At 37.8% G+C, this 60,948-nt stretch overlaps 1 pseudogene; it reads left to right on the forward strand.

Annotated features, from left to right (window-relative positions):
- Positions 1–40,423: 40,423 nt before the first annotated feature.
- On the forward strand, positions 40,424–40,835 carry LOC109460028 (large ribosomal subunit protein eL28; annotated as a pseudogene).
- Positions 40,836–60,948: the final 20,113 nt, after the last annotated feature.

Genomic DNA, 60,948 nt, shown 5'->3' on the forward strand with positions numbered 1-60,948 from the left:
TAATAATGATTGTAAAACGACGTCAAACATTTTACTGAGCACGTAATATGTGCCAGGCACTCATTTAATTCTCCCAGTGCTCTATGAAGTAAATACTCCCATGTTACAGATGACAGAGCTCAGACAGAGTTACATACCTTTCCCAAAGTGATACAAAGTATCAGAGCCCCGATGGAAGACAGACATCATCCATCACTGGAATCTGTGCTTGAGGTCACTCTGTGGCATGACCTCTCCTTCTGCACATGCTACTATATTTACATAGTAAGCATACTATATGTTGCTATTATGTTTAAACACTTATTTTCTGCAGGTGCTTTCCACGGTGACCAACATTCATAACGCTAGCTTAAATTTCTTTAACTGTCCAATCAATTCAGTAGCATTTTCAGTTTTTATTTCATTCAGGACAGAATGATCATGATGTTATACTTTTCCAGGTCATTCATTAAATTACTCAGTCAATAAATATTTATTCAGCACGTACTGCAAGTATTACCTATAACCCACTTTGCTAGGCATTTGGGGAGTAACAGACTCTACAACAGATCCTAGAACCCACAACTTAAAGGAAGGTTGGTGTAATGGGGTAAGGCTGACTCAAGTAACATAGCTAACTTGACTACAATTCAGGATAAAATAGTGGAGAAACACTGTAGAAGTTGCAAGAAGGGATTCATTTTTATCAGGACAGAGATCAAGAAAGATTTGTGAAGACTATAGAATTGAGATGGAATTAAGGCTGTCCTAAAGAATGAATATTTGCTATCAGTGATATTACTTCAGAAGGGCCCTTAGAGACATTGTACCGAATTCTCTCATCTTGAGAGTACACTGAGAACGAGAAAGGTTAATTGATTTCCCAAGGTCATCTGTAACTTCTGCTTCAATTCCATACCCAAATGCTTGCTTAGTTCTTTTTTCAAATAGTTTTGACAGATTCTCCTGAATTCTAGGCTACCTTGCTCAAATCTTAGATACTCTCAAGAGGCGAGTAAAACAAAACAGATCTTTAGTAATTAGTAAAAACCATTAAGGAAAAGTAATGCTGACTAAACAAATCTAAGGTAAAGTCTGACAGATTTAGTGCCAAGCCAGGCTTGGAAGAGAAGAGAAAGTAGCAGATGGAGTTTTATGCTAGTAATGACAGCAGGTGGGAAACAGGTAATAGCAAGCAGATGGACCCCATAATATAGAAAGACCACCAACATCATATTTTCCACTGCTTTGTTTTCATAGTCATAAGATTCAATACAGTTCACTGCAAAAATCTTACTAAGCACAAACTCTTATAAAGGTATAATGCCAGGTGTCATAAAGGGAAAGTATAAAAATAAGGGTGTTTCTATGCTCAAGCTCTGTACTGAAGCTCAAGAAAAGTAGGAAATATAAAACAAGTACAAAAAGAGCGCAATATAATGCAAAATAGGATACATAAATGCTACAAGAGAAATACATATAAAGCATTAGTGAAGAAGGCGACACTCAGGATGAGTGTAGTCTGTCTACAAGCGTGAAGGTGCCAGAAAAGCAAAGGAAATGCTCGAGATAAGCAGAAGTTCAGAGGCAGGTAAATACTGGAGAGTATTTGCTTAATTGCAGATGGCACTATAAAATTATAGACAGGAAAATTCATGTCATGGGGAGATATATAATAAAGTGTCAGGGGCCCTTTATCACCATCACTATGTGGCTGAAAACAAGTCACTTAAACCTTTCTCAGCTTCCATTTCTGCATTGCTAAAGTGAGATCGTTTCTACAATACTTTTTAAGTTTAGGAGTTAGTAACCTCTATTCTAGAAGCTTTTTAACTTTCTTAGATTAATATTTCCCAAAATATGGGGCAGTATGTGCTACCAGTGAAATGCAGGTTTTAAGGGTATATATGTAGTATTTATGTAATGTTCATAATTACATAATTTTGTAGAGTTTTCTATTTAGAGCATGTGATACTGATTTTTATTTTTTGTAGTGTTAGAATTATTTCTATAAAATTTTTATTTAAGTGAAAAATATATACCAAGTTGTAGGAAAAACTTAAGTGTTTTATTGATGTGTTACATTTCAGTTCACACAAGGTTTGCCATTCACATAATAATATAGCTATGCTTTTGCTATAAAATTCATTCATGGAGTCCTTCATTTATTAAACAAATATCTATAGAGTGCCAACTGTGTGACCTACTCTAGGTCCAGTGGTGATAATTTGGTAAATAAAACAAACAAAATCTTCACCCTCGCGGAGTTGATATTCTTGTGAGGTGAGACTGACTACAACAATAAGCCTGATAAATAAGTAACTTATATAAGGTGTCAGTAGCCATTAAGTGATAGAGAAAACAAGTAGAGCAGGATAAGGGAAACCAGGGGAGCAGAAGGGTATGTGTGAGATGAGATGGTCAGGTAGGCCCATTAGAAAGCTGACATTTTATCAAAAATTTCAAAGAGGTGGGGAAGTGAGCCCTGCGAATATCTAGGGAGAGGAATAATATTATGTTTTACTCACCATTGGGTAAAATTGATGTTCTGAGAAAGTGTGTCCTAAGGTTCCCCTGGATTCCTGCACCCTGGGCTGTGCACCTCACGGTAACCTCACAACACACGGACCAAGAAACTAGATTATTTTTTTGTGGGGGGAGGAGAGGACAAGAAGAGGTGTATTTTACGTGGAACACAGTTTGAAACGCTGGATAAACATCCCATGGAGCAACCCAACAAGTCGTTGGAAATGTGGGTATAAAATTTGGAGGTGAATTTGGATTTGAGGAGGTACATTTTGGAGTCATTCCTGTAACTCTATTTAAAACTGCAACATTGCCTAGAGAAGAGACATAAACAGAAGCCCCATTTCTGTAAGGGATTGGTGGTGGGTAGGGAAGACTGAGAGAACTAATATGTACTCAATGCTCTTGTGAGCCAGGCCCCAGCTGATGGCAGGGCAGTTTGCATACATTATACATGTATTGATTGCAAAGGAGGTAAGCAGTGACGATCTAATAAGCTTCTCTCTCAAGGGTTTTTGTAGAAGAAGCTATAAAGTACAGTGGTGGTGATATGTGTGGTCTTTAAAGTTAAGGAGACCTGAGTTCAAATATCCGTAGTGTGACTGTAGGTAACTTACTTAACTCTTTCTCCTAGAGCAGACGGCCAGCGACAACTACATCATGGAGTTGTTAGTGAGGCTTCGATGAGACAATGTATGTAAAGGTGCCTGCTGCATAGTAAGTCGTTGGTAAGTGTTGGCTATTTAAGTAAATAAAGAGATAATACCATAGCTTAAAATAATAACAAAAGATCAAATTTTACGGCTGTGTTTTAATTTATGAGAAATTTAAGCTTTTGGGTAGGGAATTATTAGCAATGGGAGGAGAAAATTCAACTAAATAAGAGCTTCCAGAATTAAACAGGTTCTTCCTAATTTTGCAACTATTACACAATTTGAATAAGTTATATTTTGCTCTTTTAGTTTACTGCCTCTTACTCTCTTTTCTTAAAAAAAAAAAAAGCAATTCCCTTTAATGTAGACAATAGCTGTTCTCTGCAGAAAAAAAAATGCATACAAAAAATGTATCCAAAATTTGGAAATAAAGCAAAAGGAGAACTGTGTCATTTCAACGTTTGCTAGAGCAGTGTCTAACAAATCTGACTTTGAGGGATGTAGCTTTGTCTGGTTTGCTATTTACTATTGATTAGGGCCTAATTGCTATAACGTTACATCTTAGCTTGTAGAAAATTGATAAACGCAAATGATTTTTGTCCAGTTGAGGTGCAAATGATATTCTCTCCAAAAAAGAAGAAAATCCTAAAGGTCATGCTCTGATTGTCATGTGGCACATTCACCAGTTTTGAATCTACTTTTGCCAAACATATTCTGGCTTTCTTTTACTGACATTGATCTCTTGTATCTTTCTTTGAATTATCTTTGCCACCTTGTTATTTCCCTAATTAATATGATAAGAAAATCTTTCCCATGCTGACTATGTATTTGTATGGAGTTACATTTGTAGCTTTTTAAAAATTATGCCTTATATATAGTTAATTATAAGGATTTGCCCTTATTGTACTGGGCGAAGTTGTTACTGGGAGCTGGTTAAAAGGTCTAAGTAAGGATATAAGGTTGTTTCTGTGTCTGGTGCTGGCACACGAAGTCCACAGGCAGTTGGGAAAAGAAAAGTGGATATGAAAAACAGCAAGCAAAGACAAGCAGAATACAGAAGAAGCTGGTGTTTTCTATCATGGAGCTAAATACGCAACTGGTCCAGGAGTCAGGGACGCTGACCCAGCAGCAGGATCTGCCAGAGGCCCCGCTGCTGCCCCAGGCCAGCAAGGCGGCCTGCAAATAAATAACAACATGCCTGATTCCAGGAGGGCTTGGTGCCTTGCATCTACCTTTCAAGCATCAAAAAAATCAAGATGGCCACTGCACCTCTTACACTTTTTCAATCTTGTGCAAAATGTCTCTTGAGGCCCACACTAACCTGGAAATCAGCAGAGAAGGGAATTCTGGAAAACATAGTTCCAACGTAGCCAAACTGATACAATACAAATTCGACACACAACTACTCATAAGATTTGATGGGGTGGGGGATTCACAGAACCCTGAAAGCCCCTTGATGGATAGCCTAGGGGTTATGAATCCTGGGTTATGACAAATCTTTTTATTAGTTGGACATCATAATAGGAATGGTATGAATGACTCAATTAAGGAAACACTGCCTTCCAAGTTTAGGTTTATCACTGTCAATGGTTGTTTTTTTCCTTCCTTAGAAGTTTCTTCCTCATGCCTGACATATCTGGCTTCACTGGAGTTCTCTCTGCTTGCTTTTCTTTTTTTAAAAAAGATTTTTATTGAAATATAGCTAACATGCAATATTATATTAGTTTCAGGTGTACATCATAGTTATTCAACATTTACATACCTCAGGAAGTGATCATCATGGTCGGTCTAGGAACCATCTGACACCGTAGCACACTATTACAATATCATTAACTATTGGTGGTGCCAAAAAAATGTACACATTTTAAGAAATCTTAGCTATGTATTACTTTTTGAAGTTGAATTGAATTATGGTAGCAATGTGAAGTATGATTATCGCTCAAAAGATGGCATTAATCAAATGAATACTAGCATCATTCATTGTATTACCATTTTAATGCAGTTTTTTCCTTTCTTAAAATATGCATACATTTTTTGGCACCCTCTATGTATTCCACATGTTGTATGTTACACCCCCAAGACTTATTTGTTTTATACGTAGAACTTTGAACCTCTTATTCTCCTTTATCTTCCCCCCTTTTTAAATTTTTCAGTTACAGTTGACATTCAATATTATTTTATATTAATTTCAGGTGTGTAGCATAGTGGTTAGACATTTATATAACTTACAAAGTGATCCCCTGACTAGTATCCATCTGGCACTATACATAGTTATTGCCATATTATTGCTTATATTCCCTATGCCTTACTTTACATCCCCATGGCTATTTTATAACTACCAATTTGTATTTCTTAACCCCTTCTCCTTTTTCGCCCTGCCCCCAAACACTTTCCCATCTATCACCCCAATAGATCTAGTACCCATCTGACACCCTACATAGTTATTACAATATTATGGACTGTGTTCCTTGTGCGGTACCCTATATCTGCATGACTACTGTATAAAACACAATTTGTACTTCTTAATCCCTTCCCCTTTTTCATCTACCCCACCACCCTCCTGTCTGGCAACCATCAAAATGTTCTCTGTATCTATGAGTGTGTTTCTGTTTTTTTGTTTGTTAATTTTGTTCTTTAGATACCACTTATAAGTGAAATCATATGACATTTGTCTTTCACTGTCTGACTTACTACACTCAACACAATATCCTCTAGGTCCATCCATGCTGTTGCAGATGGCAAGATTTCATTCTTTTTCTTTTATGGCTGTATATTTGTATATTTGAACCACCTCTTCTTTATCCATTCAGGGACACCCATATTGCCTTCATAGCTTGGCTGTTGTAAATAATGCTGCAATGAACATATGGATGAGCACGTCCCCTCGAAGTAGCATTTTGGGTTTCTTCAGATAAATACCCAGAAATAGAATTACTGGGTCCTTCTGTGTCCTTTGTTATAGTCTTTGTTTTAAAGTCTATTTTGTCTGGTACAAGTATTGCTACCCCAGCTTTTTGGGGGGTATTTTTCTCATTTCCATTTTCATGAAATATCTTTTCCCATCCTTTACTTTCAGTCTCTGTGTGTCTTTCGATCTGAAGTGAGTCTCTTGTAAGCTTATGTAAGGGTTTTGTCTTTTTATCCATTTAGCCACCCTATCTTTTGATTAGAACATTTAATTTATTTACATCAAAAGAAATTGTTGATAGGTATAGTTATTGCCATTTTCTTCTTTTTTTTCTTTTTTTCTTTTCATTTTAAAGAAGTCTGTCTAAGATTCCTTGTAATACTGGTTTGGTGGTGATGAACACCTTTAGCTTTTTTTTTGTCTGGGAAGCTCTTTATCTCTGATTCTAAATGATAGCTTTGCTGGGTAGAGTAATCTTGGTTGTAGGTCTTTGCTTTTCATCACTTTGCTTGTTTCCTGCCCATCCCTGGCCTGCAAAGTTTCTGTTGAGATATTCAGCTGATTCTCTTATGGGAGCTCCCTTTTAGGTAATTAACTGTTTTTAGATTCTCTCTTTGTCTTTAACCTTTGGCATTTTAATTATGATGTGTCTTGCTGTCGGCATCTTTGGGTTCATCTTCTTTGGGACTCTCTGTACTTTCTGGGCTTGTATATCTATTTCCTTCACCAGGTTAGGGAAGTTTCCTGTCATTTTTTCTTCAAAAAGATTTTCAATTCCTGGCTCTCTCTTTTCTCCTTCTGGTACTCCTATTATGTGAATGTTTAGTACCCTTCATGTTGCCTCAGAGGCACCTTAAGCTATCCTCATTTTTTTTTTTTTTTTGGATTCTGTTTTCTTTTTGCTGTTCTGATTGGGTGTTTTCTGCTACCTTATCTTCTACATTGCTGATTTGATCTTCTGCTTCATCTAATATACTGTTAATTCTCTGTAATGTTTTCTTCATTTCAGTTGTATTCTTTATTTCTGACTGGTTCTTTTTTATGTTTTCTATCTCCATTTTTATGTTTCCTATTTCTTTGTTGAAGTTTTCCCTGAAATCATTGAGCATTCTTATAACCAGTGTTTGGAACTCTGTTTTTGGTAGATCGCTTGTCTTTATTTTTTTAGTTCTGTTCAGGAGCTTTGTTCTGTTCTTTTATCTGGGACACGTTTCTTTGTCTCTCCATTTTGGCTGCCTCCCTGTGTTTATTTCTATGTATTAGGTAGGGTCTTAGTAGTATGATATAGTAGGTGTGCTGGGGGCTCAGTGGCACAGTTTTCCTGGTCACCTGAGCTGTGTACTCCAGGTATGTCCCTTGTGTGGCTTGTGTGTGCCCTTCTGTTGTAGTTGAGCCTTGGTTGCTGTTTGCACATCAATGGTAGGGATTGACCCTCAGGCTCATTGGTTGTGAGGACTGGCTGTGACTACAGTGGAGGAGTTATCGTGCAGAGGCTGACCCTACCGAGAAGGATCTGACTCAGCAGATCTCTGGTGCCTGCCCAATCTGCCTCTTAGGTGTGTCATCCTTGAAGGCACCTGGGTGATGCTCAAACTTGTTTTGAAGCTGGCCACTGGATGTGCCAGCCCCAGGGCTACCTGAGAGGGGAAGTGCTGCAGGTCAAGTTCAGCTGTAACCCTGGTGCCACCCAGGGCCACTGAGCAGGGCAGGAACCACAAAGCAATCCCCAGATGGCTGCCACCCAAGCCGGTGCTTGGAAGTGCCTCAAGAGGCCAAGCTGTGAACCAAGGCTGGATGTCACTAGTGCCAGTCTTAGAGCTGTTCAGCCAGAGGTACAGGACATGCTCAAGCCAGCTGCTGCTTGTGTGGGTTCTGCAAACCTTTGAGAGTCTAGGAAAGTCTGCAGCATAAGCCAAGGCAGGAGGTTTTTATGAAAAACTCACTGGAAGTGGCTTGGGTATGCCTGAAAGTTGGGTGGGATGGGGTCTCAGAATCACCAGGGTGTGGTCAATGAATGGTGTCAGTTAGCTTGGTGAAGACTCAGATATGGCAGGTGCCAGTGTCTGCATGCTGGGAAGGGGCAAGGCTCAACAAAGAAACAATGGCTTCTGCCAGCAACTGTGTCTGGGACAAAGCTGCCCCTCCAGCCTTTGTCCTAAAGCCAGACAATTCTGTTCCACTCCACTCTGTATGTTCCTGTCACCTCTCCAATTGCTAGCTCAATGCTGGAGCTCAGAGCCAGTGATTTCATTGCTGAGTAAGTCCCTTTAAGAGGAGTGCCTGGGACTCCAGCTGCCCTCTGTCTCACTCAGCTGCAATCTCTACTGGTTTTCACAAGCAGAAATTATGGGGAATTCTTTCCCTGGCCCTGGAACCCTGGGCTGGGGAGCCTGGTGTGGTACTGGGACCTCTTGCTTCTTTGTGTGGGGGGGTGACATCAACAGTGGAGATATCCCTTCTGATTTTTAATGGCCACATGTGGGTGTGGGAACAGCCTGTTCCACATCTCTGCCCCTTCTACCAGTCTTGAGGTGGCTGCTTCTGTGTGTCTTTAGTTGTAAGACTTTGATTTAGCAATATTTCACGCAATTCTCAATGGTGGTGGTTTTGTAGTTTAGTTGTAATTTTGATGTGGTCATGAGAGAATGTAAGCCAGTATTTTCCTATCTGCCATCTTCACCACCATCTTTGTTATTCCCAGTACCAATGAGTTTTAAAGCTGGAAGAATCTGTATGGTATTTGCTGCCTTTCTGATGTTCTCTTTACCCCAGAGCAAACATTTTGAGAAGATTGTCAGTCTTCCGTAGGTCCTAAGGAGTCACATTCTTGACAATGGCTTTTTTGTTTTTAGTGTAAGTTTTGTTTTCCAATTTTTCAAGCAAATGCACCTGTTATTAGAGATTTATTACATGTGCCACTGACTTCAGTCACAATTAATTATATTAAAAAATGAATATTTTTCTTTAATGTTTCAGATGTTTTTAAGCCATAGAATTGTGTTGAAAATATTGCTATTTATTTTAGATTTTAAAACTTCTTTAACACTGGTTATCCCTACATTCCTACTGTGACTACTTGGTTTTGAATCAATAGGAAACATTTTAATTAGATTCTCTTGATCTTTTGACCAATCTTCAACTCCATAGAAAGGAGACAGCCCATGCTGTCTGTCACTGTCACAGTGGAAAGGCTTTCTATTACAGAGCTAGATTATAACAGTCAAGATATCGGCAATTTTTATGTCATGCTACTTTATTGCAGTGGGAATGTGGACAACTTTCCTTTCTGAGAACTGTTTACATGGAGAAATTGCTTCATGAGATTTCACTGAACATTTACTTTTCCATTGTCAGATGGTTCTGAAAGTTTTGCATCTTACAGTGGATGTGATGACACAAGTGTACATATACATAAATAAAAAACAAAAAGAAATCTTTATCTTCTTACCCATTTTCAAATTTTTACCTGAGATTTCCGTACTTCCTGGTATTATAAAAACATATCATTGGGAGCAAAAAATAACAATTGATGGAAATATGACTTCACTAAAAAATTATTATTTTTTTTTATTTATTTATTCAAAAACTCTGTCCACTGAAAGAAAAGAATTCTTATGTTTTGTAAGAAAGCAAACAAAAGTGCCTAGGTTCTAGCCTTGCGATCTATATAGAAAGTTTCTTTTATGCATGTTATCTGCCAAATTGTATTTGTAATTTCTTAGTTTTTCTGTAAGTTGACCTAATTTTAGTTATTAGTTGTGAGTTTATGCACAGCATAGCATATAGGCACAACTCAATAAATACTTGCTGAATGAAAAAGAAAAGGACAGTTGAATGAATACATACCTTTATAATACTGTTTTTGCCTGTTTAGAAACCCTCTAGTTTCTAACATCAGGTAGCACATTTACCCCTAAAGTACCTTCGCAAACTGAGAGATAACCTAATTTCAACCCCGATGCAGCACACACTGTTGGTCCTGAGACATGCGATGCAAACAGTTCCTGTGGCCAGTCCTTAGCATCCCAGATGATCTGGAGTCCAGCAGTTCTGGTCCACCTTCAAGAGACCTCCCTAACTATGGAAAACTGAAATCACATTGTTGCCATCATTGACAATGCCAACCTCACCTGTGGCCTGCTCTTCACTGCCTCACCCTGAAGAACTATAAACCTCTATATTGACCAATAAGACCCCCTCATTGTAAAAAAAATCCCATGAAATGTCAGCTAATTTTCTCTTCTGCTTTCCCTGTGGCTGTTAGACAATTATTCCTCATTTTTTCTTAGCCCCAGACCCTAGCCACCACTAATCTGATTTCTGTTTCTATGAATTTGCCTATTAGGGATAGTTCATATAACTGGAATCATGTAATATATGGCCTTGTGTGCCTGACTTATCTCACTTGGCATATTGCTTTTAAGGTTAATCTATGTTGTAGCATGTATTATGTATTAGTGGCCTTCATTCCTTTTTGTGGCCGAATAATACTCCATTTTGTGCGTATTGAATTACTGTTATTTTGCCCAGAATGATTTTCCATCCTTCTCTGGACTTAGTTGTCTCCTGTTCAGCCTTCAGCAGGCAGCTCAATGAACACTTCCTCAGAGAACTTCCCCTCAACTCCAGCCTAGATGAAGTCATATGCATTTTTCGGCCCAGCTTTCTCCTCTGCATAGCTCTTACCTCTGCCTGTAATTAGACACTCATATAGGAGCTATTTGATGAATGGCCTTCTCCCCGACTAGCATCTAAGATTCATGATACAAGGAATCATATCTGTATTATCTGTATTAGTTCCAGAGTCTATCCCGTAGTACCTTTTACAGAGTCTGGTTCATAAACAAACTTTTGTGAGATAAATGTGAAATTATTTCCACTAAAAAGTATATAATTGGCAGCTGCTTAATGTTCTTTTATTCCCATTGGCATTTTTGAATCAGAACAGAAATAACACGGTCATGGAGAAATTCCACAGAGGAATTTCCCTGGCAGGGAGTAAGGGGCAGTATTTGTTCTGGGGGAGGGACTCCTTCCTGCTCCTTGAATTGCAATACCCAGTGCCTACTCCACCTGTGAGTCCAGCTCTCTGAGTCACCATTCTGTTCACTCTGAAGCTACTTTGCTTTCATCTGAATTGAAAAACGGGCATATTTATTTCCAGTAACAGCCTCATCTTGTCACGAGAAAAGTAGCGATCTGCTACAAGTAATTATCTTTCATCCCCCTTTCTCTCCAAGATTTAAGCCTGATTGAAATTTGATGGGTTTCTGTGATATCTGCAACTGAAGCATGCTTTTCTCTGTAAATGGGATTGTAATTATGTGTTGGAATATACTCTTCATTACCTCAGTGGTGCTGTCTCTTCCCAGTCTTTTCCTGCTATTTATAATGGGCTTAAAAGTAGTATTTCTTCTTTCATGCCCTTACTTTAGCTCATACATAAACCATATCCTTTGTGCAAGTTTTTGCAGCCTACACAATACTGTCCTCTCTTTGGGTAATTACATCTGGAAAACTGCCAGTCATTATCTTCTTAAAGTGATGGCAAATTCTTCTCTAGTATTTACAGACAGATGACAATTAAATTGAGGCCCTGATATAGTAAGAGTACAATTTAACAAATTTACTTGGTGACAGCATTTTTATTTAATTTTTGTATAATTACTCATGAGAAAAATTTTCTCCAGAATGATAGTTTTATGCTGCAAATGAGCTGCTTGAAATCTTCCTCAATGAAGCATCAGATTAAGGGACAGTTGTGCCAAATAAACTGTTACATTTGCATGTAGAATCAGCGTTATTTTAATTTTTGTTTATTATCTGATTTATTATGTCAACCCAAAGAAAACTGAATTTTTTGTTGTCTCAGACACAGCTAAAACCTGCAAATTTTTTTTTTTTTTCCCTAGGTGGGGATGAGGGCTAGATTTGGATAAAGTTAATGACTGCTTTCTGAAAGTTTAGCCATACTTGTCTCATGGCTAAACACAAATGTATTTCAAGAAATTAAAAAAAAAAGAAGAAGAAGAAATCAAAATGGTCCCTGGCCTCAAAGACTGTCAATAGCCTAATTAACGCAGTAAGTTAAAGAGGAGTTACTTAGCCATGGAAGCACTGGGAAAAGGAGAGCACCATAAACATTAGCAATTCGTATCTAAAAATTCAAGACTGATTGAGATCTTGGTCCAGTCATCAAGACCAATTGATTATTTGGCCTAAGTAATCAATTCCCAATTGTCTGGATTGCTGTTAGAGTCTGATGTGGTATATTTTTGAATAATATACAAAATCTTGCTTGTTCTAATTATAATTTGGCATCTCATAAAGGTTATCTGTGGAAAGAATATGTGTTGGTCCGGTTAATTGTGCATTCAACTTGGATGTTATATTTCCCATGTTATACATTTAAAGATTGTTTTGGCTTTATGCACATATTTGTGATGTCTGAGAGAGTGAGAAGGATGTATTCTAGATGGATCAACTTTGGAATACAGACCATATTAACTTTTGAGCTTGCAAGGTTGAGAGCCAGGCCCTCAGCTGTGGTGAATTCACCGAGGCAGAAGCCAACCCTTGGGCACTTTCTGCTCCTGAAGGTGGTTGGTCCGTCTCCCCAGGCAACACTCCTCTTTCTTGCTATAGCTCTTCTTTTATCTTCTTCTCTCTTAGGTTTCTCTGAGGAGATGGAGCAACCTAATAGGAAAATAAAAAGTCTTTGATAACTATGCTCATCTCTGTACCAGTTAAAATCACCTAGACACTTCTACTTTGTGAAACTAGTCGTAACTTTTTTAAAGCTAAAAGTTGTGTTTATAAATGCTCAGCAAATGATTCAAAAGTAAGTCATGACATCCAAGTAGTGCTTAACTTTAATAGCATGAAGGGAGTTGAGTGAAAGAGGGACATGAGGGGTTTCTAGGGTGCTAGCATGTTCTGTCTTGACCCACATGGTGGTTATGTGGGTATGTGCCTTATAATAACAATTCATTAAACTGCACATTTATTTTATGTACTTTTCAGTATGTGGATTATATCCCACAATAAAAAGCCTTCTAAAACAGAACAAAACAAAATAAAAAAGTCATTGCTGTTAAAGGATCCCAAGGTAGAATATTCTTCCTGCCAGTGTTCAGTGACATTAGGCAAATGACAATTTTTCTCAAGTTCAATCTCATTATGTCTTTAAACTGGAAATGCTATGTTGTTGTTGCTGTTGAATATTAAATTAAATTTGTTTTTAAAGTGTCAGCCTCATGTGGCACTGACACATAGTAGCTCTCAATAATTCATCTGACTGGGTATCAGCTGATGCTTTAGAAAAAAGTTGACAAATACATACAGTTCTTTGTTTTGAAAAGGTGTAATTATAGAATTGCATTCATGGAATCCCACTGATTTATTTTTTCCCTGGAAAAAGACTACAAATGGGCACACATATTGGTCATTGGATATCCCGTCATGTCTGGGCTTAGAAAATTAGGGGCTTTTTGGTGTCTGTAGCACTACACCCTAGACGAGTATAGAAATAGCCTCAGAGCCATGGGCATGTGCCAGGAATCTCCTGACACTGAGCATGTGGAAAAAGAAAATGCAGAAAAACAAGAATGGTCACATGCTCACATCCAGTTCTGAAGTATGACTTTAGGGTAAGCGTACGCTATCTATTTCATATCCTGGTCTCTTAACAGCCAATCCTTCTAGTTCTAGTCCCTGAGTAACCAATTACCAGATTAACACCATCAACATCCTCCTAAAATGTCAGTCTTTCAGGTTTTAACCACCACACTATGGTTTTTAAGTTCACTCTTAATATGTAACCCTATGACTGGTAAAGGATCATTCATTTCCATCTACTGTAATACGATAACCCGTGAAAAGATCTATTTAAGGCTGAACATCAGAAACGAAACTTTTATTTATTCAAAGTGTCCTTTCATACGGGCACTTTCTTTTTTTTTTCCTTTTCTTGAAGGTGGGGCGTTTTTTAATGTTATTGTTGGAAGACTCCATGAGTGAAGTTTGTTGCTTTCATAATTATGAAAGATTTCAGCATAAACCAGCAGGCACTTTCCTAGTCTAATCTGCTTCACAGGAAACCATGTCCAGCCAAACGACCAATTGAATGGTCAATGTAAATGCTAACATTATTAAGCAATAGCGGTTGAAGAAAGGCATTCAGCTGCAGTGGAAGACTGTTGGAAAGGAAAAGAAAAGTTGTTTATGAACTGCTCTTGCACTTCTTCCCAGAAAAAGTTTCTTGGATTTCCTCCTTTTCCAGACTGGGGTTTGATGGTCTCACATTGTCTGGAGAGGTTAAAGTTTCGATTTTTCAACACGTCCTTGGAATTTGGGGTTTTAAATTCCGTAATTAGGGCTCGAGGGAACTAGCAAGGAAGAACAGCAGACTCCCTCATTATTTTAATGGCTTCTCTGAGCTGGAGGGAAGAGGCCTTATTATAGCTTTGAGTCTCTCTGGGGATTGTGCAGGTGTCTTTTTGAAGTTCTGGTGGACAGTTAGGAAGTGATGTCTAAAGCATGCCCCCGAGGAGAACATGGGCTGCTCCACTGAGCTCCTTATGCACACACTTATGTTATTTCCTCTCATAAAAGCAGAGTAGTGCATGTACCATATCAAACCATGAAACCACGGGCTATGTCTACTAAATGTGAGCAAACAGGCCCTTCATGCCATCTGTGATGATGATTCTTAGCGAATAAAGACTTTCATTCAGAACCTCACACATGCTCAGGAAATCTTTAGGACCTCACCTTCATTTCATATTGCTGCTATTTTGATCTTTAGTTTCAGTACTTTCCCATCTCTGTGTGGAGTGATTGTGTGTGTGTGTGCGTGCATGTGTGTGTGTCTGTGTATGTATACTCATAAACATGCATGTGTGTGTATATTTTATATATATATGTGTGTGTGTATATCTATCTATCTATCTATCTATCTATCTATACAGTATGTGTATATATATCTATCCACACTATATATATGTATATATGTATATACACATATATACATATATATATATAGTGTATATATATCTTCATATTTCTCTTTGGGGCATGGTCTCATGGTTCTGCCAAACTGACTCAACATCATTTCCCCTCAAATCTTCCTTTCTTCTTGTGCTCCAGGTCGCCAATGTAGGACACTCTCTTCCCCCATCATGTTTTCCTTCAGTCCCCATTCACTCTTCAAATCCCTTTCCTGACCACCTTATCTGCTCCCCAACGCAATATCACATTGCTTAGTTCATTCCCTTCAGAGCATTTATCATTTATTTATATGATGAAGTTAATTTCTTCTTTGCTGGTTTCTGTTTGTCTCTTTCCACTACAACATAAGCCCATGAAGGCAGGGATCTCTTCTGTGTTATTCCCTGCTATAACCCTGGAACAAGGCCTGGGATGTGGTAACCACTCAATAAATGTTGATTAATTAAGTGAATGAATCAGTAATTATCTCATTGAGTCTATCTCCATAATATCTTGCAAATCATTTACTTCATTCCTGCTACTGCTGCTGTAGTTAGAATCAGTATAATTTCCCTTATTGGTGGCTACAAGGGCCTCCTAGCGGCTGTCCTCACTTTCACTCTCACCCTTCTCTAAATCATTATCTACTTTGTAGCCTGGGGTCTTTCTAAACTGCAAATTGGCTCCTGTCAGTGGTCTGTTTTGTGAATTTAAATTTTTTCTCCTTCACCAACACGCAAATATATTCAAAATATTCCCACATGCTGTGGGGGTCGGGAGCGAATGTCCCTGAAATGGGTCACCCTGGCAAGCAGATTATTTCGAACTGAAATCAATTAAAGCCCAGCAAACTCAGGAAGAGTTTTTTACTTCCCCCTTGTCTTAAAGAGATTCAGATAGAAAAACCTGCTTTAGGAAGGGTGCCTTGGCATAATCACCTTAAAATTCTTCGCCCTAGCCTCACTCAGGAAGACTCCAAGCCTTTTAGCTAGATACCCTGTGTCCCATTGTTTCTGAGATCCCTAGCAAGAACCGTTAAATGGCTCACAATGTACTTTGCAAACCTTTCTGCAAGGGCCCCCTGAAGGCAGAAGAGAAAGTGGGTGTGGAGCTAAAACCTGATGTTACCCAATGCAAGCACGAACTAGCTTAAGAATCTCATAATTATCTTACAAATATATGCAGATTTTTGCATTCTACTCCTTTAGTAACAAATATTTTAAATTACTCACCACTAAGCAGAACCAAACCTCCAGGGAAACATTTCTTGTTTGTCCTGTGGCGATACGGGCCACACCAGGATATTGAAGTCTCAAGAAACACAAGGCAGGTGAAAGAAAGTCAGATGAATTAATTTGGTGCACAGCACTAGGCTCTTCAAAATCTCTCCCTTCTCACCGCTTGCCACTCTCCCATACACACCTCCGTAGACCAGCTCATCTCAATGCCAACCTCACGTCCAAGGATGACTTAGGTCCCCATTTCTGTTCTTCCTCAGGACCTTGTGCATCTTCTGGTTGTACATTATATGTCCTTATTGTTTATTTCTGTGTCTGTAGCACTAACTTGTAGTCCCTTAAGGAAAGGAGATATGCCTTATTGATTGTAACCCAAACCTGGCATCTACAGAATGAATTGGTGAATGAGTTAATGGATTGCCAACTGTTTTAAGCAAATGCTTATTTAAAGATGTAAGGATCCTTATGTTTGAGAATAAGTGATATTTTATTTCAGTATCCTCCCCTGTATCTTTATCCCTTTCTTCCCAACACAGACATGTGAAAAGGAAAATCCGTTTAGGGTTAACTTCAGTGCCTAAGGACTGAAAAGTACTGTATTGCCCAGGACCAGTGCACAAATCCAGATTAAAAGACACTGTGGGGACCGAGCCAGGAGTGCAGTTTCCAAGCTCTTGCCCTCACGTGGAAAGGTGCTGGCTCAGGTAGTAAATGGCTATGAGCTGTGGCTAGTTGTCTGTCAGCTGTAACCAGTGAGCCATTGGCCACTAATATAACTGCCGTGGCTACGCTAACAGATAATGGGGGCTAACCAGAAGATGGTGACTGAGCTAGCAAGAGCGGATTGCAGTTAGCATGGCGGATTGCAGGTAGCAAGTGAGGTGGATTGGCAGAGAGAAGCGGACGGCAGATTGTGGATAGTGTGGCTCCTGCCTCCGGTGTCTCCAACCCAGCCGCCAGTGAGAATATAGTGCTATGACTCCTCTATCTATGGCTCCGTGGGTGTTCCTTTTTGGCCTCACCATGTCCTGCATTCTTATGTGGGGAGTGGGACGGGAGACCCCGCATGCCACCTCGCATGACACCCCGCCTGACACGCAGCATGACAGACACATATAGTTCAAAGAACTATCCTCTCCCTTGGGAACTTGAAGGGATTTTTGAAAAGCACAAAGACTCCCTAGCTTGAAGCAGCAATTAAATATTTGATTTTTGATGACATTGTTTTTCCTAGAAGGCATCTGAGAATCAGCCTGCAAGGGTTTCAGAGGGAAGTTGAGCCCATGTTTAAGAAGTCACTTGGCTGTTCCATTTTCATAGAGATTTATACTTGTCTACCCACCTATCTTGTCTGTTTCTAACTTTTACTATAAAATGTTGTCACTGGGACTGTAAAGTCTAATTAGCTAAACTTTATTTCAGTGGTGGGATGAGCTAACTCAAAGGTTCAATGTTGAAAACAAAACAAAACAAAAAAGCAATACTTTACCAGCAAAGTACAACTAGTGGGCCCCTATGCTTTCAAGGTCTCTTGGAATTAGTTTGGCTAAAACCAAATTTCATTTGCATTTCACAGAGTTTTTAAGCCCTGCATAACAGGTGCTCAAGAAGGAAGTTCTGCAGATGCAATCTTTTTACCGAGGGAAGTGGTTTACTCTTATTAAAAAGTCTGAATGAGGACCAGAGGGAAAACAAGGAGGAACAGGAAGCAACAGAAAGGGATCTGGGTCCCAGGCCATCCCTAGGTGCCTCATACACATAGCAATTGGCCAAGAATTGAAGTCCAGCATCTGTGTCTCAATCCTCTGAGACCTCACAGTCCTGGACCAACAATGGCTCAAACACATGACTAAACACCGCTCGGCCATCTATACAAATATTCCACAACAACCAAAATAGGTTTCTTTATCGACAGAAATAAAAATGCAAGCATTATTAACCAATGTTACTTCAATAAATATGCAAAAATATAAAAAAAAATGCAAGCAAATAAGGTAAGAGTAATCCACGCTCTCTCACTGCAGTATAGAATATACATAAATCAAGATACCTTCTCTATAAAGCTAACAATCGATTCTTGCTGAACTACCCTACCTTTCACTGGCTCAGGTGTCCTTCGTTATGAGTGGGCTATGATTTGGGGGATGTTTAACACATAAGATTTATTATGTAGAGTGTTGGCTGATTTTGCTACAGTGTTTCCGGTCAGTGCAGATTAAGAAGGGGGATTGCATGTTTTAATTAATTGATGATAATGAATTAGTTCCCCTGGTTTGGCAAAGACGGAAGCAGCCTATTTGGTGGCTGTTACACAGGCTGGTTTGCAAGCATTTCCTCTTGAGATTGCCAAAGCAGCTGCCATAGAGTCTCAGCCATGCCTTCAGCCACTGCTATCCCTTTTCCAAACACACATGGAGTCACCACAGATCTCGCAGGGTGTGGGCTTCTCCCAGTCACAGCAGAGCACCTGTTTTTCTGTTTTTGTTACACTTTCAGATGAGATTTTATTTTTTTAATTCTATAGCTGAAAAAGTTTTGGATAACTACCTTTAATAAATAAAGAGAAAGGTAGGTAGGTAGACGGTATATATAGAATGTTATACATAGTTCTATATAAAAATTGCTGCTTCCAGTAATACGTCTTTGTGAATTTAAACTTTTTCTCCTTCACTAACATCCAAATATATTCAAAATATTTCTTCCTACTGAGGGGGTCCGGAGTGAATGTCCCTGAAATGAGTCACCCTGGCACGCAGATTTTTTTGAACTGAAATCAATTAAAGCCCAGCAAACTCAGGAAGAGTTTTTTCCTTCCCCCTTTTCTTAAAAAGATTCAGATACAAAAACCTGCTTTAAGAAGGGAGCCTTAGTATGATCACCTTAAAATTCTTCACCCTAGCCTCACTTAGGAAGACGCCAAGCCTTTTAGCTAGATACCCCCTGTGTCCCATTGTTTCTGAGATGCCTAGAAACAATTTTCCTGTCCCCTCTTCCTCAACTACCTGCAAATAACCCATTCTCACTTCTGAAATCTAATACATCATCCCCCCACCCCCAACCTTTCCTCCTTTGTCCAAAATGTCTTACATACTCAATGTTGCCTCACTGTCTTTGGAATTTTCATGCTTATGTGAATTTCCCCACGTGCATGTATTAAAATTTTAATATTCTCTCATTAATTTGTTGTATGTGGCTTGAATTATTCAACCAGCCAGAAGAACTAAAGGGGTAAGGAATACCCCCAACCCCAGCACTACTCAAGAAAAAAAGGATAACAAAAGAATAATAGCCCCCCAAATACCCAGTGTCTAGCTGTTCCTCTAAATTAGGTGTTGTGATTAAATTTACTACATTTACATGTATATTTCAGATGAATTAGGCTAAAACCTTTGAGTCAATACAAGTGACTTTCATCAACTTATTTTGTGGAGAAAGCTAAAACCTATGACTATGACATGTAAATTCATAAAGTACATGCCAATGAATCCAGCCTTGGTTGTTTTTCAAGGCTGAGCTTACTGACTGTCCCCAAGGTTGAGAACCCATTTCCCACACATTCTGATTGATAGGCAAGGAAACAACAGCAGCCGGGAGCCAGCTGCCCATTTAACAGCAGCACGCTAAATACAGGCCAAAGTGGACAGAATCAAGGGCTCTAGTTCTGTGCTGAATGGGGAGAAGATACTCCCCTGCTTTCTATTGCAGCGTATTTATTTTAAATCACTGTGAAATGAAGTTCTCACAACACAAGATGCCCCCCAAACTCCATTTATGGACAGGGTTATACAGAAATCAAAGTTGGGCATCTGGAGGAGACTCTGAGGTCATGGCTCCCTCATACTCCCGCACCCCCTCCCTCCCCTGCAGCCACACACAATCACTCCAGGACCATCCAGTTTATTCCTTTAATTTGAAGTGGCAGTTTACATATACCTACTTTTAATCAGTGAAAAGCTCACTGTAGTTATACTCAGATTTGGGAGACCCTCTAATCCCTCAGTTGTTCAAGGGTCATCCGTATACATACATGTATACTTACTTTGCAGTGTATTCTTTCTTTTAAAACAATTGAATACTTTTCAGGAAATATTTCAATTAATGAATATTAAATCCTTTGTGAATATAGATTTCATAGTCATTCTCTAAGCTTTCCTTTACTCTGAATTTCTTCCTCCTTTCCTTTTTCTTCTCAACTAAATAATCAAATTACTCTCCTGCTATTTTACATTTTGCTGATAAAGAGTTCCTGTAATTAATAACCTTATCTTTCTACATATGAGAAAAACAAATTCAATGCATTTAAATAAGGAGGTTGGAAGGGCAATGAGACGTTTTATTGCCATGTTGGTTTTGATAAGACTAGAAATAACCCAGTGGGCTGTGACTACATATAATAATGTATTTGCACACGTGTTTTTTTTGTGTGTTTTTTTTTGTTACTCTTGATATTGGTACTTCAATATTTCTTATAGATGTATTTCTGAATAGTTATATAATACAGAATTCTCTAACAAGCAAATCTCATTGAATACCATGAGAGTTTTAAAGTCCCTTTATCTTTATATCTGATTTTAATCTCATGTTTGTAGTTCTCAGCTGACCAACCTACAGGGCTGAGAAGCAGAAGACGTGGTTCCAGCTCTCCCCAAAATTTGCTCTTGACTCAGGGAAAACAGCCTGATTTTTATGTCCTTTGCTATAAATTGGGAAGGAGGAGTTTGTGTGTGCCTGAGAGATCTCTGAAATCTCTTCCAGATACAGTATTCTACAATTGCAGCTCATTTGTTTGGGGGGGAAAAATAGTCTATTAAAAAAAAAATCTGTCTTGAAGCTTTTACAGTTAAAGATCCTTTGAAATGTGACTAACCAGATCTCCATTTGTCTGGGGTTAAATTTTGTACATCCAAAATGAAGGCTGAAGAAAGCTTTCTCACTTGAAATTAGTGAAATCTCTGAGATCATAATGGGTCCCTAACATAAAGAGCTCTGTGAGGGGCTCAGAGTTGCCCTTATTTCCTGTGCATCCATATAGTGAATCCTGTGACGTGAGTGTGTCTGTAATTTCATTCACCAAAGAGGAAAACTGTGTTGCTGTTGCAGAGTAGTTAGTCGTCCTGGGAAGGCCACTCAGAATCACACAGCTAAGGAGGAGGGTTGGACAAAAATTCTGATAGTCCAGACTGTGGCGATTTTTGTTACTATTCTTGCTTGAGGAGTTTGTAGAATTATTCCCTTCAAGTCAAGGGCAGAAATTGAATGAGAGTCAATGCCCAGTGTTCACTGAGTGAATACTCCTCAGATAGGGTTGTCCTCTAACTAGGGAAGCGGATGCTTAATTGGGTGTCAGGGTATCTTCTCTACTAGACTATGAACTCTTAAGAAGGAAGGTGCCCAGATTTTTTGCATTGAGATGGAAATAGTACCCTCCATTCCCCTATCCTCACATCTGATCTCTTCCTACTTCCATTGTATCCCTTATCTTTCCATTTGCATTGAGGTGTGTATTCATTATTCTTTTGACTGGGAAAAGATTTGCAATTTTTGTACCCTCCTACAGTACCCAGCACTGTGCCAGGCTCTGCAATATTTTCCAATTCTGTGACTCTGTAAGCACTCAATAACTACTCGCCGATTGGTGAATCATCTGGGCTAACTCCAGGAAAAATGAGAAGTTTGGATTTGGTACCCTTTGATAAACTCCTACTTTAATCTCTCATGGTATTCCTCCCCTCCCCTACTCCCATCACCCCGTTTTGAAAAGTATGAATCCTCAATTAATCCTTCAGGGTCCCAGTCATTGTTGTTGAAACACAGGTCAAGACCCAATGACTGTGGTTAGTTATGATTTAAGGAAATAATGCTTCCACTTTGGCAGTCTGTCTGTTTAGGGACACTTACTGGAAGATTCAAGCAGGTAACCAAAAGGGGTTTCTTGGCAAAGTTCTACCGCCTTTAAACCCATCTTCAAATAGGGTTAACCACTCCCCTTTCAGCACTCATCCCATTCTTCAAAGGGCAAAGCTTAAACATTACATAATATTATACGTTTTTTTGAGCTTGTATTTTGAACCATACTCCTTGTGTGACTACTATACTGATGAAGGGAAAAAAAAAAAAAAAAAAAAGATGTTTATCGAAGTAAGGTGTTTACCACAATAAATTCTAATGATCAAACCAGAGCAACAGAAGTTATTTTTCTGAGCATTTGGTCATGGCTTCACCAAATAGTCTCTCTTTAAGAGTTTATTGAAAAAGAATTTCATCTACATTTATAAGGAAGTCTGTCATTTATTCTTTGACAATTCTAAATATTAAATTTTACTGGTATTTCTCTTTCTCTGTGCTCAGCAAGTTAAGACGGCATCGTCATTGATTCCTGCACCATGTTAAAGAAAACATATTTATGTCTCTTTTTTCCTCCAAAGAAATCATATCTTTATGTGCTCTGCATGGGGTTAGGGGAAGTAACAATGAGAGCATTGTCCCAGCCCTTGGTGCAGCCTAACCTCAGAGGTAAGGACTGTTATTCTTTCAAGCACTGTCCTCTAGTGGACAAAATAAATATTAGTGCTTTCAGAACACACATTGCTCTTCAAGTACTACAACTCTTAGGACCTGCCTTCCACTAACCCACCCAGTGCTTTTCCTGGGAGAAATTGACCCTTTTAACAATGTGAGTTAAAGTAACTCTTAACAAAAAAAAATCCTGACCATACAGATATCTTTACCTAACGGTGGTAGGTCATCAGATCACCGAATAGATGGGAGAAGCGGGCTTTGTAGTGCAGCATTTGTCCCATGAGTATCTTATTGTAAAACAATAAAAAAGGGCACAGTGCTTGTATTTTCAAAAATCCAGACTTTAAAGAAAGGACTGTCATGTTGACAAACTTGTTATTCTGAAATTAATTACAATGTGGGGCACCCATAAATTTCTTTGAATCCAAGTGCAATTCAAGTCAGGCTGGCTATCTAATGGGATAGTTCAAGATTTGTCTTTATAAACTTCCGTTTGGGGTCCAGTGACTATCCACATTTTCCAGATTATTATGTCTTAAATTTATTTGATGTAATGCATGACTTTGAAATTATGAGTGAGTATTCACAGGGTCTGTCAATTAAGGTTTTGGGGCACTAGACTCAGACAGACCTAGGTTAAAAATTCATTGGTCAGTTGGCCTTTCCATACCTCAGTTTCCCCAACTGCAAAATGAGGAATTTAACAATGACTTCCTCAAAAAATTGAATCATGAACTTATGAGATGATGCTTGAAAAATATTTAACACAGTGTCTGGCTCTTCACAAAGAGTAAACAAATGTTAGATGCTCTGTTAAATATATGTCATAATTTTTTTGACATGGTGTCTAGAGAGCTCTTTATCCCCTAACTAATCCCCAACAGAGCATGTGAGAGACTATTTAAAAGTCATTACAGAATTCAATTTTACCAGTTCCAGTCTTTGCTCAGTGTGTATGCTCAGCTGGACTCATGCTTCCTCCTCTCTGTCGAATTTTTATGTTTGACACCTCCTTAGGGGACAGTTTCATATCAGGTGTCATTTCAGATCAAGAAGCCAAATTTTGTGATTGCTTACATACACTTACAGCCAAGCTGATTGTTTCTGCTGTCAGTTCCCAAAATAGTGATCCAACCTCCAATGCCCAAAGGATCATAAACCACGGACTTGTAAAAGGGGCACTCCTGGAAGGTTAAGTTTGGGAGATAATCTGTGAAATATTCATTCATACTTTTCATTGCTTCATAGATTATGTCTAACGCCCTGCAAGGTTATAAAAGAATTTGCAGCACATCTCTACCATAAACTTCTCCATCCTACCAGGCTAGTTGCACAGCTGGGAATGGTTCTGCAAGACAGCAATAGCCGATGGAGCTTTCAGCACAGCCAAGCCCTTGATACAGTCCTTCCCGCTGCTTTTCTCTGAAAGGTGCCCTTGAGTCCTCATTATTGCTCAGTGTCCTGTGAAAGATGCCAAAGCTGCCACCACCTGATCCCGGTGTTTCATTAGCGCCTGACCTTGACCTGACAGTTGACTCTTCCCTGTTCTTTCCCTCATAAACAAAACTCAGAGCTCCCTTGGGCTGAAGAAGGGGTGGATGACGGTCGGAACAGGGGTCAAAAATCAACAGAAGAATCCAATTAGGTGTTTGCAGAGGCAAACCAATACAAATTCTCCAAAGATGGATGTACTGACCTGTGCACAAGGTGGGGGAAATCCTGAATGGAAAACAAAAGGAAGTCCACAACGAGGCAAGCCACTTCCAAATCCGTTTCTCATAACTAACATTGTGGCACAAGTTAGAGAGATGGCAAGGCCTACCATTGTACTTATGAGAGCTGATGAGCTCCAAAGAGAGTAGGAAAAGGGAGAACTGAAAGGACTTCCTACTGTTGAAATAATTCTTGTGAAAAAAACAAAAACTTCATGTGTTCTGGCTGGGATGCGACATGTTCATGGACACCGAATTCAAACTGCTGCATGTGTTTCTACTTTAAAAACAAAATGAAAACAGTTTATTACTTCAGGCTTTCCTTAAGCAAATGGTTGGACTAGTTTAGACTGTTCTCCAGGGAGTAATTTTTCTCCTTGACATTACAGACAGAACTATTATAGTAAAACATCCACTTTAAGTCATATATTTGGTATTGTTTTCTGTAGAGTAAAAGCAAATATGAAGAAAAGAGCTAGTTTGAAAGAATCAAATGAATCCTTCATTAGAAATCTCTAAAAAGGTAGAAGAATAGTAGTGATTCTAATATTTTTTCAGTGTGACAAATGAATTGTTGCCAGCATAGTGAACTTCACTCCTAGTTATTTTTACATCAGCGTGGTTTTCCTTATCCTGACAGCTTATAATTGACTGTATACACAACGTATTTTTTTACAGATATATTTTTTTACAGATATATTTTTTACAGATCTTGAAAATAAAGCAAGATGTTTTTGTTGGAGTGGATCAATAGAAGGAAGAATTTCCCTTTAAAATATCTCTTAGAGATAGATGGAGGAATTGTGAGTCATGTTTAATTATTTCAGTGTAGAATTCACCCAAATGCTTCTGGTCTATTGGGAGATACTGGATGTGAAAGAGAGCAAAGTACCTGTGAGTACATACATAAAGACCGAAGTTCAACAGCTAGCACTTTCCTGCTTCATGAACTTCCATCATCTCTCTAATGATAAAATGTGGAGAGGATAAACTGAAAATTTATGACAACATTTTGGTGCTTGGGGCCGGCCTTCTTTTTAGATCACATCCTGCCTGAGAGATAGTTAGAGATTCAAGCACATAGCATGAGGCAGCAGGTAAGCCCAGGTAAGATATGTGACATGTCTCTTTATTTAGAGCTGAGAGTTCAGGTCTTTTATCTAGTATCCTCTTACTATGACCTTACAGTAAAGTGAGACTAGAATTTCACCAGATTTAGAGGTCTCCCGTGTTTCGTTTCTTTAACTTCCTTTGAGGCTTCATGAAACTTTTGCTTCAAGACATTTTTAGTGGCTGAGTCAGGTTTCAGAGAGCCATTAAGGTGTAGAGCTGAAAATGCATCTTGCAGAAGTGAATCAAGGACACAGTTCAGGAGGCAGCTCCCAATACAGTTACATTACTCATTCAGTCAGCAAATATTGATTGAATGCCTACTATGTGTCAGTCACTGTTCTAAGTTCTGGAGATACTACAGTAAATAAAACAAAAACAAACAAATATCCCTGCCCTCTTAGACTTTATATTACAGTACTGCTGTTTAACTATAATAAACACCCCTCACTTTTTAGGTCATTTCCATGCTGTATTTATATTATGTAAGAATGCATTTAAGGGCAAATAAAAGAAAAATCAACCAGTAGTAGTTTAAATGAATAGGGTTCTCCTTTTTTACTTGTCAAGGAGTCTGGATATAGACCATCTGGGGTCTTTATATAGCAGCTCACCATATCCTGGGAGATTTAGGCTCTTTTTGTCTTAACACTCTGCCATGGTTATAGCATGATGCTTGCTTCTCATAGTAGTTTCAGGTTGGTTGCTACAGCTCCTAGCTTTATATCTGTGCTCAGAGCAGGGAGAAGGGGAGACAGGTGTGAAACCAATTATGTCTATGCTTTATTTAAAGTGAATAAAATGTTCACAAAGACTGCACTAGCATACTTCTAATTATGTTTGATTGATTAAAACTATGTCACATGATTACCCATATCTACACAGGAGGCTGAGAAATTGAGTGTATAGTATTTATAACCTTGATAGTGAAGGCAGTCAAGAAAGAATGGAGTTGGGACTAGGTGTCAAGTTGGCTAACCTATAGCATAGATCACAATACTGATTACAAAAACAAAACAGAGAAGCCAATGCCGTTTAAATGTAAAATTGGTTGATTTTTGTACGTGCTATTTTTTAATGAATGATGAAACGCATGCATGCCTTGTCAAAGTACACAGTGTCCTGCACATAGAAGCCTGAATAATTGAATAAACAAATGAATGAATGGCCTGATGCAACCAGCACATGCCAAAGATTTTCTAAAACACTAGATGGACAACTGTTTGACCATTTGACTCTTAGGATTGCTTATTTGAGTGAAAATTAATATCCCTGAATGTAATCTTAATTACCAAAGTTAGCATGCTCTTAAAAATTCCATTCAACAATCATTTATCAAACAATGGCTATAAGCCAAGCACTGTACTAGGCTTGGGAGATGCAATAATAATAATAATAATAATAATAATAATAATAATATTCCTATGCTGAAGGAGCAAAATGGTTAAGAATGAGGAAAAGATAAGCAAAGGGTTGCATAGTATACTAAAGCAGGTCACCTAACTCTGCCTGGAGGAATTAGAGTTTTTGTGAAAAGCTGTGTATGTGCTTTTACATGGTATGCGGAGAGGAGGGATAAAAAAAAGGAAGAGAGAAGAGGCAGATAGAGGATTTTTCTGCAAAGGGAAGAGCATGTGAAAGTCACAGAGGCATGGAAGTCACAAATGCATGTGAGTACACAGCAAATATTTTGGTAGGGCTATGTGGCATAGTAAAATGTTATTGGATATTGGAAACAAGCATACCTGAGTTCGCAGCCCAATTCAGGTTCTTCCTTGTTGCAAGATCTGCTAAGCTTCTGAACGTCTCAGTTTCCTCATTTCTAACAGGAGAATAAAAATACCTCCATGGTATGGTAAGGAATTTGAAAGATGAAGTGCAAATAATATACACACAACACCAGCTATGGTGCTGAAGACAAAAAAATATGCTCAGTAACTGTATCTGTTGTTGTTGTCATTATTATCTTATTATCAAGACTAGAATATTGTTTCGTGAGAGGAATGGGAGACAAGGAAGGAGAGGTCAGCAAATGGAGGTCAGGAAGAACGTATAACAAGGTGTGGTAGATTGCAAACCATGGCTGCAAATTCCTCACAGCCCTGGGGTCATGCCCTTTTGCAATGTGCTGCTGCTGTTCCTTCCATCAGGAGGTGAAATCTATTTCTGTATTCTCTCTTGTGACTTATTTTGACCAATAGAACATGGAAGAGGTGACATCGTGCAGGCCTCAGGAAACATTTCCAGCTCTCGCTTTTACGCTCCTGGAATCCACCTGCCGCATGAGAAGATCCCAGCCAGCCTGCTGAAGAGTCCACACGGAGAACTGAGGCGCCCCCGCGGAAAGCCCAAGGCGACTGTCATCCGGGGCCTACCAGTCCCTAGTTGATCTGCTGCTTGACCACAGAACACATGAAGGAACCCACAAGTGCCACATGGAGCCCAGACAAGCTGTCAAGCCCAGAATTGTGAGCGAATATACGGTGGTTGCTTTAAGCCACTGAGTTCTGGGGTGGTTTGTTACGTAGCAGTAGATAATGAGAGAGAAGTCTAAGAAGTCATACTTTATCCTGGAGATGATGAGGAATTAATGAAAGATTTCAAACAAGGTAGTGACCTCAACACATTTTTATTTAAGAAATTTCACCCCAGTGCCACTATAGAGGATACGCTGAGTAACATGTTGCTGAAAGCAGGTAGGGAAGATAAGAGATGTTAAGAGCAATCGTTAGGTAACACTGTATGAGGATTTGGAAGATAACAGGAGAAGAGCAAGGATAAAGCAACTTTCATGAATGTGAAATCTCAGAAGGGTTTAATGCTCTGCAGAATCCTTCCTGAAATTCTTAATAATTTTTGAACGAGGAACCCACCTTTTTACTTTGCACCCTGCAAATTACGTCGCCTGTCCTGAGGAAGGAACGAACAGTAACAGCTCCCACCCTACATGTCAGGATAAAACGGATCTGATACAGTATATTCTTGATTGCGGCAGCTTTGAATTAATTGTACAAGGCCTGAGGGTTGCAGTATCCATGTGAACGTTTGAGTCTCTCAGCAACAGTCAAGCTTTGATTACTCCAATGCTAAAATTAGTGGCAGTTCCACACAATAGAAATGTAGAGAATAGGAAAAGCATTTCTAATCTTCTCTCTCATAAAAGCTATCTGAAGGGCCTCGAGTGAGTCCAGCTTCTTCAGCTTCCTTGTTCATGAAATAAGGTGGTAATCCTGTCTCACAGGATTGTGAACATGTAAATGAAGCACTTTAAATTCCCCACAAAGGAATGCATTCAACTAAATAGAAGTACTAAAAATAATTCTGGTAACAATAGTAATTCTCATGCAGTGTCCTCAACCCATATCCTTCTTAGGTGGCTATCACTGCCTAGTCTTTAGAATACACAGAATCAAAATGCCTGATACTTTTCCTTAGAGACAGAGAAGGTAGGAAATAGATGAAATGTTCGATTTGGCTGGATATATGTTAACATGGCATAAACTCCTTTTTGTTTATTTACAGTGTCTCAGTTTAAATTGCATTCATTCATTCTTCAAACATTTATTGAACATTGAACATACTTTATTATGTACCAGGCACCATTCTAGGAAAAGAGGAAAGAGGAGTCAGTGAGAATCCTTGCCCTCAAGAAACTCATAGTATGTACACTGGAGACTGATACAGAAAAACAGCTGGAGGATAATATGTCAGTGTCAAAATCGAGTCATAAACCAAGTATTAGTGAAACACAGGGAAAGAAACAATTTATAGTAGGTGGAGGAGAGAATGAGGGCCTCCCTGAGGAAGTATTAAACAGGAATGAATTTTGTCATGTTAAGAAAAAAATAGAATCAATATAGAGTGAATTTTCAAGATTGGAAAATAAATCCAAAATTAAAAAAATATCTCACATGACAATGCTATCTTCATATAGGTATTATTATTGTTATTATTATTATTATTTACTACCATGTTGTTTTTGTTTTCTAAAAAGCCATTCTGGGTTCGCTGTGTATTTCTTCATAATTTGATACTGAGTTGCTGTGTGACCTTGAAAATTCACTCAAATATCAACGCATGTTTTGAGTTTCCTAAACCTCTGAGCTCCAGTTTCTTTTAAAAATGAGACACTTAGAAATAAATAATGCATAAGGTGGCTTTAAGATAAAAAATAAATTTCAACCAACTGATTTTTAAATAAATATACCAGGACTTAAACATGTAAAAATGATAAAAATTTCAATATGGCTACTCTGGGGGACTGTCCTTATATTCCAATAGTGTTACCATTGTTCAACATATGTTTTGCAAGTTGTTTTAGAAGTAGTTTTATAACTTGAGGAGTTCAGAGGGAACAACCCCAGGAATAGGGGGAAATTTCTCCTATAAGAAATCCCTTCGGAGATAGGATATCAGAATCTGCTTCAGAGCTCTAGCTCTATCTTGCTAGCCTGCAATTTCTTTATAAACTAGATCTGTGAGTATAAGCATGTACCTTGCCTAGCATAAACAACCACGGGGAGGTTCAAATGCTAAGGTTACAGGAAATTGTTACCATGAACCATAATACAAATACGTTCCTTTGCGAATGAACTTGACTTCATATCTAAGCCCAAAGTCACTCAGAGTAAATATCAGGTAAATATAGCGGATACCATTTTAGGTCATAAATGAGCAGTGATTTTTGAGACTGACTTTTTCTTCAAGTTTGTACATAGGTTCTGAAGGTAATTCAATGAAATGACTTTTAGAAGCCACAATGGCTTCCTTGTTAGTCTAAAGATACATTATTCCAAGATGACTTCTTTTAAACATTACCAATGTAAAGACAACCATAGTATCAATATCACAGTCATGACTTGTGAAGTGTGTTTTTATATATGATTTCTAAAAATGACCAATGATGGAGGTAAGTGTTGTAATTAATTTTTACAAAGGAATGAATGATTCTAAAAAAATCCCAGTGATCCTTTGTATGGACTTTAACCATTTAAAAACACTTTGCATAAATCATCTCATTTGAGCCTAATAACACTGCGAGGTATATTTTGATTTTATTCTCAATTTACATATGAGGAAATGGCGGATTACCTGTAAAATGATACTGGGCCAGTTGTTAACCTTCTTGAGCCTTAAATTAGTCACAGGGAAGAGTGTCAGTCCCACAGATTCCAAATCTGAAGTCCTCCCGTGCTCACACACATATTTAGGCTACTAGACATCTTCATGTCACTAATGAATTTATTGAAGCTATGTCAAGCTTGTCTGGGTGTCTGGAACTTTCTGAACAGCCGCATTTTCTCGCCCCCTCAAGAAGTCAGTGATCAGTGTTCACGATATGTTTTAACTCATTGGGAAGAGGCTATTTCCCATCCTAAGGTTTCACCTAGTGGCCATGTGGCATGTTGACTAATAGACACTTTTTGAGGATCTATGGCATAACTAGAAACAGACATTTGACTTGCCTGTTCCCAACCTCTTCCTTCAATTGTGCTAAGCTCTGGCCTGGAAACACGGTGCTTGTAGTTAGTATTCATATCGCACATTAAAAACGTTGATGAGGTGGGGTCCCTCATGGACTCCTGGGCCCCAGCTGCTATTCATCCTTCTCTGGTTTGCTGGCTTCACCTATAAACGCTCTTGTCTTCCTTTCCACTTTCATTCACTTCCTCCTTTTGTCACACACTCTAAGTGTCCACAGATGTCAAGTGTAGAAAAAGACATGTGGTGTTAATGCTTCAGTGTTGGCACAAAGGCACTTCCTGAAGAAGATATGGCCCCTTGCAGAGTTGTTTTGTAAGCTGCCCATCTATATTTATCACTGCCCAGTGCTGATTCTTGATTCAAATAGCCTGACAACTTTTGAGCTGGCATGATGCCACCCAGGATATCAGTCAACGGGCCATCTAGCCATATCAAGTGCGGCTGTTAAGGGCAGGAATCCTGGCCAGGAATTTCCACACTGCTGTCTGTGAAGAGGTTCTGTGCATTTTGGCTGGGGAAAACTTCCAAAAATAAAAACTAGATACTGTGGCCATTTGTTTGGACTTTGTGGAAGAGTTATTAGTCATTGGGGGAAGGGACAGGATGGCAGAGAGTACAGCATGAAAGTAAATCTAATTAATCATGCTGACAGGCAGAGAAGAACTGAACCCTCTCTTCCCAGAACAGTCTTTGGAAATCTAGGAAATGGGGGGTGGGGTGGGGAGCGGGTTGGGGAAATGTAGTCGTACCAAATTATATTTATTTCTTTGAAGACCAGATGAGAACAAGTGATGGAAAGTAAACAATGATGGAAAGTAATCTGAGGTGTGTGCCCCCCTTTCTAAAAATGGAGATGGAAGAGGGTCAGAGTGAAGTTTGATTCAGTCTTTGTAATTTGCTTACTCCCCATGATGTTTGCTAATTTAGACCTTCCTGATGGGGGAGCAAATCCACTGCTCTTTTCGATTGGAGCTGTGAGTGGCTTTGAGGATTGTAACCGTTTGAGGGTTGTAGAGTCACTCATAGGGGGAAGGTGGTATATAATGTTTTTTTAAGAGCAGGGGCATTTGAGTGAAACAAAACTGGTGTCAATCCCTGCTTTCCTACCAGAAATATTGTTTTCTTTCTCAATGCCTCTTTACCCATCTGTTAAAAAGTAATAATAGTAGTACAACTTCATAAGCTGTTGTGAAGAATAAATAAGAAACAAACATAAAAACCTATATGGCTGTTAGTAAGTTCTCAATAAATATTAATGAACATCTATCTAATTGATCTCCTATACACATGATTCACATAGGCTAGGAGTTTTTTGTCTTTGCCTAGCTAAATATTCGTGTGGCTTTTTATGCTTGTTTTTCTTTTTCCTGGTCTCACAGTGGTGTGCTGAAGCCAACATGTACTGGCTCACAGGACCCAATTGCTACATTTTTAGGAATTTTGAGATCTGGTTGTTAAATACTGCCAACATTAAAAAGTAGCTGGAAAGAAACATATGATTAAATTAATTATATTCAAAACAAAGTTGATAAATACTCAAAACTCATCACTTACTAATTATTTTACTATTATCTGTCCTCTTGAGGTTATTTATGTCTGTTTTATCTGTATGGTAAAACTACACTGTAACGGTGAGCTATTGTGTATCTCTTCCCTGCTTGAGGTCAGTGACATCCTCTAGTGGCTTGAAACTGCCTAAGTGACTTGAAAACAGACATCCCTCTAGTGGCTTCTGTAGGCCATTGCCTAACAAAAATAGGCAACTACTATCATTCAAGACTTTTTCCCAAAGAGCCAGTTATTAAACACTTAACAGCACACAACTTTCTCATAACATTTAGATGTAAATATGCAAACCTGTTTAAACAAAAATAATTAACCATTGACTTCAATGATTACTTTGAAATTCAGTTGTTTTCAAAATGAGGTGTTTATGTACATACAACCTAAACTGAGCCACTTCCTATTGTCTTATATCAAGCCTCTTTCATTTATGGATGTTACCTGTTTAAGTCCTATATGAATTTGAGGTTTTGACATTTTCAGTTGTTCTCTGTGAAACCACCTCCAAATTATTAAATATCTATTTTTCCTTAGAGCCCAACACCACATCTATCTTTTATATATTAGCCATTTCATAAATATTTGTTGAAAGAATGAAATATATACCAGCCATAATTTTATCTTTATTAACTCTACACATAAAAAATTGGGTTAAGTTTATGTGAGGACACATTAAAACTTATTCTGATAAGCTTTATTTGCTCTGTAGGCTCCAACTCTTAAGAAAATGAGTCAAACGTACTACATATCCCAATATAATTTTTTCATGAATTAAAAAAAAAAGCCAAACAACAACATTCCCATTTTTAGTGAAAATGTAATTACTATGAAACGTGACACTTAATAAACTTTTAAACGGGTATTCATTTCTCAAACATTTGATTTTTTACTGGCTATTTTTTAAGTATTGGAAAGTTTGTCTATTCTTGATTTTACGGAATTACTAAAAATCTTGAAATTACTTGTCTCCAACAATGTGAAGATAAGTTTTAAAATAAAAATATTAATATGTAACTGTGCATCAATGCTGATTTGTTTTTAAAACAAATATTCAACGCAGTGCCTGACACAGATTGAAAATGGAATAAAATAGAGGGAAGAGAATGAGATTTACATTTGAAAGACTTGGGTAAGAGCTCTGCTTATCACTTAGTGTGCTGTCACCTTGGGCCAGATCAGTCAGTCTGTAAAATTAGCATAACATGGGAATATTAACAAGGCATGGGGTGTTGTGAGCATTATCTGAGGGAATCTGGCATACAGTAGATTTTTCAATAAATACTAATTTACTCTGGTATTATTTATTGGTGAAATAAATTCAGATCAGCTGGTTATTAAAGAGCCTCAGTACATGCAAGTGAAGAAATCCAGAAGATCAAATTTCTTCAGAATAATTCATTTCCTTATTTTGTCTGAATAAAAATATTTGTTTTCTAATTCCATAATCTGATGTCACCAGGCACTTTTTTCCTCCTTGGTTATTGCCCACTACATACAAAAACAAGTTTTAGACTCTATTCTCCCTGGACACCTTTACCTGACCTCCAAAGTCCTCCAGAATCCCTCTTCACTCTGCTTTTTCTTATCTACTCTGGTGATGCAGCCTAGATGTTCCATTGAAGCCATATCTGGTCATTATTATTCTTTGATTCAGTCATGCTCTTGGTTTTTTCTTTTCTTCACCCAAAATGTCATCTTCACCGCTTCTCCATGCAGGAAAATAATGATAATCTTTTCAGTCACAATCATTCATCCTTTTTTCAAGACTTCTTGGTGATCTTTCACCATCAGGGCTCACTCTTGATTTCCTCAATCTTTGAATTCCCAAAGATCCTATTAACAACACTTCACATTGATGCATTGGTTTTTCAGACAATTTATAGGAGTATATTTATCTCATCACCTAGAGGGCAAACTACTTTCATAGTTTTGATTTTCTGTAACTCTCTGTAACTTATCACCCTGTACCTAGCATCGTGCTAGGCAAACAATGTACTCTCAGTAAATGTTGTGTCTGGTGGCCAATTTCTTTCTTTCCTGCCCAACTTTTTTTTTTCCCTTCCTTTCCCATTTTATAGATTTGAGAGGAAAATTACAGTCTGGGAGTCCAATATTTTAGAAATATCTAGTTTTCATTTAGTATAAAACACTGAATCTCTGACTTTTTACTAGATTAAAGTTAACATACAGTCACTAAATACTTCATGAAAGTACATGAAGCAAGAGATTTTTCCTACTGGTGAGTAAAAAATACCTTTTGTTTATACAAGGATTCACAAAGAATGAGTTACATAAAAAAACAAATCTAAGACCAAGATTGGTAAGTCACTGTGTAATTTTATGTCTATTCAATTGACTTTCTTTATAAATAATTGGATATATCTTTAATTTACTCAGAAAATTTTAGAAATTGAGGCTTGCCTCAATTTTCATTTGAATGAATAAAGGAATGCATTTCTAGTGACAGAGGAAATTTTAAATTTCAGATTTTTCCTACTGAATTCCTCATAATAAACGAGACAGTACTAAGGTCAATCTGTGCATAGGGTTTAATCTGTATAATAAACACAGGTTCTGTTTAATTTAGGCTGTTTGGGATTCTACCTCTGATAGCCCATCCCTTTATCCCCAATCTAGAGAAAGCCAGGAAGAAAAGTTGGAGGTAAGAAATGAAAACAGAGGAATGATTTGAAATTTTCTAATTGACCTCTTTTTCTCTTTTTCCCCTTCTCTTTTTCTCTACCAAGCCATTACGGTAATCCTTACAGAAGTGCTATGAGCACCCTTTTTAAAGTGTGGCTTGCGTTTTCTAAAACAATGCCCTTAACGGGTAAACGCAATTAAACTAAAATAAACACAAACTCATGCAGATCCAAGTTGGTTTAAAAGAAAATAAACATGTAAAGAGACAAGGGGAAAAAAGATCTTTAAAGTTATACAACACTAATATGATAACAGGAGGTATACAGCCTTATGATTCAACATCACATTTCTCTTGGCACCATGTACTAGGCTTTGCTTACAATTTCATGAATCAAGATGTCACATGCGTAAAAGTTTATCCAAGATTGAAAAACAGTTTGTGGAAGAGAGTATGGGAATCGGGGAGTTTGGTATAATCAAAATTCAACTGGCTTCCAACATGTAAATATTTCATAACAGATTGAGAAGGCATTTTTAATTGATAATCTCCCTGGTGTGTACGGAATTAGAAGGAGGATAACCACTTGTACTTTTCAGACTTTAATTATTCTGTCCCAATCTGATCAGAAAATCATGAACATGTCCTTTTATATACATGAGGATTACATAGCAGTCAGTAAGTAGTCTCCCTAGGGATGTCCAGTGAAAAGTAATAGAAGGAAGAATTCTGTTGTTATCATCTCTGCTTGTTAAATTGCCATCGCAAAGCCCCATTTTTTTTTTATTTTTTGCTTTGCACTAAAAACGAATTAAGTCAAATTGCTTCAAACAAGTCAGTTAGTCTAAACATATAAATGAAATAACAAAAGGATCCCATTGTTACAAGTTCTTCTTCTGTCTCATTCCCCTTAATTTTGTTTTTCCACTTTCATCTTTAAAAAAGAAAAATCATATGCTCTTCCCCTTTATAAATGTCTCTGGCTTCATTCCTATTTCCTGCCAATTCGCATCTATTTTAAAATAAAATTTTGGCCCATTTAGAAGTAAATTTGCCTTATTGACTATTTCTATGCTTGCCATGTAAATTTAGTGCAGCAGCTCAAATAGAGGCCTCATCATTTTAGAAAAAAATGAGAACAGGAAGAACCTCATTGAGCCCCTTCATTTCACTTGTAAATGGAAAATGAAGCAAATCCCTTTCCTCTCCCTTCAAATGAAAACTGGTAAAGAAAGACTCTTGGCTACAAATTTAATCAGATTTTTACAACAGACCACCCACTTCAAAGCTTGAGCTGGGTCTCTGTGCAGGTAAAAGAATAGCCATAAGAAATCTGTGGTTCAGACTCAGGTTGTTCCATTTCGTCTCCTGCTTCTGGCTTACTCCTTTAATCCTCATATACAATGTCAGAGTCTATGTCATTTTCTTTAAAAAAGAAAGAAGCATATGCAAGAAGCATCATACTTTAATGCGGAGAGAGAGAAAGCTACTTTAAAATATCCTTCATTGTTTTTTGACTAAAAGGAATATGTAAGTCAGAAAATAGCATTTTATTAATTTTTGTTGTCGCTTCTTTTTTCTTTTTTTTTTACAATTCAATAAGTGCTTCAACTTAGAAAAAGGTTTAATTTATAAGACATTTGGGGAATGCAACAAAGAATTAAGTTGACTTCTTGAATCTAGTTGAATTCCATAAATAATAGTTTCTAAAAAGTGGAACCTGGTAATATTTTTAGAGAGGAGTACAGTAGTATCTCGGTTTTCGAATGTCTCCGTTGACAAACATTTCGGTTTACGAACGCTGTAAACCCGGAAGTAAATGCTTTGGTTTCGAACACACCTTGGAAGTAGAACATGTCCCCCGGCTTCCGCTGAGTGCAAGATCCTGAGGCCTAGCTGTCGGCTGTTTTCAAACATTTCAGAACTCGATCGGTCTTCGGAACGGATTATGTTTGAAAACCAAGGTCCAACTATATACCAAAGGAATCCTAAATCATTGAAAATCATGAGCATGTCCCATTTATGGTACCTTTGAACTGTCTATGAAAACAAAGTTTTAACTCACCTTTTCTTTCTTTCCTTCCTTCCTTCCTTCCTTCCTTCCTTCCTTCCTTCCTTCCTTCCTTCTTCCTTCCTTCCTTCCTTCCTTCCTTCCTTCCTTCTTCCTTCCTTCCTTCCTTCCTTCCTTCCTTCCTTCCTGTCACTCCTGGAAGCAGGAACATGAACTTTGTTAGAATCTGCTCTCATTGTATATATATTTTTACTTACTTTATTTTTCTTGAAGGAAATGTTTTTCCTTCCATTATTAAGTCATGCTTATCCGATCTGCATATTAAGGACAGTGTATATATTGAGGATCTGTATGTAACAGGACAGTATTGCCTTCACCCAACCAGCTCTCAGCAACAGGCTGTACTAGGGGCCCCTTTCAAATGAGTCATCAGTTTCCACTCAACACATGTCATAAATTTGCTACATTCCTTATGGTATGCGTGTCATTGGTTTAAGCAACTTCAGTTCATTTCATTGAATTCTTGTCCGACTTTTCTGTTTTTAACTAACTAGAACAGAAAACACTGGCAATTTAGTAAACAAAATAAAACAAGCAAACGAACAGAAAGCTGTGATTAGGCCCTGACTCTGTACTGTTTTGCATTCATGAATGAGATTGAAACACCATCAATATTGCATTGAATTCATCCTTGTGTACATTCTTTGGCTCCTCCCAATCTCCTTTTGTTCTTATAATTTTAAACGAATAGATTAGGAAATCTGTAGAGATGCTTGAGCCTTACAGAAAATGCACACACTTTGAAGTCAAAGGGATTTTTTACTAAAGAAACAGAAATCCTGTAGACAATGATCCATCAAGTCAGAGTGTGGTTCTCTTAAAAACCGTTCATATTAAAGAATTCTTTACAAGTTACTACATATTACATGGGTGCTAATAGAACATCCCTTGCCTAATGAAACAGCTGTTATTATTGGTTAAGCTGACTGAAATGAGAGAATTATGGCCAGCTGCAAAACACATTCATGAGTGACGAGAGAAACTAGCAGCTGGTATTCACTTGCTATAAATATTTTTAATTAAAATTTGCCTCCAGGTTTCCAATTTGTGTAATAGCAGAAATTTTCAGTTAGTTACTTTAAGGGTAAAGGAGTGTCCTCTTATTCAAGAATAGCTTTTTAACTCTTCTATTAACAATAACTATTAAGAATAATGGTGGCATACTGCCGGCTGATATGAAAATGAGCTACATGTTGAAATTCTCATTCTTTTCTAGACCTGCACCCAAGAATTTCGAGGTTTTATTTGTTTACTTTTAAAACTTGCATTTCCAAATAAAGAGTGCCTGCTACTATCAGGAGTTCTTATAAAGAGTGAAGACAGTGAATAGGTGTCTTTCAGAAGTAACTAAGTGAGACCTGCTTTAGAAACATCACACACACACACACACACACACACACACACACACACACACGTTTTCTTACTGAAATTCTGTCTTTTTGGCTTTTAGGACTCTCATCCCACTCTTCCATCATTTCAAGCTCTCTTTCACCTCATCATCCATTTGCTTTCAAACATTGATGCTTTCTAGAATCTAGTTCGCAGGTAACCTCTACTCTGCATGCTCTCCTGATCTACACACAGCTTCTTTATGGTATTAACCATGATCTGTATATTACAGATGCCAAAATCTCTTTTGCTAGCCCTGCCTTTTTTCCTGGATACTAAGATTAGATATCTGGATACCCCTAAGCACTTAAAGCTCATTAGTTGTCCCACATCTGTTTCTCCTTCTGTCTTCTAAGTTCATCTAATGGGACCAGTACTCACTACATCACTGAAGCCACAAGCTTTGATGTCACCTGGCTTCTCTTTTCTCCTCACATTCTTGACTGCGTCTTAGTTTCCAAGCTCTGATGGTTTTACTTCTTAAATATTTCTCACTCCCCTCCACCGTCGCCTTCACTGCTATAGCCCTTTATCGGGAGCAGGATTGTTCTGGTCTAGAATGTTAAAATAGTATCCTAACTGATCTCCTTATTCTTAGATCAGGATTCTCAAATTTATCACCTACCTAAAATGAAATCTGACCATATCACTCTGCTGCCTAAAATTTTACAATGGTTTTCCACCATTTCCAGGATAAAGTTTGAAATGTATAGCATGGAATTCAAGGTCCTCAATGACATGTCCCTAGCCTAACTGTTCTACCACTCCCCACTTCATACTCCAGGCTAAATGGTACTGAATTGTTCTAGTCCCTCACTCAACAGCCTTCAAAACTGTAGCTTATACATGACATTCTGGTGAAGCCTTACACAGAATCACCCTTCTCCTCTGTGATCCCATGATGCTTGGTCATGTAACTCTAGCATAACATCTGTCAAATATCTTGTAATCATTTGTTTACATGTTTGTACCTATCATCGGACCACTCTTTGATACAGGACGTTACCATTTATTCTTGTGTTCCCACAGTGACTAGCACATGAACATAAATGTTTTATGATATAAAAAGAAAAAGATTTTAAATTAAATTAGATCAGTATTATCAGGAATCTTTACATATAAAAACAATTGTGAAAAATGAAAGTTTTGAAAACACCCATTACTTTTATGTAAATGAAATGGACACTAATAGTGGAAGCAGGAGAGGATCTTTTCTCTCGTTTACACATGTTATTTAAACAAAACCATTCATTCTGGAAAATAATGACATGTTGGGAGCATTCCTTATAGGTTTATTTAATTTATTTTCTGTGACCTAATACTTCTGTTTCAAATATCTTTATAGAAGAATAACTATTAAATGATCAATAAATTTATCATTATAAATAATCTTCTAACACATTTATTTATAAAGAAACTTTATTTGAATTTTTCTTAGCTGAGAACCAGGATTTAGAGATGAATCTATGGGTCTGGACAGTCATTAACATGGATGAGAATCTGCTTGCTTGTGTTAAGTTTTATTACCACAAGGGGAGAAAAACAAAAGGTTTCACAAAAAGCAATTTTCTATGTAGTCAAAGTTTCTCTGTATTCAGGAAGTAACCTAGTTCTTTCTGTCTCTGGCAAGAGGAGCTAACACATGACCACCCATCTGTAATGGATGGTCGTGCGCAACTGCTCCAGCTTCTTGATCAAAAGGAACAAACAGACCTTCAGCACCAAACCCAATGATCTGAAGGCCTGTAACTCCTTTCTGCTAAATGGGCTGATTCACTGCACGACAGTGGGCGTGGAGCCAGCGGCCAACTGCAAAAGTGTGGTGGTCGTCATGAAGCGGAGATCTAGCCAGCGAAAGCCGGCCACCTCCTCCGTGTGGACCATCATCAACAAGAATGCCGGTCACCCTCAGCAGCATCTGACACATGACCCACAAGAACAAGTGCTGCCGTGACCTGTGTGTGGCCGTCATCTGCAGAGCCAAAGACATCCTGTGTAGCCAGAAGCCTGTGATGAAAAAGAGGAAGCGAGCCCGCCCCACCAAGAGCCTCTGAGCATCCTTGACCCCCAAAGGAACAAATCCATCAGCCGACTTTTCTAAAAACAAACAAAAAAAAAGTAGTCTAACCTCGTTCTGTCAATAAAGCAGACCAATGTAGTATGGAAACCCTCTTATTAAAAATAGGTGGAAATGCTAGTACATAAAATATAACACAACCTGCAGACAACTCTGTGTGCATGTATATACACACACACAGAGACACACACACACAAATAAATAGCTGATTTATTTTTCAATTGAAAGAGAAATCCTAAGTCATCAGAAAGGAAGAGAAAACTTACATAGCCCTGTGCCAGTCATGTAATCTGATACCTCAGAAAATCCTAGTTGGCAGTTAGGATTTTTAATGCTCTTGTTAGGGCAGCAAATTTGATCTTTGCTGTGAACTGAGACGTCTTTACATATATATGGAACATTGGAAATGCTACTAGATGAGTGACCAGAAGGTTTGTCTTGGCCTAAAACTCAGTGGAAAAAAAAATCTTTATTGGAAAATCAAACAGCCTGTCTCATACACAGGTATGGAATCCAAATGTACGTCACCAGCCTTGTGTAAGATTCCTTAGATTGAAAAATAACATGCGATTCTGCACCAATGAACACCTTGAGGTAACCAGTAGAAACAAATATAAAATTGCTTCGTACCAATAGTTTAAAAACCGAGAATGCTCAGGACTCCCAGAGAAGAAAAAAATCCTCAACCGAAAATGAGCTCATAACAGGAAAAATAACCAACTACACAAGAAACATTCATTATGAGGATGGAAAAGGGGCCACAGGTTAAACCTGACAAGGTCAGGAGACTGAAAATAACCACATAAGATGGCATGAACATAAAAAATAAATAAATAAAATTTCGTAACTAAGGTGGGCCATGGCAGGAAGTCACATCTTTAGCCTGAAGCTTCCTTCATAAAGTCAATCTTCACCTTAAGTGGGCCTGTCTATTGTCTTTTTGCACCTGACATCATTGGAATGTCAGGAATTCTTTTCGCCAGACCAGAGCAGGAAAGTACAGAATCTCTCATTATTATTCTTGTCCCTTGATTAACATTTCTATGTGAACTATTAACTATCCTTTACCCACCTATGTGAAAGATGTACCTGTCTCTCCAATTTACTTTTATCCAATTCCAGAGATTTCCCAGCTTTGCTTTCTCCCATCTCCTTAATCTATTATACCGTCAATGGATTTCACGTAACCCTCCTCCTTTGATTCTATGTATAAAATAAGCTGCAAACCACCATTTTGCAGAGCATTTTCTCAATCCATTGAGATTTTGCTTCCCAGAAATTGTCATCAGTTTGGCTCAAATAAACTTTTGTAACCTTTCTCTTAGGCTGGATGTTTTTTCAACGACAATCATGAGGGAAGTTAGCACACACATCCATTAAGACAATTAACGCTCTATAAGAAATTGAGCTAATAGAACAATCAGGAAAAGACTATAAAATATACTTAACGTTTTCAAGAGAAAAAAGAAGGACTAGAAACCAAGACCAAAGAATGGAATACTTAAAATAAAAAAGACAAATATGGAAAAGAACCAAATAAAACTTATAGAAATGATACTACTAAAAAGGGAAATAGTGAATTGGATACAGTTCTAAGGAAATGGTTTAGAATGAAGAATGAAACATACAGAAATGTCAAATATCAAAGTGGTTAAGATAAATGAAGTACAGAATAAGAACAACAGAACTCTATAGGGAATCCCCAAAAGAGAGAAAAGAAACAGTAGGGAAGAGATAATATTTAAGGAGAAAATAGACAAAGACGTTCAATGTTAATGAAAATATGAATTTATAGACTGCAAACACACAGATCCTAAGTAAAGAAAACAAAAACCACATATAGACACATTGTAGTGAAACTAAAAAATTCCAAAGACGAAGAGAAATTTTCAAAAGCAACAAGAGGAAAAAACACACATTACCTACAGAAAACAATTATTAGACTTATAGCCATGTTGCTATCAGAAACAATAAAAACAGAAAGACAACTGAAAAATATCCATAAAATACTGAAAAAAGAAATGTGAACCAAGAATTCTATACCCAAGAGAATTTCTTCAAGAGTGTGAATAGAATAAAACATTATGTATAAAAGGTTAGGGGGCATTGGCACTCAAACACCTACACTGAAAGAATTACTCAAAGATATATTTATTTCACTGAGTAAGGAATTGAATCCATAGAGTGAGAGTAGCAGTGGTGAGCAAACAAATGAATAAACATGTAATTCGATCTAAATAGGTATTGACTTTAAAGTAAATAAGTATATATGTATGCATGTGTGTGTTATATTTGGTTTACTGGAGGGTATTTAAAAAAAAAAGTATGATGTTTGTATTTAACATTATGTTAGATGTCCAGGCCAGCATGATAAGAAAGATAAGTAAAAAGGTTAAGGATTGGACAGAAAGAAACAAAATTACCAAGACTACAGTATTATGTAAAAATCCCATGAAAATCTACAAGTTAATATAATTAATAAGAGTGTCCTGAATGCTTGTTATACATAATATTAACACATAAAATTGATTACATTCTTAGTTATCTACAATGCAGAAAATGTAATTTTAAAAGATGTAATTTAAAATAAGAACAGAATTGCCAGATATCTAGGAAAACCTCTTAAAATATACAGAAGTGTGTGAAATGTTATGGAAAGATATTAAAGAAGATCTAAACAAGTGGAAAGATTTTACCATGCTTATAAATAAAAAAATTCAATATCATAAAGATGTCAGTTCCTGCCAAAGTAATTTTAAATTCTTTATAATCTAATAAAATTCAATAGCTCTGTGCGTGTATGTATACACGTATACTAGAAACCGATTCTAAACATTTGAATAATGAACAAAGGCACAAGAATACTTCAAGCAATTTTTGAAAAGAAGAATAAGGTGCAAAAATTTTCACTTCTATTTAATGGTGTTAGTATGGGAATAGCTAAGGAAATCAGTGAAACGGATGAGAAAGCCCGTATATGGAAACTTGATCTATGACAGAGGAGGCATTGCAAAGGCACACGAAAGGATAGTTTAATCAATAGTGTTAGACAAATGGTTTTCCATTTGGGAATAATACAATTTGATTTCCACTTTACACCACAGAAAAAAATCAATTCAAGGCGAATTTAAATAAAAATGTAAAAATAAAACGCTGAAAGCCTTAGGGAGAAAAAAGGACAGTATTTTATGATCAATTTTATGGAGAGAAAAATTTTAAACAAGACACACTATATATATGTATGTTGTAAATGTGAAAAATGTTCTGCCTCTGGAGGGTATTGTTAAAATGAATTTAAAGGCAAGTGCTTGTAAGAATTGGCTGTTCTCAAATTTTCAGAAATATACAAACTAAGTCAAATGCTTTATAAGTTCACGTAATCTAAGTAAATAGAAGTTGGCTAAGTGACCTTAGTAAATAAAAGCTAGCGTAAGTTGTTGGTTTAAGTAAAACAGACATGTCTTTATATTGTCTGGCTTTTATAGAAGTAAGTCCATATTAATAATTAACTTTTATATCTATGACAAATGTTTCTAGAGGTTACAAAATGTCCAAATTAAGGAATGCTAATTTATTACTTCTTAGGTTTCATTAGATATTGAGGTTTTAAGGGTTAAAATCTCAATATATGTTGGAAAACTTCTAGGGTATATTGTATAGGTAAGTAATGGTTGGAAATTAAATGAATAATCAGGGCAATGAGAAACCCATTACAGCTGCTTGGTTCTTCCTGTTCCCTGGCACCCAATTGTTTGTTTTTCTGCATTCCTTCATACATCACCGTGCATTTAAACTGGATTTAGATGAAGGAACTTGTGAACTGACATTGAAAGGAAATGATAGCTTACACTATTGCCAAGGTTTGATAGAGTCACTTCAAGAAAATGCCAAGTTGGGAATCGCTTTCTTTCACGGCAAGCTCCCAGGAGACAAAGACTTTACGTACTGTGTATTGGAAAGGACTTTCAATAAAAGACACCCTCCAACCTCGGTGGTAGGGACCTTATGAGGTGCCTCACTGGGCATGGACATCTACCCCTGACTACCGACATCAAAGTCTCCGCAAAGATGAGAAGCCACTGAAACCAGAGGTAGACAGTTACCCCAAGACACTGACAAGGCTTGTTTACCTATGGACTGATATTGAACTCAGAACCCATTTTGTTTGATTGTCTTTACCTGTCTGCTAATGATATTAATACTTGTTCTTTGGGTTTTTCTATCTAGTCCAATTGCTTATAATTACTGAACATGCATAAGATAACTGTTAATACTCTCTTTTTATGGCTTTTGTAAATGTCATGCTAGATGCCAAATACAGAAAACGAGACAGAAGGCAAAACTCGGATCATGGTAGTTACTAGGATAGAAATGATCCAGAAGGTGTGCGTTTTTTTTCTGTTTTTTGTTTGTTTGTTTGTTTGTTTTCACACTGAAGCCTGTAAGACCTATCAGCCTTCCATTTACCTGCTCTTCTGTTTTTGGGAAAATCCAGCCTCAACTCAGATCCCATGGTTATGATATTGCCTCATCCCCAATGGTCAACAAGACAACTTTGATACTGAGACTTCCTAGCACTGTGAAACCACACTATCCAAACAAATGGTTGATCATCAGTGCATCCTTCGGATTGATTTATAACCATAAAGGGGGACTTTGGACCCCCCCCCCCAACAAAATAAAAAGGATTCGCTGCAAAGTAATCTCGCAGGGTGATCTGATCATAAATTCCTAACTGAGCAGGTCATGGTGCGTAGCCATGCACCAGGCGTATAACTTCTTTAGCAAAAGGTTTGCCCTAAATAAGCCCTATATATTATTTCTGGTTGAAATAAGGGGGCACCTTTGAAATGCCCCATTTCAGATCCCCAAAGGGAGCACATAATGTTAATTATTCTGGAATCCCATCCTCACCTTGCTTCCTCCCATCTCCATGTAATCTTCCTTACATTCCCTCCGTAATTTCAAATGCATGAAAGAAGCTGCAAAACTGTTATTCACGAGAGAATCTGAGGTCTTGCTCACTGGCATATGTCATCATTTTGGCTCAAAATAAACTCTTTAAATTTTTTTTTTTAAATTTTAGACAAAACACAAAAATTGCAAATCGTAACGGAAGTGTTTTACAAATTAGATCACATTAAAACTTAAAATGCCTATTTATCAAAGTGAAAAGAAAAGCTACACACTGGGAGAAGTTGTCTGCAACACAATGTAATACTAGTTTGTGACTATCTGGTAAAATTTAAAGGCTGAACATTACACGTTGATGAGGACATATGGATATTGAGTGAAAAAGCATGTTGTAAAAAATGTTCAATATAATACCAAAATTAAAATTGTGCAGAACAATGCTGTATGATATTATGGGTGTATGCATATGTGATGAAAGTATAAAGATACACACTCGAAAGATACTTGCCGTCCTTAGGCCAGTGTTGATCACTGGGCGTGAAGCATTAGAAAGTCTGGAAACCAATCTGACAAAACGATATGCAAGGTAGTGGGTACTGGCTAACTATTTTATTTTTTCTGTAGTCCTGAAATATTTCATAATTAAACAAAATCTAAATAAATATGGACTTTAAAACAAATTAAATATATGTATGTATGTATTTGGTCAATTGGAGGATATTTAAAAACAACGTGTGACTCTTCTATTCAACATTATATTGGATTTTTTTTTAGAAGCAATGGAAAAATTATTGTCATAAAAGATTTTTATGCCTTAATCTGGACATATTACATACATTACCCAAGTGTGAAAGCTACACTCAGTAAACAACTTGGATCCTTAGAAGAATGAACAAACTGTGTTTTCAGCCCTGTTAAAATCTGTGTCCCTGTGTGATGCTCTTTCTGAAGATGACGAGGGTACAGAAGATGGTCAGGATGGAACTGAAAATTGGAGGCAGATGAGTTTATTCTCCTAATGAACTGAATTACCGAAAATGTCAAAAGGCACAGATATAACTTATTGATATCAGCCAATTCAGCATAAAGCACAGAATTGTGGATGGCTCAGTTGAATTTATGTTTGGAGAGATATCAGTTTACATTTTTTTTTAATGGGAATGCAGAGAGCGTATGAACAGGGACATTCAGTGATTTTTGATTCTTAGTCACACCCTGCTGACTCTTGTTTGGCACCGAGTCTAGCAGACTAGCATGCATGCTGAAGAGGTACCTGGCTGCTAAGCACTAATGGGCTTTTCCTATTCACTCACCATAAGCCAGATTTAGGGACTTACTTCTATGGGGGTGGCAGAATTGCCTCAAAAGTGCTGATGGCGCAGCTAATTAAAGATATGGTCTAGCGGAATAAAAATGATTCTGTGCCGCGTGGCACAAGACGCTCAGGCCCTGCCAGATCCCTCCTCTGTGGCCACCGTCTCTCTCACAGCACCTGGCAGAGAAAACCACAGCCCCTCTGGATTCCCTGTTTCCTGCCTTGTGGTGGCTTCTGGGATAGCCCTTACCACATGTCTTTGTGGAATTCTACGTTTGTGGATTTGGGGCTCCTTTAGGGCCAGAACTACGTCTTCAAAAATACGCGTGTGACTTATTCATTGTGGACCTATGCTGTTTGTGGGAAAATATATCTATCTGTTGAATGGGTACAATCAAAAAGAAATTCTAGATGACATATAAAAAAGTGTTTGTCTATTCTAGTTTAGTAATCCTGGAAGACACACACACATGCACACATGAGTGTGTATGACCATATTTTTGAGACGGCTTTTTGTTGTATATGAATGTCTCTGTTACATCTTCCCTAAATCAATGTAGCAGTCTACATTAGTTTTTAAAAATATTCTAAATTTTAACAAAACTTTGTTATTCAAGGATGAATGTGAATTTTGGAATTAGCTAAGAGCCACGTAGAGTTCATTTCAATCACAACATAGCAAAACCATCAGATGGGATCTCTTAGATCAGGCAAGATTTTTTTTTTTTTTTTTTTTTAAAGTGCATGTGTTTCCCCCCAGCCTTGGAGATAAAATATTTACTAATAATGTCTACACCAATCTAGGACTGCTTAACTCTGGACTCCTTTATATGAAAGAGAATTTATCTATCTAGTTTAAGTTGTGGCTATTTTTTAAAAATTTATAACCAAACAAAATTAATGCAATTAATAATAGATACACTCGTACTTAAGAATATGTTAAATGTCAACAAAGTGGCAGATGCCAGGTTTTTATCAAAGCTGAAGTTCAGAAAATTGTAACCTAACATCATCAGAAAGTTCTTTATTCTTCCTGCTCCGTAGTGATAGATTCTGAAGTCATCGTTTATTGTCTCGCTTTGTAAGAGTTTCTGGCTAACCCCCAGTATGCCTGGGGTAATCAGGGACACTTGTTGAGTTCACATCTCATCAATTTATATTTTCATCTATAATTATATTTTGTGTTCATGGACAATGCATGCCAATCAATGATAGCCTATAGGTTCCCAAAAAGGCCTATTGTTGACCAAATAATTTTTATGATTTTCTTTTAAATTTATTTTTATGATTTTTTTTTGTTTAGATTATTGTTATTTAAGTGTATTAATCAGTTGTTAATAAATTGCCCAGGTTCTATATGTGGGGTCAACAGAAACCCAAAAATAACTCATTGAGAGTTGATGAAATCTGTTTCTGATTTTGCTGCTGCTTTTCTTTTTTAAAACTTTACCTTGAAAGTTTATCTATATTTCATTTTAAGTTGATGTAAATTTTTTTCCTCGTGTTTAAGTTAATCAGCTTGAGAAATATTTTAATGAATAATTCAATGGCTTAAATTTAATTCCCACACCATTGCTATCCCACTTAAACAAACCAAACAACACTAATAAATAAATAACAAAGATACTCCAGGCAACTGGAGGTCTTTGCTAATAATAGTATAGCCAAAAACAAGTTCTAGGAACTCAGAAATTAGTATACAGAGACATTGGGGCTTATGCTTTAATGGTAACTTCCGCATTTGGCCCTTCAGAAATGAAATGTGATAAAAAGTTGCCTATGGGAATACTTTTCACCTCCTCTTATAGCATTTGTTTGGTTGATTATTTAAAAAATATTTATTATGCACATACTATGTGCCAAACACTATGCTAGACACTGGGAAAAAATGTTACTCAGCTCCAAAGAGCTCCAAGGACTGCAAGGAGTCCAGTAGGCTACATTTCTTCTATTAAAGCATGTTACTGATTTGGGGGCCGGGGGTTATCACTTTGTGAGGAGTATAAATGCCTACCTGTTACATTGTTTTGTACGCCTGACACTAATCAAAAAAAATGAAATGTTACTGATGATCACTTACCCATAAAGACTGATAAACACGTGGAAAAAATTTTACCTCAACTTAAAATGAAATATAGATAAACTTTTAAGGTAAAGCTTCTATCATGACGATTATAATAATAGGTAATATTTGGAAATTTAACTGTATACAGTATGTCTTTGTCAGTCTGTGCTGTTATAACAAAGTACCACAGACAGAATGGCTTTTAGACAGCAGGAATTAACTTTTTTGCAGTTCTGGAGGCTGGAAGACCAAGATGAAGATGCCAGCATGGGTGGAGTTCCGGTGAGGGCCCTCTTCCAGGTGGCAGACAACTTCTTGTCGTATCCTCACTTAATGGAAAGACAGTGAGAGAACTCTCGGGGCCGTTTTATAAGGGCACTAATCCCCCCTCATGATGTAATCACCTCCCAAAGGCTCCACCTCCCAATGCCATCACATTTGGGAACAGGATTTCAAAGAAGAATTTTAGAGGGACACACTCAGTCCACTGCACAATATACACAGTCTTAGGAGGTAATTACTGTTGTCACTCCTGCACAAATGAGCTGAGTATTGCTGAAGTTCTATAACTTGTCCAAAATCATGCCACCAGTAGGATTTAAGCAAGGATTTGAGCCAGGTAGTCTTACTCTAGAGCCTAGAGTGGTGATGTTTTCAAGGCATTTTTAAATAACACACGAAGAACTTCTCATATTCCCAAATGTTCATATATCTGAACAATGTCTTCTTTACAGTGGAAACTTTTATTAAATATGCCCCATGATGTATAGCCTTTGTCAGCCTTGCTTTTTAAAAAAACATGTATTTCCAGCCTCAGAATCTACCCCTCTGAATAGGACACAGCACCTCACCATTGAATTCAGTGCGGTCACGACTCTGGTCTTCTCAAAATTAAAAGTATTTCCATCTTCTTGTTGAGACAAATTGGTACTGGCAGCTTTGTTTTCATTTAGTCCAAATATTTCAATATTTATGGATCAAAATCTCATACTTAAAAGATAAAATGCTATGAAAAAAAAGCCATGATGATTTTACACCACCCAAACGCACATAAACATGTTCTGATTAATTTCAGGCGCCCGCTAAGTACATCAAGGCTACCTTGAAGTTTCTATACATGACCCTTCTAAATATAATCAGCATTCATAGCACAAGTTATCGATTAGGATGCTATTCATCTGCGAGAAACAAGAAGCCAATAAACATTTAAAATAGCAAGTTTAGTGTAGACTATCCAAGGCTGAGGCAACATCTCTAAAATGTCATCAAAGAACTAAATTTGTTCTCTTTCTGCTCCGTCACCCCCAGGGATGACTTTCATCCTCATGATTTTATGATGGCTGCTATACTTCCAGCCATCGCATGGAAGGCATGTTCCAAGCAGGAAGAATGGGAAAAAGCAAAGCAACAAGAAGCCCTCACAGTGCCCAGGGACTTCCATCTACATCGCATAGGCCAGAATTGAGTTACAAAGATACTCTTAGCTGAGAGAAAGGCTGGGACTTGGACATATTCATTTTCTAGACTCAATAGCAGAGAAAACAAGAGAGAAGGGTTAGAAAGGATACTGAAAGAGACATACTACGGCATCAACAACAGAAGTTATTTGCATATTTACCTTGGAAACTATGAAAAACGGATGTTTCTACATCTCTCTGCGTGTGTGACTCATCCCTTATTTTGGTAATGAAAGGAAGAATAATTTGGGGTTCTTGCTAATCCACTTAGTTACTTTAAGGAGAAAATGATAGGTTACCACCTTATGAGGTGGCACTTTTGGGGCATGTGACAGATCACTTTGAAATAGAAGAGAGTATCATCACCCAGCGTGGTGCACATACAAGAAAGGGGGGCTTTGGAGAAACAGAAAGACCATACAGGGGCCACAGGGACTTAATTCCCAGAGCTTATTGAGTTTCTCAGGATTCTGAATTACAGCTTCACAGCTGCCACTCTGGGGATGATTAAAAACATAACTATTGTCTGCACTTAGTCCCCAGGAAGCCTTCAAATTATTCTCACAGAGCAAGACCTTGAATATGCCATTGGGATTGGAGAGGTTTAAATAGAATTATAGCACCTTAACATTGGAGGGGACCTTTAGAATTTTTTTAGTCCAAGTCCTCTTTCATCTGAGGAAACTGAAGCTGAGGAAACGATTTGCCTTGGGATACCCAGGTAAGGATTGTTTTGGTGTCCTTTTCTAGTCTACCAGTTGGAAGAAGTAACAACACTCCTACAGTGTATTGTCATAGTACTATGTACATAGCAACACTTAACTGCAAATATTTGTTTAGTATCCTTCACCTCTACGCTGTAAACGCTCATGCATGTAAGGACTATGTCTGTCTCAGTAAATGCATCATTTCTGGGGCCCCGTACAACTTTGGGGGGTAGAATAGACACTTGACATATTTTTATGGAATACATAAATGAAAGACTAGATGGTCCAAAATATTACAATACCTGATAAAGGCTGTAATCTTTTCCCCCAATCACCAGCATTTTCAAGGCCATTGGTATTCAGGTCATCAGCAGAAAATGGGTAAAGAGCCAATACAGTATTACCAGGGAAGCATTTCCTACTTATTTCATTCCTGACACCTCGTCACCCACTTTCACAGGAATAAAGAGCATGTAAGTCCCTCCTGTTTGTGAATCTTGGAGTGAAGGGAAATAGAGATACTTTCAGTAAAAAGTTCCATTCTCTGAGAAGATATTGGTTACCTGATAATGATATAGACCCAGGAATTCTGGGTGGTAACTGAGTCAAACATATACTTTTAAGTGCAGAACTAAATAGATTATAATTGTATCTGTCATGGTAAATCTTAAGGAAGCTTCTTTGATCTGTCTAGGATGGTATGGAATGTGTAAGAAGTTCACATAGCCTCCTACCTTATACCCTATATCTAGCTGGAGTCCAGTGACAAAAGCCCCTTATTTTATTTTTGTCATGTCATTGCGGTCAGCTGTACGAGGTCTGACAATTAAGTTTACAAACTTGTTGCACCAATGTTTCTAACCTTTTTTGATATCAAAGGGATTTTTCATTATGAATTTGCACCAGCTAGACAAACAATTAACCAAGTTTACTATTTGAAGTGCTGAAAAGGCTGCATGAAAAAGTTAGACAACCTGAACTTTTCGCCAACAATCCATGGCTCTTGCATCACGACAATGCACCAGCTCACACAGCACTGTCTGTGAGGGAGTTCTTAGCCAGTAAACAAATAACTGTATTGGAACAGCCCCCCTACTCACCTGATCTGGACCCCATTGACTTCTTTCTTTACCTGAATATAAAGGAAATATCGAAAGGAAGACATTTTGATGACATTCAGGACATCAAGGGTAATATGATAACAGCTCTAATGGCCATTCCAGAAAAAGAGTTCCAAAATTACTTTGAAGGGTGAACTAGGCACTGGCATTGGTGCATAGCTTCCCAAGGGGGGTACTTCGAAGGTGACCATAGTGATATTCAGCAATGAGGTATGTAGCACTTTTTCTAGGGTGAGTTTGCGAACTTAATTGTCAGACCTCTTATATCTTATGTTTTCAACTGTTTACTTTTGGGAGATGGTCTCAATGTTTTTAAGGTTACAGAGACAATTGTTCTAATTTCATTTAAACAGATATGCTGTCTGGAATGCTGGGGACTAGAGAACACCCTCAGATTGCAGATAGAAGACCTGTGAATTATTGGAAATTCTTCAGTCATTTGTTACTCAAGGTAAGAATTCATTCTAGGAAGAGGAATCACTTCTTGTTGCTATTTATAAATCTATTTATAAACCCTTGTGTTCACTGCAGGATGAGGCACCACAGAATTAGGAATAATACAGATTTTGAAAGATCAGAACAACTATTTCAGTAACTGTTGAGAGCTGATAAGGCTCTCCCTAGTGGCTAGAGAAGAAAAGGTTTGAATCCTCATAAGGACTATGGTTTCTCCACTTAAAGAGATTATCCTATAAATTGAATATTATCATTTTGTTTCTTGTTAAGTTATAGTCTAGAACAAATGGCTCTTAGTGATAAGCTGATTGTCTTAACCACAATTTTTGTCATTATCATTCATTTTAAAATACTGGTGAATCTCAGCTATTTGTGTTCTCATATGGCCAAATAAAGCGTATTCTCTAAAACTATAATAATTATCTCATTTGAATTACTTCAAATTCTGTATCAATAATTCCTCATCCACTTATTCCACAAATATGTGATAAACATAAAAAAATGACAAAACTATTTGTGTCTTTTGTTTTTCTCTCTAGGGAGTAGCTTTTCATGAAAACACATTTTTTCAAAATTTCTACCTGGGTCCCTTTTAGGCACGGACATATCACTTATCCCATTAACGTTATGGGGCTTTACAATGAATTTTCCATCAACTGACATATCAAGATTAGCTCTTTTGTCATTAGACCTTTAGTTTGCAAAATGAGTCAAGTTTTGTTGCTCCTTTTCTCTGTCCTTCTGACTCTTTTACCCTAGCAAACTTTGATCACTCCATCATTGACTTAAAATTAATATTAAGTTTCCAAAATTGTGACTCTTGATAAATTGTAATAGATGCTCAACTACTGACAATTGATATTGGCCAAATAAAATTTTTACCCAGCAAGTGAGGGTACAAGAAGATGTCTAAGATTAAAAAAAAAATGTATCTTAGATGAAAGCAGAGTTTGTAAAGTCACCATTAAAATAAAAATACATTCAAATGTAATTCTGGCAATACCAATTATCCTAGACTATTTAGGCCGCTATAACAATGTACCATAGCCTGGATGGTTTATAAACACAGAAATGGATTTCTCACAGTTTGTAAAATGAGGAAGTCCAAGATCAAGGTGATTGCAGATTCGGCCTGGTGAGGGCTGGCTTTCTGGTTCAGACAACTATCTTTTCGCTGTGTCCTCACAAGGTGGAAGGGAGTGAGTGAGCTTTCTCTGGCCTCTGTTAGGACATTAATCCCATTCACCTGGTCAGACTTAAGCATGTCCCACAAGCCCCACATCTTAATACCATCACCTTTCGGGGTCAGGATTCAACATATGAATTTTGGGGGGACACAAACATTCAGATCATAGCAGTGATCTATGATTTTATCTAAAGGCAAATAACCTCTTTGGGGTGGAACTACATGTAATTAGCTTCAATCACATGCATGCTCTGCGTTAATTGCATTATATATGTATTATATGTATACATATGTGTGTTTATAGTTAATTTTTATTAAAAACATGTAAAATATTATTTTTCCTACTTTACAACTGGGAAAATGGAAACGTAGAAAAATTAAGTAACTTGACCAAGGTCATACTGCTCATAGATTGCAGAACTGGGATTTCAATGAAGACACTGGTCTCTTTATCCAATATCTTCTCATTCAAAAAATATTTATCAAGCGTGTCTATGGGAAAGATATTGTGTGAGAGGGTGAAGACACAAATTAAATAAGTCAGAGTCCCTGCTTTCAAAGAAGTCACCACTAATTTTAAAAGACTAGAGAATTGCCTTGACAGCAGACTGATGAGACATTACAGAGAACCATGCTATGCATGAAAGAAGAGTGGTTTTTCCATTTGGGATTTTCTTATGAAAAAAATGACCCTTATTTGGAAGAAAGTCACTAAGTGAAGCTTCCAGAAATGTAGGACTGTAAAAAATATCTAGTTCCTTGTTTCTTTCCTAACTCAGACGTTCGCTTAACGCACAGAAATGGCCGTGTCTTGCACTGTTAATAGACAGGGCCCAGGTCAGCACAGCACCTGTCCCTCCAGTGCTAGCACGTCCCACCTTGACCTCCCCCAAAGCTCATAAAGTAGGAGAAAAAGATCCTTCCTTATTGGATCCCTTTCAGTGTTAGCAAAGCTATAAAGTACCAAATGGGAGGTCCTTGCCTGCATCGTGAATGTCTCCTCAGAACAAGAGACTGCTACTCAGGTTGCAGATAATTAAACTGTATTACAAGCTCAGGGGGCACATTTTCTTTCTCTTTTTGCCTATTCATTTACTGCTGATGCATCGGAAAAGGACCCTTAGAAAAAGTAGGCTAGTGCTATCACATCACCCCCCTCTCAATGACATGATCATTAGCGGATATAATCCTTTTATGGTTGTTGCTATTTCTCTTCTCCCATTAGGATGTAAGCACCATGAGATCAGAAACCTTATCTGTCTCATGTTGCATATGTACTCCATGCCTAGAACGGTGCCGGATGTACAAGAGACAATAAATATTTTTGTGAGTGTGAATAAGGGAGTGAACAAAGGAATACAGGCTCTATTTTACCAGGACTTTTATGAAGCAAAAAAACCAGTATCCTCCGAAAACAAATTACCCTCTTCATTTTACCACACTTATTTTTTTTTCTCATTCATTTCTCTAAAGAAATCTTCTATGTCATTTAGCAAAGAGAGGACATCGAGAATAGAAGACCCTATTATAGATGTTGATAGGTGTTTCAAATACCAATTGCTGTGTAAGAAACATCCTGAAAACATGATTACCTAACATCACCAAATATTTAGTAATTCTCCTATTTCTGACATCTGGCTGGACAGTTCGTTTGCTCCATGTGGTGTCTACGGAAGCTGAAATGTCTAAGGTTGCTTCTTCACTCATTCATGTCCAGAATGTCAGATGTGATGACTGGAACATCTGAGAGTTGGCCAGGCAGGTCTCTCTCTCTCTCTCTCTCTCTCTCTCTCTCTCTCCACATGGCTAGCTTGGGCTTTCTCATACTGAAGTGGTCTCTGGGTAGCTGAACTTCTTACACTGCAGCTCTTCCAAGAGAGGAAGCAGAAGCTGCCAGTCCTCCCAAAGGCTTGGCTGGGAATTAGTAGAGTCATAGCCACAGCATCCTATTGGTCTAAGTAAATCACAGGGCCAGTCCAGAATCAAGGGGAGGAGAAACAGGCTCAATCTCGGTGTGAGGAGTGGTGTGCATATATGAGGAGGGAAAGCATCAATGGTGGCTATCTTTGGAAACTATATATCACATAATGGAGTTTTTTTGTTTTTGTTTTTTTGTTTAAGGTTGCTTGTCAGACTGCCTTGGAATACCTGTGACTGTGTCCCAGTGTGTGCCAGCAAGGCATGATGGACATAGCAGTGTATGAGGTAGGCAAATATTGCATCCTCCTTCCTCCTAACTTAATGCTGCTGACATGTTGACATTACTTTATTGCGTTGGTGTGGCAACAGCTCCAGCCAAGTGACTATTTCCTGACACCTGCCAATCTGTCCTAAATTATGTCTAATTACCATTATAATGATTCTCCAGTCTTATTAAACACCTGTTTTCTGCAAAATACAGTGGGATTCATAGACTTCCTTCATTAATCATCATAGCATCCCTATCGAGAATTTGAAGGAGGAAGGTGTCTTCTCATTTTAGAAATGAAGAAGGTGAAACAAAATGAAGCTCTAGGAAGGTTAACCAAGATCACAGTTGGTGCGCTTCAACAAAGGGAAGAGGCAATGTATGTATATTTGAATGTGTGTGTGTGTGTGTGTGTGTGTGAGAGAGAGAGAGAGAGAGAGAGAGAGAGAGAGATTGAGAGACCTTCTGGGGAAAAGGGAGAGTCATCAAAATTATTTTTTCTTTTCTTTTCCAATGCTAAATGGCAACCACTTAAGTGTTTTAACATACTAAAAGATTCCTAGGAGCAACAAACTTCTGGTGTAATGGAAGGCTGAATTGTCCTCCCCAAAATCACTGTAATGAGATTTAACCTGTACCAGATTCAAATTTGTTTTGCTTCTTTTTAGCTATATGTCTTTGGACAAGATACTGGCCCTCATGCATTGATGGATATATTTCAAAGGTTTGTTGTGTAAATTAAATGAAAGGACATGTAGCACATAACGAATGGTGAGTGCCTCATAATAGGCTCCCAATAAATGGGAATGGTTATCATAAGTTTTTTGATCTTGATATTAATAAGTTAATTGAAATGGAGAGGATTTTTTTTAAAGCCTTCTCTCTTTATTCTACACCTAGTGATTTTTAAAAATCAATAGACTTGATTAATAACTACTGCATCAGCATATTATTAAATGGAGCTGCGTTTTCACATTTAGATCTAGTCTGTGTGACCTCACACAAGTCAGTTAATGTCGCTGGTGTTAGAATCCCACCTGTAACTTAGCGGAGCTGGACCACATAATCTGTAAGGTGTTTTGCATTTCTGACATCTGTGGTTCCAAGGAAATAGAAAGTCTTTCAAGTCTTTACTCCAGCCATCATTTGTGACCATTTTGCCCTCTAGTGGTAAGAGTCAAGGAAAAACATTCCTTCTGAGAAAAAGTTTCATTTCCACACCCCCATCAAAATATGATAAATGTTTTGATAAATGCTTAGACTTACTCCAATATTGTTTTAGTTATGTCTATATAAAAATTACCAGTTTACAACAATAACTTTTACATATAGTTTCTGAGGGTCAGGAATCCGTGAGCAGCTTAGCTGGGTGCTTCTGGCTCAGGGTCTCAGGAGGCTGGAATCAAGGAGTCAGTCAGAGCTGCAGTCATCTCAAAGCTTGACTAGACTGGAGGATTTGCTTCCAAGCTATCTCATGAGGGTGATGGCAGGAGGTTTCAGTTCCTTCAGTTCCTTCTCCATAGGGTTGCTCAGGACATAGCAGCTGGCTTTTCCCAGGGCAAGCACCAGAGAGGGAGGGAGGGAGGGAGGGAGGGAGGGAGGGAGGAAAGGAGGGTGTGGAGAGATAGACTGAGAAAGAGCATGAATGTCTCTATGACATTGTTGAGGTCCTAGATTCAATTACCAGCTATGTAGGACAATAAATCCTCTTTTTTGTTACTTTGAGTTTCAGTAACAAAGTCAAAGGAATCTTGAAAAGTATACCTATATGAAAGTACTAAATCATCTAAAATTCTCACTGTAAAAGGCATGTGCTTAAAGGGGCCCCTCCGTCCTCCCTGCCCCTCCCGGGAAGCTGTAAGAACAGGGTACTCGAGGGCTCATAGATCAGATCCAGGTTATGACACGTTCCTCCCATGTTGCTTTAAGGCAGGAGTCCTTCACCTGATAGCCTGATTCTCTAGGGTTTTATGACAGAGGGTGACAGATGTGTGACTATCCCTTCAGATTGTGGGTAAAATGTTATGTGTTCCCAAATATATGTGTGTTTTTTTTAGGGGGTCGGGGGAGGATCCATAGATTTCATCACATTAGTAAAGCATTCGTAAACCAAAACAGGTTAAAATCACTTTTGGGTGATCAAATGCAAAAGTATAAAGTCTGAATTTTCAAGTCTCTGTGTGTCAGGTGCTAGACTTTTTAATTAGAGAATTTGAAACAAAGAAGAAGCATTATCACCATCTTATTAACACCATGAAATGACTTGTTTAAATATAAACCCATTACATGTTTTAAATTCTTTCATCTAAGAAGTGCACTGCATCGCAGGCCATTTGCTGTTTCCAATCGGAAGGATAGAAGAGGTATATAGGTTTAACAAAAACACTGGAATCTGCTTTCTGAAGAAGTTCAAATATTCCCCCAGTGTCATGTAAACAAATAGAAGACTGTGGTTTGCTTGTTCTATTTGCATAAAACAATAATTCTCAGCAGTATTGATACATTTCACATGCCGCTGACTAAGTCTTGAATATTCATGCATGTATTAAAAAGCCTTCTGTTGCTATGTGGAACATAATAGTATAAAAATGTGTTCCAGCTTCCCTTTAGGGAGAAGAATATTATACTGAAAATTAAATCAAAGCTGTTGCTTATCAATACGAACAATTAGGAAGAGAAAGAGGAAAGATTGCCATGGAAATAGTAGGCGAGGCTAGATTAGATTTCCAACATAATATTCATGTTTTGTGGGCCTGGAGCCTGGAGAAACTAAGATTCAAGCAGTAATGAGTGTCTTTAGACCCCAAGCATCCACTGTATGTACAAGTTCCATTGTTTGTTGCAGTAATGAGATAACAGAATTCGAGAACTACACAGAGTTGAAGGAAATGGAGCAGGATTGCCCATGGAGGAAACCAGCATCATAATGAACAGCCATCTGGAAACTTGGGCTTTTGATACCAGGCGAGTTCAGCCCTAGGGAGGTAAAAACAGTGGAAAATAACTTTGCTTTCATGGCACGCCAGGTTATGAGTAAAGCACTTACTGGCCCTATGAAGTAGAATCACAGAAATTGAGAATACCTGTAGACCCAAGATTCTTAACCTCGGCACTATTGACATTTTGGGGGGTGGATAATTCTTTGTTGTCAGGGCTGCAAAGTCTCAGGACCTACCCCAGACCAACTGAGCTCTGTAAACTGGAAGTGGGGCCACCCCTCCATGTGATTTGGAGGTTGGCTAAAGTTTGAGAAATACTGTTCTTACTCAACTCCCTCATTTTACAATTGCAGAAACAGAGGTTGGTTAAGTGCCTACCCAAGATCAAACAGTGGTTAGCAGCCACACCAAATCTCCCCCTCCAGACAGCCTTGCAGGCAAAGGTGGCTACATTCCCTGCAAGGATATTTCATCCCAGCCCCAACCATGGTAATGACACATGAAACACCCTGCCACACAGCAGAAAACAGTCCAAGATGGGCTGAATATGTTTCTCAAATTTGATCTCTCTCTTAGGTTTCCAGGTTGCCTAGACTCTGATGCAGATCACTTCACTTTTACTGACATCATTTTTCTAGATAACATGACTAGTTCAAAATGAGGCTTCTTTATTGTGTTGTTTCTTTTTGATTGTTATTGCTAGGTCCCTATGTTATAATGCAACCACTTGGAGTTAGAAGAGGCCTTATTTTTACAGACATAGTAATTGTTACTGTTATTTGTGTTGACAGATAAATGTTGACTTAAGATTTTAAACCTTTCTGTGAGCTTGACTGGAGTAGAAAGCAGCTTATGTACGTTAGTAAATAAACAATGTTCAACTCGATGTATTTGAAAATCCTCTCTTGATTGCTTATTTAAAAAAAATAGACTACTGTGCAAAAATCATTTTTATCCCTGGTAAATGAGTATAAAAATGTTAAATGGAAGATAAATCATGCTTATTTGCCAGTTTTTCTGCTCTGTTTAATAAAAGGTAAATGCACACCCCCCACCGCCATTGTTAAGCCACATCTTGACTTCTCTGCCCATACCCTCTGGATTAATTTTGTGGGAATTAAGGTCTCTAGTTCAAAAGGACAGTTGTGAGGCCAACTTGCTTTGTGTGGGAAAATAAATGAGCTGGTGGAACACATCCGTCTATAGGAGGATGGCTACATGTGGGTCCAGATGGCTGAAGAGGCCAAGAAGGGCCAAAGTCATAGTCAAAATGGGTCTGCCTGCTGTTGCTGTGACTCTGAGAGGACTTTCCAGGCCAGATTTGTGCCAAGAAACTCTTTAGAGATAGCAATTTTTCTTTCTCCTTTTAATGTTATTTGTGCAATTTCTGGGAGACCTTGCAGATCTGAGTATATACTTATACTCAGATTTCCAAGGATGTCAAAATAAAATGATATAAATTGTGATTGATTTACAAGTGCATTGTTATTTAAATTGCCATCCTTTGAAATGTCTCTATACTGAGAGGTAACAGTCAACATTTTCGTGACTATCTTTTCATAGGCTTCTCTATGCATGCGCGTGCACGCACACACGCAAACACACAGAGTTTTACACAAGCAGGGTCATATGCCTGCTGTTTTATCATGGACACCTATTGTGTTTAGCCTTGTTTCCTACTTCCTGTTTCTTTTCTAATTGCCTTCATCCCCAAGATAGCCATCCTTGAAAGCATAATGTAT

Source organism: Rhinolophus sinicus, linkage group LG02 (assembly GCF_036562045.2).
Source record: "Rhinolophus sinicus isolate RSC01 linkage group LG02, ASM3656204v1, whole genome shotgun sequence".
NCBI classification, from domain to species: Eukaryota; Metazoa; Chordata; class Mammalia; order Chiroptera; family Rhinolophidae; genus Rhinolophus; species Rhinolophus sinicus.